The sequence below is a fragment of the Acipenser ruthenus genome, chromosome 29 (genome assembly GCF_902713425.1).
Source record: "Acipenser ruthenus chromosome 29, fAciRut3.2 maternal haplotype, whole genome shotgun sequence".
In the NCBI taxonomy this organism is placed as follows: Eukaryota; Metazoa; Chordata; class Actinopteri; order Acipenseriformes; family Acipenseridae; genus Acipenser; species Acipenser ruthenus.
The window spans coordinates 5358930-5431018 of record NC_081217.1 but is presented as its reverse complement, the minus strand read 5'-3'; the positions used below and the strand labels follow the sequence as shown (position 1 = coordinate 5431018).

The window sequence follows — 72089 nt, the reverse complement described above, 5'->3', positions numbered from 1 at the left end:
TATATTGAATATTGACCTCCGTCTCTGTGCGTCACTATACAGCAGTGCTTGCCTGATTGCTAAATGGGTGCGCTGGCATTTACAGATATTAAGGAAATGAGATGTTCTCATTCTGATTTAATTATTAACTGCTTTTGTTAAACATTGTAATGCAAGTTGCAGGAGACCAAGATTATTTTCACCAACTGTTTATTCCCAACAATAGTACAACAACCCATCACCCCACTACTCCTATGCTGTCTATGCTGGCTATTAATTAACCCTTTAAACACCAACTGTAGTACAAACTTATTTCACAGTGTAATTGACCACTGTGCAGTGTTCCAGTGGATGGCTTGCACAAACTCCATCACACTCCTTTCCATTCTCTCTCTCTCTCTCTCTCTCTCTCTCTCTCTCTCTCTCTCTCTCTCTCTCTCTCTCTCTCTCTCTCTCTCTCTCTTTGTAAGGTCATTTTGCAGCTTCATACATTTCACATATTTCTCGATTCTCTACCATGCTTGTCTATGCTTTCAAAACTTCACTGTAGTTTTTCACCATGTTATGCTTTCCAAATAATTGTATAGCTTTCAAATGCTCTTCAACCTTTATATTAGATTGTAGTAATTATGATCTCCATGGAAGACTGCTAGTCTATAAAGATAGCATTCAATCAAAGAAGACCAGAATGTGGTGTCATCTTCAAATACGTATCAAAGAACCCAAAGACTTTTATGTGACTTCCAGGGCCCTTCTCTCCCTACCCAAACAAACAGGCTCTCTGGGCTGGAATAGCTGAGCGGAAGCAGGTTATCACCTTCCCCAGTTTATAGAACAAACAGACATACAGCCGGTAAAGACACTGCTATGAGGAACCTTTGTTAAGGGAAGCATCAAAAGCTTAACGCATCGGGTCCGAATGTAGACCCTCAACGCTAATGGTAAATATTTAGAGAATGCTGGGGAACAGCAAATAGAGGCACCCCTTCATCATCCCTGTTTACTAATGAGATCTGTTTTATAGCCTGTGTGGCATTTTCCATTTATAGAAACCCCTGTAGTGAGGCCTGACTAATTTAGTATCTTAAATAAGCACAGTATCAACACAGCCCACCACGGAAGCATGAGGGATAAGAGTCATCACAAAATTGTGTTAAAGCTCTGTGAAACGCATGTGCTGATGAATAACATAAGATATAAACAGTGCTGTAAAACATGTCAGCTGACCACAATGCATACTTCATGCTCTTAAAGATTTCCATGAAATTGTGAACATGACAGATATCTCCATTAGTCCAGTACCTCCTTTCCTTGTTCATTTCATTGCAAAGACAAGCTTCAATCCCTTAACCTCAGCATAGCCTTAGTTAGCTGAATTGTGTGTACCTTATTGGCCATTAGCGCCAAAGATTATATGAATCATTTAATATTATGTGGCTGTAAAATTCTTAAACAAATATTTTTACTGTGACACAGCAAGAGAGATGGCGTTATATTTAGCCGGGCAGTGAAAAGGTTACTCAGCATAGTAAGGGCAGTGAGTCAGGGTGGGATTAGCTGGATGAAGATGCATCTCAAGTTGTTCACAATATTTGTGTGTTAGACATCTGTTAATAATCCCAACGATGTGAGGGATTTAGGAACACATCAACTGGTGCTGTGGACTAGCTTTTTTTTTCTTTTTTTTTTTTTTTTTTTTTGCAAGCGCAACATTCTTTCTTAATTAACTACAATAATGATCAGAGCCCAAGAAAGGCTAGAGTTGTATTAGAGGCTTACAGGCATTGAATTCAGAATCTGATTGAGATGATCCGAGAGGTTTAACAAAGTTTCACAAAGGGAAAGTTTATTTGATTGATTTTCCCATCTTGTACAGTGCAGCTCTTGAAATCACAGTCCACAATGTGTGCATGCATTAGCAGAAGTGCGGCTTCCCATGTTACCAGCATGGGGGCTGCAGCCAAGTACAGTGGTCCATGCTTATCACTGTCACTCCATTATCTGCTCAATAGAGCTTCCACACCTGGTATAACATTGAAATGGGGGGTACAAGTGCACAGCAGTGTCTGTTTAAATGTATTAATTAAAAAAAAAATCATAAAAGCTTTAACACAAAAAAAAGTTTTTACATTTTTAAAGTCAAGTCTAATTGGCTAAAGTTCTGAAATGTTTGATGACTGTTCAAAGTAGTGTAGCTTCCACTATTATCAGCATGTGATTACAAAGCGTGGTGGTTCAATTTGGGGTCAGTACGGGATGCAGGCAGACGGTTCTTAGTGCCCATGCCACCCACCTCCCTTCATCTGCATACCAATCTAAACCATCAATGTGCCTTTCGCTCCTTATCCATTCATTGGGTCACAGCCCCATTGTTTCCATTGTCGCTGTCATATAAGTAGTGTTTCGCTCCATTAGACTATCAATCTGTTCAGTGCTGGCCTTTGACTGTCCTTTCAGAATGCCTGTGCGCCCTCATTCTCCTCGCTTCATTCAAGACGGATTACAAGAACACTATCAGGTACAGCCCAGTTTAGCTGGTTAAGGAGAGGTTTAACTGAAGGACCACTCTGGAAATGTACCATGCTGCACTATAAAAAACATTGACGCTAACACTATTATCTAACCAATATATTTCCCTTTCCCTTACTAGCAGATAATAGGCCGTATTCACAAATCTAACATTTTTCTTTACCAAAATATAATGTATTAGAATTGCCTGAGAAGGATTTATAATAGTGTTATAATATTGGCATACCAGCACTAGTCATTTGTGAATGGTAGGCAATATAATATTCTGTTTCATGACCACTTCAAAAAGTCCAAGAAAAATGTCAGCATTAGGTATGGTATTATATTTATGTGATCTAGCCTGGATTTTAGACAAACACCATCAATTGTTTTCCTCATATGAGCCATAGAATTAAAGTACTTAGTCTCAACACTTTAAAATGGTGAGGGTCCAGGGAAAACAGCACATTTTGAGACACAAGTTACCCCATTAAAGTGTGTGAATTTCAGGAGCACACTGGGCACACTGAAATGTGAGCTTGATTTGGATATTGGCAGATCTGTGTTTTTTAAGTCAATCATATAAAACCATAAAAAGTGTTTCTTATTCCAGCTAAGAGATCGAACTTATTAAAACATAACTGTGTTTGTTTGTCAGCTTAATATGAGCAAAATAATGTGCCAAGAAATAAATTCTAGATCTCAAAAAAACAAAATACTGTATTTTAAAAGTAGTGTAAATGTAATGTTTACATTGAGCAGCCAGATCAGAGTGCAGCACACAAGCCAAACTTACAATTATACATCTCCCTGTAGTAGTATGAGAAGCAGTATGACCACAATAGAACAACTGATAACGAAACACTAAAGAACCACATTAGTTTAATTGAAACAGTGCACTAGTCACTCCACATACTATGCACTATCACACCGCTTCTAAAACTAAACGCCTGCATTCCATTTCCGTGCAATCACTGTTATAGTTGTACACTAACCACATGTCTGCTTAAAACCATTCAGCACTTTTATCAATAGCTTTTGGTCCTTCCAAAATACATTCCCACAAAAATATTTTAATAAGAATTTTATTTTTTAAAAGTAGTATTTTCATTCAATGCAACTCAAGCAATTCAAAGATTAAACTTTCTTTTTCATTCATTTTTTTTTTTTTTTTTTTTTGCATGAGAGTAAAATATAACGTTTTACTTTCAACTTTTCAAACTATATCAGAAACTACAAACTTCTGGGTTTGGGGTTAATCCTGAAAGCCAACAGTTTCATTTTGTTTTGGGATTCAGAAAATGTACACATTACAAGTACACAGTACTTAAAACTTTGCCTACTTCATTAGTTATCCTACATTTTTTCACTGACTACATAGCTATCCGATGTCTACTTTGAAATGGAAATGACCAAAAACAAAGTTTACTTCACAGGTTGCTCCAATCAGACTGAACAGACTGTATAGTGTGCCTGGTAGTGTATCCAGTATGGTCTCGTCACAAGTACAACTTGATTTCAGCTTCTCACACTTCTGTGACACTGTTTCATAGCGTACACCAGAAATAAGATAAATTACCCGACATCCAAACAAATCCAGGATGAGGATTTATTACCCTGAATAAAACATGCTTACTGTTTGTAATGGGGCATTTATGAGTGGTGGGCCTATAAAATAGCTGCATGCTCTCCAACCGCTTACAGTCAATGTGAGTTATTGGTTTTCAGAGAAACAAGACATGACTTTTTCCCTGTTGTGGAGTGTGTGGTTTTACAGGTTATCATCCGAAGGCTTTGAGGCTGGTCTTTAAAAACCAAGCACAAAACAAGTAATTAAAAGAATTTGAACAAATAATAATGATAATAATAGCAGGCTGATTCTAATAAAACAGTTCTCTTCACAGTCCACTATACAGGCACGAAACATCTTTAACAAGCAAACCAAGAAGCAAACAAAATGAAAAACTGGCATTGTTGGAGCAATATTTCACTCGTTTGAAAATACAAAATAAATATTGATTTAATGTTCCTCATCTACAAATAATCACAGATTTCAGCACAAAAACATGTTTATATAACATTTTAAATAGTTTCAATACATTTTTAATTACACATTTTTGAAAAACGAGTTAGTTACCTTCAAACCTTTAAGTGGTTTATTTCTTATTTTGAATGATTGCCACCGTTGTGTTGCTTTATTAGGCCATACCACGCTTGCCAACTCTTTTCCATGTTTTACCATGATTCACTGCACATTTACTAGCTTCCCTTTGCTTATGCCTTTATCATTCTTTATGATGCTTTACCATGCTTCCAAGTTTTTTGCCATGTTTCCCAAAGTTTAGTTTGTTTAGAGCATTGTAGCCCATACTTTAATATTTAATATAGAATAGTCTACTTTTCATAGAAGAAGAGTAAAGGTGGGAAAGACCTGGCTTGGCTTGACTGCAGAATTCCAGATCCCCAAGCTCGCTCCAAGAACTTGCTGGTTACTGTGGCTGGAGTGAGTGGCTGACTGTTTGTGTTTGATTAGCTCTGGGACCGTGGCCTGGTGGTTTGGACTGAGAACTCTTTATATAGACTACTCTGTGAAGACAGGCCAGCACAGAGAGCTGCCAAAGGTTAGTGGTGATGATTGCTTTATTCTGGGTTTAAGCTGGGCATCAAAGAAAGTGAGCCACAAGGCAGGGCTGCAGGGCTGCGGTGGCCCTTAGTGTGAACAGTGGGGCTGGCTGCCCAGTTGAGCATGTGCTGTTCACCTCATTGGAATCAAATACGTCTTGCTTGCTAATTCCTAGAACACAACTGGCGTCTGCATCCTTTTCCCAGTCATGTTGTGATTGTTACTCAACAGCATGCCAGGAGTCAGCTACAAGGATGCTGTAAACAATTTTAAAGCTGTTCAAAGGTCCCTTATTGCACCTTTTATGATATTTGCAATCATTCTGTGACTCTGAGTTCTGCTGCTCCAGTAATGATATGTAATCATGTACTCAAGAGGGGATCAAGAGCGAGAGAGTGTTTGTAAAGAGAAGAGGCTGGGGGAGAGAAGGAGAGAATGAAAAGGGGAAAGGGATGTGAGCTGATTAAAGAGAGGGGATTCGGTTGAGAAACAAAGACCCACATTGTGGCAGGGCTGGAGCTGTGAAGAAGCCCCCTGGGCAGAATTTCAGACAGGATGTGAGCACCAAAGCTGGTCCACAGAGAAAGAGAAAGACCTGGGAAGCAACACCACTGCAGCAGAGTTAGTTGGTTGAACTGTGAAAACATCCCTTTTAATGACAGCTGAGAGGTGCACGCTGAATTTGCACTAGAACAGTGTGAGGATGTTGATTGAGTGAAGAAAGAAACATTATTCCCTGTTAACCACTTAAATAAACAGTTAATGAATACTGTGCATAAGAAAGTTACAAATTCAGACTGTTATGTAAATGTAGTGCCAGATACAATTCATTTTGATTCCATTTTGTAACAATGGTTAATTCAATGAGATAGTTTGCCATGAAAGGCGCTATATAAAATTAAATGGATTGCTAATACACAGGTCAACTGTATTTAGATCAACCACTGTGCTTTTACAGTAAATTACCCAATTCTGAACCAAAGATAAGGCAGATATGATTCTAATGTGCTGGGGTTTCTAACCATCTAGCACTGGAATGACCTAGGTTCTAACTAGGATCTTAACATGCACTTGAGTTGTGCTAGAAGTGTCTATGTCATACTGAATATAAGGCTGTTTTTGAGGAAATAATTGCATTACAGCATCACAACATCACAACAATGCCTAGTATTCGCTGGCTACCTCTAATCAAGTTGAGAGTGTATTTCTTGCACACTTTGCTGTGTAAGGCCTGTGAGTCAGGCCTGTCGTATAAAGAGTGCAAGAGAAAGAACACTTATAAACATATAAGTCATGAAATCTAAATTAAAAAATCAGTCAAAAAGCTGATATTAACATGCTTTGTCGTTGACATTCTCAGCACAAGAGCTACACTTTCAGCAATATTATAAGGGTGGTTGATGCTAATATGTTCCAATGGGTAGTTTCTGCTCCTTATGTCTTCTGAAAAACGTATAGCCTCTCTCAGTACTGCCTTCCCCAAAACAGAGATGGCAAACATGCGCCCCACCAATATGAGTACCTTATAGAGAGCAGTAGTGTCATTGTATCTGTTCCGTACTATAGCTTTCCTGTGCTAACCAGCATAGCAGAGTACCCAAGTAATGAAGTAACTTTTCAAAAGGTCTTTGTGAAAGACTCTGGCAGGAGATTAAAACATAAGCCCTGCTTTGTGTGTGGATGTTTGTATTGGAAATGGATGTTTTGTAAACTCTAGGGGTGCATGTTTGCTGGAGCATTGTACATCATAGCACAGTACTGAAGCTAAATTTAGAAGCTGACACATTTGATTGCCCCATAGGGGGTGGGGGGCTGACTAGGCTGCTGCCAGTGGAAATTGTTTCCATTATTACATAGAAGGGTGCAGCTCAAATTCAATGCCCTCTATACTGGTCTCATTCACATTGCTCACACTTCACCCTAACACCTGAAACCCAGAACAAATGCCACTCCACCACACCTTAGGAAAACAGGCTCTCATTCAAAAAACAGAACCTCTCTCTACTAGCTCCGTTCTGTACCCTTCTGTTCACTCAAGATTCCAATGAGGGGTCAAAGAGTGGGGTGCGCTGGGGGTGTTGTCTAGAGAGTCTCATTCCACTTGCGTCACTTGTGTCTTCAGCAGATGTTGCTGAATCCAGAGGCACATATCATATCTTTGAAGGCTAAATCACATTTTCAGTTTCTTAAAATGTGAGACTTGCAGTCTTCATTGACAATCTAAATAACATATTTTGGCCCGTGGGAAGAATACTTGCACTCCCACTGGTATGAAGCCTTAATTAAAGTATAAAAACGAGAAGACCATCTTGAGAAGGTCTTGAGAAGGTCTTGAGAAGGTCTTGTGGGCTTGAGAAGGTCTTGAGGTCTTGAGAAGGTCTTGAGAAGGTCTTGTGGGCTAACACTTGCTAAGCAATGTTTGATCGCCAACTGCTGTTGCTTTCACAGAAAACCTAAACAAGACTGAAATGGGCAATGGATAATGTCATAGTATTCTCTTATCACGTTTAACAGTAACTGGTTTAATTTGACACAGCGGTTGTTACCGTATGTAATAAAGCACAAGCCAGGTATTAGATAACATGGTTGGGTCTTACTACACGTTGTCAAAGGTATTACAAATACACCATTAATGCAGATGTAATTGCCACCAGAGGATTCCTAGGATGACATTTCCATTTGTAACAAGTGAGTAAAGCAGTGATATCACCTTTTTTCATACAATGCAAATCCCATATGTCTATAGATATTTTAAGGTAATATTATGATATGACTTTTAGTTTGTGCCAAATATGCCATTCAAATATTTTACTGTATTGCTCAGGTAGAACTGTCTGATTTAAAAAATGACAGCAATCATCTGGTTGGGGTTTGGTATTCAGATTTTGGGTTTGTGCACATACCAAAATGCTAAGTATTTATATTGCTGTTATGTTAATATGGAAAATGCATAGTCTATAAGGTAAAACTACTGTATAAGAAACTTTACCTGTATAAATGCATGCACTTTGTAGCTACTGTACAAATGTCTCTGTATATATGAACAATAAAGGGGAACATCATTCGTGTTAGCATGTATTTGGTATATTTCTGTATTTCATGAAGAGAATATGGAGTGTTAATACTGTCATTAAAAAAATGTTATACTTAATTTCCTACAAAATGTAATCACTTAGGGATAATTGTCTGGCCCAGTTTGCTTTAAAAAAAAAAATCCAAGCTTATTTTAGTGTAGGTAGTGTAGGGTAAAATATATTTTAAAAAGGCTTACAAATTGTTCTTTTTTTCCGACACAGAATGGCTTTAATGTTCTCAAAGAGGCCCTTTTAAAACCAGAAAAAACCCCAAACCACACGCACGCACACTCACACATAAACACACACACAGTGTAACATACCCACTCGCTGTGTGCCAAGCTGCATTGTGTAGGCCTATAAAACCTTTAAAAAGGGGAGAATAGAAAAGAGATTGTGTGCAATGAAAATGAAAGCAGCGTCTGATAGCTTGCAGCCGCTTGTTAGACCAGCAGTGTTTCGGAAATGATGTAAACCGTAAGTTAGGTGCTTGTGTTCAGTGAAGAGGGATATTGTGCTGAGGGCTCTCTGGCACTCACTGAGGGAGGGATAATGAAAACCAGATGCACTGCAGACAGAAGGTACTGAGCCGATAGAAGGGGACTCGCTACTCTCTAATATAACTAGAGCAAGAGCCATTCCTGTGTTCATCCCAAGCCCTTTTGTTATCAGCACAGAGAATCCATAGAATCTGCAGAAATGCTACAGGGGCGTTTTGGAATAATACTGTAATCCTGTCTTTTTCATGTGGTTACATTTCCAAATTGCACCTCTTTTGACTGTTTATTAGCATGTAACTGAGCTTCAACAAATGGGCTTTTACATATCAGATAAATACTAATTTATGCCACGCAAAATGAAGGGTTATCTGAGCTGTTGTTACAGAGTTTCGGTCGGTTGAGAGGGACTGCATGTTTTTTTTTTTTTTGTGGTAGCCCCAGGTCATGCCAGCTCACACTGCCTCTGTCCAGGTCTGGGGACCCTCACAGGAGAAAGCGAAGGGAGGGTGAAGTGTATGCTTTACTTTTTTTTATAGCAGTTCCCCGGGAGAGTTACACTGGCCGCGGTGTGATTTCTTTTTTTGCCAAAGTGGTGCATGCCGTGTTTTCCAATCCAGGCCAATTGCTGAATTAACAAAGCCCGTTCTGTCTGACTGCCCCTCGAAAAAAATATAAAAATAAAACCTGGCTGGCAATCCTGAATAGACCAGCTCTCTGATTCACTAATGGGCTGGATGGATTATGTCAGAGCTCTTTACTAAATCGCGTTTGTGGAAAAAAAATAAAAGGAATTATATAAACTGTAACTTGAGTTGAATCCAGGAACATACAATCATATTCAAATTAGGGCCTCAGTCTTCAGTGCTGCCCCCTACAGAACTTGCCCTTTGAACACCTACCTATTTACTGTACCTGTCTGCTTGCCTACTTGTGTCTTGTCTGTCTTTTTATCCACATGGTAGATACAGCACAGAAGATAGGGCAACACATGTATGTATTTTGCACTTTCAAATCTCACATTAAAGTGAGGTGAATGCTTTAGTTCTGTCTCTCTCTCAAAGTGCCAGGAATTCTCTGAACCGCATCCATAGCTGCAAAATACCGACATCAATCAAGCGTCAGGGAAGGGCCTTAATGAACAGCAGCTGAGTTGGGGACAGACTAGTAAAAGTGTCACCAACTGCAGAATTTAAGATGAGAGCTGTATGTTTTATAGTCACTTACATTCTTCTAGAAATTGAAGACATTTCACCGCTGCAATAACTTTAACCTCGATAAATGCGATTGTTTAGTTTTCATACCACAGCCTAGTTTTCATACCACAGCCTGACACTCGAATTACTAATCTAATCAAAACTTTACAAGCCTCTCAACACCTGCACTGCAGGAATCTGGTAGGCAGCACCTTGAACCTAGCAAAGCTAGAAAGTCAACACAAGTGAGTACAGGGCGTGCCACCAATGCATCTTAGTTTCTGGCTCAGTGTGTGCGCAGTGTGAGGGGCAGCAGCGGGGTCTGTGCTGGGTGGGGCTGCACAGCTAGTCACAGTGTGGTGACAAAGACAGAGCCTTTAATCAGCCTGCTGTTTGTTTAGCACCACGGAGAGGTCAGGGGAGCTGGCTGGCGTCTCTCTCACCCCGCCCTGGTCATTAGCGGTACGTCTGATTGAGCACCCTTGTGCTCTGATTGAAATAGCCTGGTGTCTTATAGAAAGTCGATTGTTAATACTATAGAAGAACTGTGCAGAGTGACACCCCTCAATAACAAACATCGGTTTGTTAGTTCATGAATAATTCAATCAAAAACATATTTAACACTTTAGTTTAGGGAACTATCCCGAGTGGTTATACACAAGCTATAAACACATTTTTAATTCTGATTAGATATTAGAAAGTCTTATTGGCAACACACATAAGAAATGAACACTTGCTATAGCTTGTTATAAGAATGTTATAAAACCACTGTAGCATCAGACAGCTCAGCACCATTCAAGACATATCCCAGGTGCTATATCGAAGCTGTTAGGGTTTTATCCCTTCTAGAGCTGCTATAAGTATTCACAGTGCATGGAGTTTTATGACTGTTTTCTTATTGATGTGAAATGAGATTTGAAGCTCTAAAACCACACACATTGCTGTTTCTGCTACCCACTGTCATAGCACAGTATGATGTTAAGCTTAGCTGTTTTTTTTTTTTTTAATTGGGATCGGAAAGCACCCAAGGTTTTCAGTAACTTAATATGTCAATAAAACAGCGGTTCTTCACTGCAATCCGTTTACCGCTGCTGAAAATGAAGATTTAACGTCAGGGGCAGTGTTAAAGGTCAGTGGCTAAGGTTTAGGGTTTTGTATTGAGGTTAAACCGCCTACAGGCAGGGGGACAGCTGCTGTGCTGCTCCCTCACTGTTCACAGAGACGGCTCTTTTTTTGTTTAACTTCAACCAAGACGAATACACATGTTGTGTACCGCGGTGCTCTTGCTGCAAGCTGTGAAAGTTTATTGAGTGAAGTGTGTTAATTATAGAGTGTGGCTACAATAAGGGCACCAAGCACTTGTGGTTAGGTACACATGTGTACAAGGCGAGCGCTTCTCAATTAAAGACTGTGGTTAGCAGCTGGTAAAGAGTATTTATGGGCTTCTACTATGCAGTATGTCGACCTATTAGGTACTTTGGAATGACACCTATGTTGCCTCATATTTCTATTTGGTAGTGTACACAATTTCATTCACAATTACCCACACTCTTTGTCTGTTTAAAACAAGGTTCCCTCCCTTGTGGGATTTTGGTGAAGCTCATTGAGATTAATCAACTACCATAGGTTTTACGTCTCTACCATGTTTCAGTAAAAAATGCAAGGTGAATGAGTAAAAGAAACCACAGAATTGTTGACTTGGACCTGATATTGTGACAATATTTAACGTCACACGATCCAGAATCTGTAAAGCAAATGCTCTCGTGAATCAAATCAAAGACAACAATCTCACAGTGAAGAGTGCCAGTGTTTAAATAGCAGTGACTGAACAAGGAAAACTATTATGAGGAATGCACCTCCCAGCAGGTTCGTTACAGAAGCTGAATGTGACTTGCACAGCAGGCACATGTGAATAGGAAACACCTGATGTGAAGCTCCTGCAAGACTGCATGCGTAACACTGGAGAAAGAAGGCGTGCGCTATAAATTGTGAGGAAAGACTCTGTTTGCACGAACCGTCACTTTTACATGCAGTGCATTTCATGCATACATGCCTTTATACATGTCACAGGCTGCATGGAAAAAAATAGATACATACCAATACATATAGTACATACTCTATGGTCCAAAGATTTGGTGAAATTTAAAGCAAATGCTCAATTCTCATACCCTATCAGATGAGCAGCACCACTACCAGCTTGACTGCCCGAGCGATGAGGCTTTAGTCATTTCCCCATACTTCAGTGGTGATGCACGTCATCGTGAATCCCCTTGGCTGTTTGCTATGGCCAGTGTTGTGGATTGCACTGTATCTGAGTTGCTTGAACTGAGAGAACTGACAGTCTATTCACAGTTCTGGTGAAGTGACCCATCATTAATGTGTGACTGTTTTATAGAAAAAACATATGGCAAAATATACAATAAAAATCACTCAGAAAGCAACCTGTACATTACTAATGACTTCTGGCAAATCAGTTGAAATGTTTAATAAATACAGCAAGAACTGATCTGAATCAGATGAGGAGAAAACAGGGCAGTACATATCACAAAAGGAGACACAATATAAAGATGCTGCACTCTGTAAACTGTTTGCACAATACTGAGCACCTGTTAGCAAGCTCACAGAATGAGAATGGCTTGCTAGAGAGAACAATGGGGATTACTGATGTGTCAGACTTTTGCAACATGGTATAAAACACCGCACGTAGGAAATAAGCAGGTGAATGTCTCTATCTACAGGTGTCCAGGCCATGATGTTGCAGTTAAATTCACAGCTACAGTGGATTAGCATTGGGGTGCATGGAGGTAGATAGCTTCAACCCGCTCGAGTGACAGCAGATGCTTTGTACCAAGGCTTGCATGGGCATGGAGAAGCATGAAGATTTGGAATTCTGCTATGAAGTAATCACTGAACATGTGTGGGCATGGCAGTATTCTGAGGTCATATTGCTATTAGTATCTTCCTTTGAATGACATACATAATTAAAGTACAGATTACATTAAAAATAAAGTTGCCATCCGATCCGACTCAACTGTTAGATATACTGGTCTATAAGGCTAGTGTACAGAGATACACAGCTACTGTATGGGTGGTGGGGGAAGCTGAAATGAGACTGCTAGCCCCTTTGTCTTTGCTTCAGTGGTCCACTTTGATACACCATGCAGGGTAATTCTCCCAGTTTATTTCTTTGATGTTAGATTGCTCGAAAGAGAGAGCTGGGTGAAGACTGCAAGCTAGCTGGCAGTGGGTTGGCTGTTTGGAGTATTTTCCTTGCATATGACTGGCTGGAGTGTTTTTTCTTGTGTGTGTGTCTAGCATTTCAAGGCAGCAACTGGGCGGGGCATGCAAATGTGCGGCTCCGTTACTGCCAGCCCCTTCAAGAGACACCAGCGTGCTTGTACTCAGAGAGACTCAGAGTTGGTTTAGAAAGCCATGTTAGCAGGTTGGAATTGGCAAAACCTAGTTATAGCTCTCACACTGCCTATCCCTCTCTCTGCCTCTCTATCTTCTCCTTCACTCTCATTCGCTCACACCTGTCACAGAGCTCAGGAGCTCAGAAGAAAGAGGTCACACAGATGTTCCAGCCTCAACTTTCCCTCACAGTCCTTTGAGATCTCAAGCAGCGGGGCTTCAAAACTTTGAAAGTAAAAATAACTTTGGATTTTGGTTAACCAGTGAACGGCAAAGGAAGGACCGTGAACTGTGAGCTGTTTCCTTTCTTCTGTTTTATTTTGGCTTTTTGGACCAAACCTGTAGTGCAGAGATGAAACTGAAACATCCTCAGATGGTTCTCCATCCCCTTCTGCTTGGGGTTTTCTTTGCTCTTGCTGATGCCAAGGGAACCTTTTATGGCAGCCCTTACAGGTACAACCTGTACACTTCAGGATCCAGCCCACATTACAACCCAGGCAAACCCATGAGCCGACACAAGTGAGTACCCCCTTCCACCTTTCCTGTTTTGTTCAGCGGTCTGTGGACACACACCCGCACATGCATCCTACTCCTCAATGCAGAGCACCCTCCAGCCTGCCAATGCACTCCTTGGAGAGGTGGGTAAGATGAAGCTGCAGGCTCCCCCGTAGCTTCTGCAGCTACTGTGAATGCAGCCTGTTCCTGGGGAGACTGCTGATGTCAGGTTCAGTGGAACAGAACAGTTTTCATCAGGGACAGCTTAGATCTGTGTTGGACAGAGCCTGGTCCCTCACAATCAAGTTAATTAGAGATAATGCACAGTCTAACTTAAATGAGAGATAATGCAGATGTACTATACGATGGGATAGGAGAGTAATTGAATGCATTTTTAACAGTATACATATTGCTCCAGTTTAAAATCAAAGCTGTATTTTTTAGTTGGCTTTTTAACATCTAGGCAATTGAATATCAAACTTTAATTTAGTCATATCAAGTTAATATATATATATATATATATATATATATATATATATATATATATATATATATATATATATATATATATAGGTCAGAAGAACAGACTTTGTTAAAGCATTCTTTGAATGTGAATAGGGCCTAATGTTACTTACCACAGGAGTACTTGCAATTGCTCAGAGCACTTGTCCTTTACTATGATTAAGCACGCTCTACGTGAGTAAACTATACAAAGGGATATGAGAAACGTTTTCAGTGAAGCGGTCTGTCCCCTTGGGTTGTTTATTTCTAGCACTGCTGCAAGTTCTTTTTCTGTCAGTTCATTTATTTAACCACAAGAGAAACCATTGAGAGCTGCTCGTTCATGGAAGCTTCTGTATTTGACACAGTTGTTACCGATTGAAAGCATGGATTTACATGAAAGTCTGAAAGTGCTAATAAATGATCTGGGTGCACAACACCTCTGGACAGATATGAATGAGTTATAAAGATGAGCCGTAGTATACCATAGAAAAAGCATAGCAAGATACAGCAAAGCATACTGTAGTAAAGCACAGGGAACTTCTGTCAACCACATGCAAGTAAGGTAAAGCATTGCAAAGCAAAATAATTAAGCATGGTAATACATGAAAATGCATTGTATTAGCAAGTGAAACTGCAAAATGATTTTTAGGCAACAGTGTTTAGTGAAGTATTTTAAGACATAAGAAAACTTAGATTTGGAGCAACAGTTTAAAAATGTTTCAAGACAAAAACCATCTTCAATGAATAATGCACCATCAAACCCTCACAGCCTCACTGTGTCCGCAGCTTATGAGTTAATGACAACATAAAAAGAATGTGATCAATCACATGCAGATAGCTAAAACGTGTGGGCATATTTTCTATTGCAGAAAAAGAATTAGGGCCACCTGAAAGAGCGCAGCACGTAGAACAAGGCTTTCTTATTCACTGCCACGGCCTCACTTCCTCTGCTGATTCTGGGCTGCCCTACAATCTGGGTTTGATCACTGGGTCTGGGCTGAGTTGTGCAGGGGTTTGAAACTTTGTATTGGTCTCTGGAGACTCAAGTTCAATCTCGGCTCAGGTCAGGGACTGAGCGGGAGAATGTGTTGAATTATTTTAAAATGATTTCCCCTAAGAAAAGCAACTTCAATGAGAGTCAGTGTACAAGTATATTGCAGTATGCAGAAGATGGAGTTAAGGATTGAGACATTGAACAAGTCCCTAGTTTAAATGTTCCGCTACTAGTTTGTTCACTCAGAGTGTTTAATGACTAGAATATAGAGAAGGGAAGCATAGTAAAGAACAGAGAAGGTAAGACCATGGGAAACTGTGGTACATCTACAGATGATGCATCTTGCAGGAACAATTAATGAAGGCACAGAAGACATCACTGGCCACAAGTCCTCAAGTTGGTTATGCTTTTCCTCTCTAATTGATTGATTTTTGGGTTACCAATGCAGAACCCACACGTCTTCTCATCATCATCCTACTTGAAAATGAATACCAAACCTTTTCTGCTACATTTTACACCAAGCATATAATCTGAAGCTTTGAGCTCAGCTGCGCTCAGCTGATCTGGGTAAGCAAGCCAAATATAATGAAAACATTTTCTGTGTGTGGTACATGGCACTGTGCTGCACCATGTAATACACCATAGTAAACTTCATGCTACTAAATGCAAGTCTTCAGAAAATGACATGCTTTGTGCTTATATGAACGACACAGCCACCTTCTTTATTGAACCCTTTGCTGCACTTCCCTCGTTCTCCAACTCCCTGTCATACTTTTCAAAAATGGACCGGGATCGCTGTAGTTCCTATGTATCCACATGTTTGGCTGCTGTATTTACATTGCAATGTTCTGCACCATCTGTCAGTGGTCCTCATCTGATTTCCCTGGGTCCTCATTAGCAGCTGATTGAAACTGCTGAGGATTAGTGGTGATGTTAACACCTCCAGATGTGACTGCGCAGTTCAGGGAGGCTTTTCTCCAGGCAGTTGCAAACAGCAGCAAGCAAGACCCAGTCAAACTAGTGTGAAGCCAGCAAATATCAAAACAGCTGCTGATACAGTGAGAGATTGTTTCTTATTTTCACAAGTGTCTTGCGAAGGAAGAACGCACAACGCATTACTAAAAGGAAATCACTTCACGATTAATACAGGGGCAGTTCAAATCCGTATGGTTTACGTTGTACTGCAGTTGTAGCATTGCATGAGGTAATGAATCTCCTCCTAGCGGCTGATGAGTTAATAGCACTGACATCAGCATAAAACGTGTACTTACCTCTCGTCTCTAATTTGTTAAGTCGTTTGTCTTGCGGTTCAAGTCTGTCCCTTGCCTCACCATTCAGTTCAATACAATAGTAAAGCCATAGAGAAAATACAGCGTATAGCAACACATAGTTTGGTAACAGCCTGGTAAAGTATGATACACTGTAAAGTATGCAAAATACTAACAGCACACTTGTAATTGTTTCAGATAAAAAATATACTGTACTATATGGTCAGGTACTGGTTAGCCCATTGTCATTGGAATGACTAATAGCCCAATACATCAACGTTGGTGGGACAGTGAAATCTGTAAAGAAGTTTTACAGCTGTGGAAAGAGTAAACTCTCAATCTCTAATCTCTCAAAGGCACTGGACTCTCTGTCCCTGTGCTGTACCTGCCCTGTGTACAGACTGACAGTCAGATATAATTCTTCAGTCTCCAGTACTCAGTCCATAACCTCTCGCAGACACTAAACTCCCACTGTTGTACCTGCCCTGTGGAGTATAGTCAGACAGACAGACAGACAGAGGGCTTCTGTGATCAATGATGTCGGCTCCACTAACAGTAACAACATGCTTTAAAAACGTCTTATCTTTCACTTTCTTCCAAATGCCTTATCATTGGTCTGTTTAGTTGTTATGCTCTATTTTTTAACCTGTCACCTAACACATTCACTGACTGCGCAACAGGTATTAGGACCCTACTTGAAACATGGTGCTACATGCCAGGTGGGATGCTAATACCTGCTGCACATGGAGTGAATCTATAGGGTTATGGCAGAATAAATGGGGTTGACTCAATTGAAACGGAAAATGAAGTGATAATGACAAAGAGGTCAAATAAATGTTTTTTAAAGGCTTGGTTACGACTCTTTTAAATGTTCCAGATGTTGAAAGTAGAGCTGTTTAAGACAAGCCCGTTTGAATGACACATGTCCCTTGTTGAACTTTCTTAATCCACCCAGCAGGATTTCAAGGGACGGTCATCTGGTCTCTCTACCGGAGAAAGGATCCCACTTTTGAATTGTTCAAGTGTTCACATTTTGAATTCAATAAAGTTGCTTAAAGTTGGTACAATAATATTGATCAAACAAAGCAGTATTTGTGAATCTCAACAGGAATTCTCTTTTACTCCAGGGATGTCAGGAAGGGATTCATCAACTGTAACGCTATCCCGAAAATATTTACAGTGAGACCACACTTGCCAAAAAGAAATACAAATATTTTGAAAGCCAGCAAGTTCATTCATTCAGAATGTTTTCAGAAATCCTTCGCTGGAATGAAACCCTGTGAGAGCACACAGTCTAAGTGTCTCATATTAGTTTTCAAAACTCCCTTTTATAAATGGAGGGATTCTGCCCTTACTGTCTACCATAGTTCTATAACAACGCATAGATTTCCATGGAGTTGTTCTTAACAGACCAGTTGAATTATATTTCAATGTCTTTTTTTTTCTTTTCTTTGTTGTTTGTTTGGAAGGGTGATTTGTTTTTAAATATTTAAGCAACGTGCTGTTTGGAAGTCAGAATAGTGTAACCTGTGATGTTTTCATAATGGTGCATGTATGTTTGAGCTTTCAGAACTACCTACCTACCAATACTTTACATACACTATCCTCCAACAAGTATTGGGACACCTTGTCCTTCAATACTGCCCTATATTTGCTGGCCGGTAGTGTATTTTAACTACCAAACTCTGAATGGTATATGTCAATGGTCCTTTATTTAGCCATGTGAGCACATGTGCATTTATTATAAGGGCATGGAAACAAACTACTTATTCTAAAAAGTCAAATAAAATAAGATTTGAATGGCTTAGCTTCTGAGATCAGATGAGATCAGGCTTATTCAACGTGGCTCTAGTTCCCCTGTTGCTACTGTATATCATTACTGGAGTGTTTCTTATTATGCCAGTTGTGGGCAAAACAGCTTTGAGGATCTTGGTGTATGGTATATGTATTAAACAAAATTGAACTTTTAGGTGTACCTCATCATCATTTATTATTGAATTATTTGAAGTTATGGTTGAAAAATAAAACAACATTCATGAATTATCCCCAGATTGTGACCTCTGTGTGCCCTACAAATGAAACTAGAGACTTTTATTCAGGATTTTATGTTTATGTTTTAGTAACTAGACACTGCTCCCCGGTGGCCAAGAAATAAATACTTCAACACAGCCGGTCACATACTTCAGAGTGAAGGAAAGTCACGCGAGCGACATCGAAAAAAAAAAAATTGGCAGACAAAGGAAGCTGAATTATTTTAATAACATCTGGAGCCCTTAGCTGGAAGCTCTTAAAATATGTGAATGATATATGTATATATTTAGCTACAGTACGTTTCCCCAGATGTGCACCTGATGATCCAATAGCTTACTTCCATCTACCAACCCCTCCAAGCCGCTCCAGTGGCAGACACACTCCTCCTTCACCCACTAGGGGGCAGTGTGGCATGCTTTCCAGGTCTATGGGTGAGGTTCCCAGTGTTTGTCTGGTTCACCTATCCAGCCAGTGGAACCAATCAAATAAAGAAAATGTTTTGAGCTGCAGTGTCTGTAGATTACAAGAATGCTGCAAGTTATTATTATTATTTTTTAAATGTCTTTTCTAACACAAAGTGTGCTGATTTGTAGAATATGAGATATGTACTCCATAATGTTGGCACTTTCCATTGCATATTTCCTCCCCATTTACTTGTAACTTTCTATCCAAAAGCACCCTGTTTGTTGTGTCTCACTTATTGATTGTGCAGTGCTCCAGCTTTTTGGATTCTGATTGGCTAAGAGATTGACATCCTGTCCTTCTTGTTTCCATAGAAACTTCTGCGCCTATGTCGTTCAGAAGAACATCTCGTGCACAATGCAGGACGGCACATCCACCTACGTCAAGGCAGAGTACAACAAGTGTACCTGGGGGCAGAAGTGCCCAACTGTCATGTGAGTACTGCAGCTCTCTCTCTCTCTCTCTCTCTCTCTCTCTCTCTCTCTCTCTCTCTCTCTCTCTCTCTCTCTCTCTCTCTCTCTCTCTCTCTCTCTCTCTCTCTCTCTCTCTCTCTCTCTCTCCCAGTGTGGAACAACCATGTCTTTATATGTTGGTGATTAGTAAACTATAACTATACATTTATATACATTGGCCAGTTAAAGACAAAGAACTACAGTTTGCATTTATAGTGATCTGGTTTTGAGCTGCAGTCACAATTTATAGTCAAACTAACGCTGCCCCCTTGTGAATCAAACTGGAATTACTACATATAAGATATGATAATCAACATTATTTATCAATCTTACCTGTGTGGTTATTTCAATAATAATAATAATAATAATAACAATAATCTCTTCCCATAGGTACCGCACCTTCTACAAGCCCAAATACAAGGTGGGTTACAAGACGGTGACTGAACTGGAGTGGCGCTGCTGCCCAGGTTTCTCTGGGGAGGGCTGCCATGATGGGCCCACCTCCCTCCCTGATCTGATGCCCCCCTTTAAGGACTCAATGACACCCCCGGGCTTCAAGGGGCAGCCTAGAGGACATCCACAGGGACACCCTGAAAAACATAGACCCTTTCCCATTGGACATCCTGAGCAGCATAAACCATTTCCTATTGGCCACCCAGAACAACAAAGACCCTTTCCCATTGGACAGCCTGAGCAGCACAAGAAGTCGTACTACGGTGAGTTGAAATCAGTTGTAAAACTCGAAAGTGTGCATATTTGTATTAATTAAGCTTTACATTAAAATGAAAATGTCTTCAGCATTTAAAAAAGCATTTATCAGCTTGTGCACGTGTGAGTCTGTCAGCGTGTGTGTCAATACTAAAAACTGAAGAATACAAGCTAAAGTCTTATAGTCCCAGGGACACCGATTTCTTTAAAAAGTTCTTTACCACAATTACTGCTTCAATACTTTAAATGCTGGGTATAGCAGCCATTAAATACTTATAAACATACATATTTTAACATAAAGCTTCTACTGCCATGCAGTGTATATTGTATATTGCCTCTTCCACTGAACCTAGCCCGTTTCAAGTCCACTGAATGAGTTAATACTTGCTGACTATGTTTCTTTTGTCTCCTCTCTGTCCCGTCACAGCTCGGAAGTTTCAGGGGGTGTTGGGCGAGCGTCTGGACCGCGTGGAGGCCAGCCTACGCCTCTCCTTGCGCGAGGACACCAACAAGATGCTGGGCTCTCTGCTCAGCACCCCACCCCGGGGCTCCGACTCCAGCGTGGGCTTCGGAGTGATCCCTGACGGCACCCCTGAGGGGCTGGAGGGAGGGGAAGGCTTCCTAGGCTTCGGGGAGCTGGCAGGGAAGGTGACAGAGGTGAAAGATGAGCTGAGAACCAAGAGCCAGATGCTTGATGAGCTTCATGGGATGGTGGTCGGCCATGATGGGCAGCTCAAGCACCTGATAGAGGCTGCAGCCGGAAGACCTTCTCCCATAACCTCCCAGACACTTCTGGAGGAACTTGTGGACACCAAGCTGGCAGGGATGCGCTCAGAGATCCTGGACGGCTTTGAGGCACGCCTGTCTGGGCTGAAGAGTCAGTGTGAGGCCCGCATTGAGGAGGTCCAGCGCCAGTGCCAGCAGGAGCACCTGAATGGGCAGCACCACATGGAGCAGTCCCTGGACGGCCGGGAGACGGGTCTCAGAAAAGAACTGGGCAACTTGCAGGCTCAGATCCAGGGCCTGACGCTGACAGAGAGCTGCTGCACCCAAGTGTCCAGTCTTTCCCAGAGAGTCTTGCTGCTGGAGGAAGGCCTGAAAAGCCTGGCCGAATCCCAGAGAGTTCAGCAATCCAGCATAATCGGGCAGGCGGCCCAAGTGGAGACCTTCTTTGATGGGCGGCTGGATGAGATAGAAGCCAGGCTGAATGCCACAGAGAAGGCAGACACAGAGGAGAAGATGAAGGGATATGTGGGCTCCGAGGTGGACGGCTTTAAGACTCTTCTGGACGAGAAGCTGAGGATGTTGGAGGAACGGCTTTTCGTAGCAGTGGAGGAACTCGGTAACGCCACCGCTCCAGCTGTCCTGGAAGGTCAGGCTGTTCCTGCTCTGGAGACAGAGCTGGAGGCCCTGAGGAAGCAGGCTCAGGGAGGTCTTGAGGGGGTGCAAAGCCGATTGACCGACCTGGAGACCCTGTGCTCCTCAGCCTGCCCGCACGCCGCTGGAGAGGTTCAAAAGCTCCACAGTGAGATGGAGGAGTGCTGTGAGACGGACAAGAAAGTGTCGGGTCAGCTGGATTCCCACGCAGACCTCCTGAGGAGGCTGAATGGCACGCTGCAGGAGATCCTAGCCAGGCTGGCCCGGAAGGAGGAGGAAGGGTCAATCCAGGGAGAGATCACTCTGCTGAAGATCAACGTCAGCACAGTCAACCGCTCCCTCAAAGGACTGCAAGAATCCATCAGCATCTACGCCCAGGAGGTGAGCCATGCCAACTCCACCTGGCAGCAGCACGAGCTGAAGATGGCAGACCAGGTCCAGGGAATCCAGCAGCTGGTGGGGCGGCAGGGATCTCAGCTTGGCTTCAGCGAGCGCCGGCTCCACCAGCTGAAGGGTGAGCTGCAGAGCCTGAAACACAGGCTGACTGGGGAGCTGAAGGGGTGCAAGAGTGCTGCTCTGGGAGCCCAAAAAGAGATCACCCAGGTAGATGGGAGGATCTCGCAGGTGGAAGGGCTGTGTGGCAGCCTGGGAGACCTGGCAGGAGACCTGGAGAGAATCCGAGGAGAGCTGGAGAGTCATTCTGATGATTACTTGGCCCAGGTGAATGGGACACTTTCCACCCACTCTCACCAGCTAGCTGAGCTGAAGGATGGGCTTAAAGACTGTCTGGACAAATCGGGTGGTGCAGAAAAAAGGAACGACCATTAGGTTTGGAATTAGGGGGGAGGGAGTTCAACAAGATTTTATATCAAAGGGGCATTTTTGTTTTCACTTTTTTTATTAATTAACTGCCATTCTTAACTTATATGAAAAAAGACTGTAATGTGATATATTAGTAATATTTTTTAAAAAAAGAACAAAGATAACAGAAACTAATAAGCTGCTATGGGTTCATTCTGGCAAGTCAATTCTACTCGATTTTACTGTTTCAAATGGTGCTAAAGTTTTTGTACATGTTTCTGTTTCGTGTGAATAACATGAGTTTGTAAAAAAAAAAAATCAAAAATTCATTTTCTCTCACCTCTTCTTGTCTCTTTCTTTCCTAACTTTAGAAAAACCTGGACAGTGGAAGCCTTGCTAAAATGATCCTCTTTAACATTGTGTAGTTTCCAATACATTTTTTTTTCACTTAAGGCCTGGAGGTAGAAAACTATATCACTGACCCTGCTTGTACATTCCTTCAGAGATAAACCAAGAAAAATATTTTTAGAAAAAAAAAAAAAACAGTTGAACTTTGTTCTTTTCTCTGGAGTGCTTGATTAGATAATCCTATTGCAAACAGTTTATCATTATTAGTTTTAATGCAGCAATATAGAGGTTACCCAGGGTTACTAGAAATTATGGGCTGGGTCCTCAAATCTATTTTCCAACAGCCAAATTGTCATTAGCACGATTTATGTCTGAAATGACAAAAACACTATTTCTAAAATGAATATGAAACAGCATCAGCCTACTAAAGTACCAAATAATTTTATTGATATACAGCTGTAAATAATACTGACTTTCAAACGGTATATATGGTACAAAGTAATAATAAATTCTTTATACCAACTTCATGATTTTATTAAAGTCTGAAGCATGCTTTCTTTAGAAAATGATTTTGAGCAAGGTGGGTTTCATAAATACCTGCTTTTATACATTTTCTTTCAGCATTAAATGGGCTAAAACAACATAAAAACACGATGATGTAGTTTCAATATACGGCCACAAGAGGTCAGCCAGGTACACAGAGAGAATGAGTCGCTATGGAACCTGCATAATGCTCAGCTTCTTCAGCCCGCAAAGGTCATAGACCGAAAAGCAGACACACATTTGCAATGTTAATTAGTGTCGTTGTTGTTTATTTAATAATAGTTCACCGAGGTTATTTATTAGTAGTCGACTGAGGTGCAAGCACATCCTTAGGGCATTAGCAAAGCGTTAAAATATATGTTTTATTATTTTATAAACACGGTCTAATAAGGTATGACATATCTTTTAAGGTTAACAGATATGGGAGTCACAATGTATCTGTGGTTAGCTGGCAAATATTGCTAGTACCCGTCGTTTACGAGTTGTGTAAGGAGAGAGCAAGCAAACAAGACTGCATTATTGAAAAGCAGAGAGAACACAGAGCGATTTGGCGTCAGAGGGATCTCATCGAATCCGCCTGCAGGGCATTACTCGAAAGAGATACTCTGACACTTTTTAATTAGGCTGCATGGCAGCTGCGAGGGCAATGCGGTAAACCAGGTGCTGCGATCTGTTACAATTAATAAAGCACGTTTCAAACCTACTGAGGGTTAGGAGATGCCACCCCAGGTCCCGCCAGCAGGCTCCTGCTTCGTCAGGGATTACGAGTATTTCTTAATTAGCAGGAGCAATTAAAGACACCTGTCACACAGGAAAAGGTCAAGATGTCTAAGTAACCACGTGTAAAATGACTGTGGCTCACAGTACTGTACACGTGGGCAAAGGGGAGGTTGTTGTTTCCTCCAGTACTGAAGTGCTAAGGGGACCTCCACACTTCAAGTAACATCTGCTGTTTCTAGAGTAACATTTCAATGAATTTCGGTTTTGCAGGATGATAGCTGACTTTATGGGTAGGATTACATGAAAGGTTTGAGGTGCAATTGTAATTTAACTGATTTGATATCAGATTAAATGATGATTAATGATGTTCAAAGGCAGAAACCTAAATGAGATAACATTGGGGCATCATGCCAACAGAAGTACCATTTATTGATCATTCAAGAAGCATTTGGTACCAGTGGTCGTGTATTGCTTTCTGGTCCTGTATTACAATTCACAACTTCTGTCAAGTTACACATTCTGTATTAAAACACAATGAACTGCAGGACCCCTGCTGAGAATCCCAAAGCTTTATGAAAACACACGACTGCGGGGAGAGAGAGAGAGAGAGAGAGAGAGAGAGAGAGAGAGAGAGAGAGAGAGAGAGAGAGAGAGAGAGAGAGAGAGACGAGAGGATGAGGAAAGAGGAAGGGAGAGAGAGAGAGGAAGGGAGAGAGAGAGAGACGAGAGGATGAGGAAAGAGGAAGGGAGAGATTGCAAGATATCGCAAGCAACAATGAGGGATCCCAAAGGAGACAGGAAATGAGAGTGGGAGAGGAAGAGACTAGGCTCAGGGTCCTGCATGACGCCTCATGTGAGGAGATGAGTGATCTGGAGCGGTGCAGAAGATCTGATGAAAGACCGCCCGGAGTGCAAGCGTTGAAATGGCAACATGTTTTTTTTTTTGTTTTTTTTTACTGTGTGACGGAATTAAGAATTTGAAATTCACAGAAACCTTTGATCAGAGAATAAGAAATGAGCAGCTCCTCTTAGCTAGTAAAGATCACATGATACAGAAGGATTATTTAAACTGGGGGTTCTTGGTGTCATGTTTTGCATTTCCAGTGCCTTAAAGTTTACTGTAAAAGTAGTTTCCATGTTTCAACATGCGTGTGCGAAAACAAGCTGGGCAGCATTCATCCCAGAATCACATTACGTTTTCTTTCAACAAGCTCTTTTCACACCCACATTACATACGTCTAACTATTCCTTGGTAATGGCACAAAGCTAATGGTTTATGGTGCTGCCATACCATCTTACACAGCGTAGTCCCAAGAGACTAGATTCAAAAGGTTCTGTGGCTTGAGGATCATACTAGCGAACTCTTAGTGACTGAGCAGGATGGTTTCAAGTTGTATTGTTGCTGTTGTCCTATCCGCTGCCTATTCTATTTTTAGTAATGAAAGTGCCTGGGAGGAGATGCACTGTGGCTGAACCAGGAGAGACCACTTGTGGTACATCCAGGGTTAAGCGCAGTCTTCCCCCCCACAAAGCGGCTTTGTGCTGAAAGCCATGTCTTCCTGTAGCTATGGTGATATCGACTGCAGAACGAGGAGGAGGGAGCAATAAAGATAACAGCCTGAGCACTGATAACAGGAGAGTGTCTTGTACAATGAGAACACAAGAGCTTTGTCAGGGGCTGATTTTCCCTGCCTTCCTTAAGCCATTCAGAAGATATACAGGTTATTTTACCTTATATATAAAAAATAAAAAAAAATAACACATTACCAAAATAAACTCAGAAGCAGAGGGATAAGCAGCCTGTGAAACCATTGTAATCAGGTCATACTGCCTTCAGGACAAGCTTATTCTATCAGTAACCAAAATGGCCACTCTATGCTGTATTTCCCAGTTGTAAACAGGTGTCCTGCGCATTCTAATTGAAACATCCTGCTGGCTTTCTTTCAACACAGGTGGCTTGCAGATGAACAATCTATTTTATAGAGTCGTCTCATTATTCAAACTAGGCGAGACACAGCTTTTCTTTTCTTCTTGTGTTTTTTTTTTTGCAGCAGCACTGGGAAAGATATCATTCAGCATTAAAACAGCTATGAAAACAAATTGTTAATGCCTACACTCTTTCAAGATCTTAATGTTTTGTAGAAGCACGTTAGGTTGGAAGGTCTCCCCCTCTGCATACATTACAAGCACATCTACATACAACATTAGTCATGTGTACTCTGAGCGGTGCCTTTATTTTTGTAACAATCCCTGTGCTTCCCCAACAGTATAAATATTTAGAGAAGCTTTGTGGCCCTTTGAATGAATATAAATGAAGCTCAACATCAGTCACGAACGTACTGATCATTGAGCAGGTGCAGTGTGTGGATCAGTCGGATTCTCTTTTATTGTGCCGAGAATCTTCTCTTTTTTTTAACCTTAATTTCTTATGTAGAAATAATTATAACTCTTTGATGTGGTTTAACATCCCACTTTTGCTGAATCTTTTTTGGACAGACAGCTACCATACACAGGTCTTACAGAAGAGTGTGGCAAGAGTGTGTGTCAGAGTTGGGCTTGTCACAAGCTGGAGTTAGACTTGTAGCTTTAATCCATGGCTTGTTCTAATTCTCAGCAGGGTTGTTCTGTGCAGATTAAGGGAGACTGGCATACCAAGTACACCAAATACAGACCCAGGGTGCCTTGCAAAACTGGAGCTCAGTAATTACTTGAAAGGGGCTTCTGTAGTGTGTGGTTTAACATCCCACTTTCGCTGTGTCGCTTTTGGACAGGTAACTAACATGCACAGGTCTTATAGAAGAGTAATGTAACAAGGGCCACTTCAAATATGTTGCCATTCCAGATCTCTCTCCTGCATGCATTCCTGCTTGAATATGTTAAACAGGCAAATGAGTCTGAACTACAACAAAGGGAGTTCTACTGAACCATAAACTGTTTCTTAGAATTTTATGAGGTAATGTTTACAGCAAATGGAAAGAATTCTCACAGCAGGCGTTAAGCAATCACTGTCACTGCGTCTCTAATAAGATCATGCGACTCCAAGAAGTACAGGGAAAGCATGTGGAAACAAGCTGAAAACAAAGCAAGACTTATTGTTCTAAAAAAATGGTTTCCCTAAATGCAGTGCTTCACAAGAATGAAAATGTATCTGGCTCACAGAAGACATTCAGGGCAACACATTATGTACCATATATAATAATTTATTTATTAATTTCATTAAAAAAGAAAATTAAAAAAAAAAAACATAAAACTTTTAAATAAAAATATATTAATATGGAAAGCGTCCAATCTTTCAGGGACAGTAAGGCAGATACTGTCCCCTCATCCAGATTAGTAGGATTATTCCCCATGGCCCTTAAAGACTTAAATTGCCCAAACAGGTGCCATTCTGAGATGGGCACTTCTATTCCATGGTCCATGCCCTCTAAGAGAGGTGAAACCCAACAGAACTCATTTTAGTCAGGCAATAAAGTGCCATCATACAAAATGGTCTCCAGTCCTGGGACAGAACTGAACTGGAATGACCTTACAGGACTAGCACCAAACCAGTACCTCTGCCCAGTGCCCAGGACTGGGAGCTGGAGGCAACATGCCCACCTCAGGTCACAAACCCATTGTAGCTTTACTAGGACTGCTAAATAATATAAATCACAACAAATACAGAGGCCAGCCTCATCCGTACAGCATCATCAAAAAACAAATGTACAAAAAAAAAACCACAAAAAATAAAACAGCTGATTCTTTTTTTAAATGTAAACATTCCCAAAATCAAGGTTTTTAAAAGATAACACTTTCTTTTGTATGTTTTAAATTTTTAAAAGATTCAATGCCATTATTTGAGCCAACGTCAAAATCAAAAGGTATTAGAATGATACCTTTGTGAATTGTATATGGGACATAACTGCTGTATATAGGGCTCTATATACCAGCAAGTTATAAATGAGCAGTGCCAGGTGCAGAGTACCCACACACACTTTTTCCCCCCATTGTAGCTAGTTAAAAAGATTCACAGTATCATTCTAAAACGTTTAAACACTGGCACACAATTACCAAGTTTGATTGCAATCTTAGTCACCTGTTCCACCCAATTGCATTACATTTGGAGCAAATCAATGCTACCCCTTAAGAAGCAATAGCTGCCTATTAGCACTGCAGAAGTCCTCTTTGGGAGCTGCCTTTTCCAGTGATTTATTCTGATGACAAGCCATTGGCAATACGATAACACAGTAGTTAATCAAGTCATGGGGGGCCATAAAAGTCAAGTTCAAAGAGTCTTAATTACACATTGAAAGTGTTCATTGACTCCCAGTGGCTGTCTGTGGAGAACCATGTAATCCTTCCTGTGTGCCTAAAGCTGACATAACTTCCTGCTTTCTTTAGTCTCTTCTCTCTCCCTTCAAATTACATGCAAGCTGGACAGGAACTGCCCCACTCATGCTCACATCTGAAATGTAGGGTCATTGATACGAGACAAAATAAAGCTTCAAATGTTTTTAGCCTTTTCAGGGAACCAAAAAAATCTGCCGATATCAATAAACACATCTGAACCAAAGTTTTCTTCCTTGGTATTTGAAAATGCAAGACCGAGTCACTATCAGATTGCTTATATATCAGATTGTTAATGGCCAATCTGATATAAGTAAATCATCAAGGAACAAACTATTAAGCCACAGCAGCCATAGAAGGCGTTGTATCCGACACTTAGTTACTTAAACTTTAACTGAAGAGCAAACATTTGGAGATGGCTGCTGTAAAAGCAATAGCATAGCAATGAAATAAATCAAAGGATTTCTGATCTACCAGATAACAGAGTTATTTTTCTGTTCCTAATAGCGTAACTATTGTAATTCGGCTGAAGTAAAGAGGGTGAGGAAGGGGGGAGTGAAGGCTCAGGTTTGGCACACTGGAGAGAGATCAGTCTTCCTGGTGATATTTCATTGCGTCTGAGTGAAATCAATCTCCCTCCAGATGATGGCGCAGAGATGTCCCGACTCCCAGCTCCAGACAGCGTGTTGTGAATATCACTCTCTTCTGAGATGGTGCTGATATGTACTTTCCAGGCCAGCCTTTAACTGGTATGCAAGGTGAGAATCTGAACGAGATTCACAGCTCTGGGGTTGGGGATGTGTTAAAGACCACGTTCATTTCAACGTCATTTCAAAGAATAACTGACCTCGTTGTCAAATGAAACAATCGTTTTGTTAAACAGCTAAATTCAAGTAATCACATAGCACTAGGATGTACAACTTTGTCAAAGAGGTACATTCACAACTGCAGGAGTTACTTACATCACATTTGAATGATAATGGCAATAGCTCTGTTAACGGATAGTGAGAGATACCCTGCTGGCTAACAAATATGTCATTCAGTCAGTCTTATTGAGTGTGTCAGAGCTGGACTTGTCACAATTTGGAGGTAGACTTGTAGCTTTAATCCATGGCTTGTTCTAATTCTCAGCAGGGTTGTTCTGTGCAGAGTAAGTGAGACTGGCACACCAATTACACCAAATACAGACACAGGTGCCTTGCAAAACTGGAGCTCAGTAACCGTTCATGAAAGGGGCTTCTGTAGTGTGTGGTTTAACATCCCACTTTCACTGTATCTCTTTGTGACAGATTACTAACATACACACATCTTATAAAAGAGGGACTCTTTAAATCTGTTGCCTCTCTCTGCACGCATTCCTACTTGAAGATGTTTAACAGGCCATTGAGTTCGCACTTCAAAATGGGCTGTTTCTATTTAGTGTACAGCAAGACTTTTTTTCTTTATATTATTTGAAATCCTTAGCTACAGATCTAGAGCAGAACCAGCTGCTTAGACTGTGGACGTGATTTTTTAATCTTATCAAATGTTTGCTCTCCTACACAGTACAGTGAAACGTCTTGAACACGGTGGTCTTGTAAGCTTATCGGTCCCACCAGAGATGGAACTACAGCTGTGCAAACCTAATGCCGCCATCCATGTGACTGTAAACAGTGTGTATGAGCTGAAATGAATCCGGAAACACTGTGTGCGTTTTCACGTGAGTGTGTGTGTCTGACTGCGTGCGAGTACGTGCTGTTTGGAACAGTTGGGGAACACCGTGGCTGTCCTGTGTGTGTGTCTATGTGATTTGAATGGTCTTTGTTGCCGGGATGCTTGTGTCTGTGCATTTGTGTTTGTGCTAGTGGACACATTGTTCATTGTGAGTCTTGCTCAGTAGTCGCTGACAGGAGCCAGCTCTGGTGTCAAGTTGACGGTAATGTTGGAGTACAGAGGCTTCCTCGTCACCTGAGGGAGATACTTCAGGTTGTTGAGTCCGTCCAGGCTCTGTCTCTCCTTGGAGCGTCGCAGCAGTGTGTACCTGCAGGGAAGACAGACTGCTCAGAGCGGACAGACATACACACCTTCCTAATCTCCCTATACTAACCCCCATGGCCACCACATACATCAAAACCACACCATAGTGTTATTCCCCAAATGTGTCTGTTGTGATGAAAGCGCCATCAAGTGTACAGCTGGTATGCATTTAACAGAAGGTACTTAAGAAAAAATCCCTTTATAGTAAGCGTGATGTCACAAGTGATCCTAAAACCCCTTGTACAAGGTGCTAGCTCCTTTCGAATGGAAGGCCTATGCTGCAGAAGTATATGGCCCATCAATAAAAACAACTTAATTTCTTGGGGGGTTCCCCACTGATGAAGGAAATGATAATGAGGCGTGGGAACTCACTGATATGAAAAATAGTGTGCGTGAAAAGCTTATCCTGGGGTTAGAGAAATAGAGAAAAGCTTGGTACTGCATATTAATCCATTTTAAGGAGTAGTGTGACATTAGAGTATATTCATTTTAGATTCATATCTAAAAAAACAGATAGGTTTAATTAAGCCTTCTGACGCACGAAGCAGGGAAACAGTCTGATCAATTTCGGGGGCAAAACTGCAGTTTAGTCATCAGTTGAGTTTGGTAACACAGACTTAGCTGGTCCATCTCTTGCAAGACCCTGCTGCGAAGCTGGCTGTTGGTGCTGTATTCACAGCCTCGGGCTTGGACGATTGTCCTTTCTTTGTCCTGTTTTATATTTCAAGACATACTTCTCTGAAAAAGAGAGTAAGCACAATCTTGAACTTATATCTCGCCTATATTGAAGCACGTATTGTAACCATATTGCTTTATAGTATTAATTAGTTTGTGCAGGCGCCCGACTGCCCGGATTGTCTAGGAGCTTGGATTCAAACTCGATCTGTGATCCATTTAAGCGTTAATAAACCAAAGGAGTATATATATATATATATATATATATATATATATATATATATATATATATATATATATATACACTGTTATTCGTTAAACTATAAATAAACTGAGTCTGTGTGATTATTCTTGATTGGCTGCTGTCTGGGTATGTTAAAATCTGTAAGCCAGTACACAAACTATCCACTTTAGAAGTGTAACCCATCTATGCGTCCCCCTGAGCCTCCCCTGGTTCTATTAAAGAATAGAAGAAATGCTTGAGCATGACAGTGCACTAGATAGTACTAATCACTTCTACAGTAGTGTATGAGGGTGTGACAGAGTGGAAATGTGAGCAAGCCTCACCTGCCCAGGAACTGCACCTCCCCTCTGTGATGGTGAGGGATGGACATGTATCTGCCGATGTCCCCTTGCGGTCGGCTCACGTTGTATCCGGCATTCTGCACCCTGCGTCACAACACAGCATGTAATTAGATACATTAGTACAGGATAAATACACTGACATACAACAGCCGTTTTCAACTGATGGGATTCATGAGACCTTTTCTGAACTAGGTTCACCTGTAAAAGGGCCTGAGTGGCACTTCAGAACTAAACACACATGGCTCAATGTAAAGCATTTAGAGAATGGAAAGGTGAATAAAGTTCTGGAAATATCACCCGCTCCAAAATCAGATATGAGCCTGAGCCAAAAACAACCTACAAGTGGACTGAAGCACTGAGCCAGACCAACCTCCGAGTGGACTGAAGCACTGAGCCAGACCAACCTCCGAGTGGACTGAAGCACTGAGCCAGACCAACCTCCGAGTGGACTGAAGCACTGAGCCAGACCAACCTCCGAGTGGACTGAAGCACTGAGCCAGACCAACCTCCGAGTGGACTGAAGCACTGAGCCAGACCAACCTCCGAGTGGACTGAAGCACTGAGCCAGACCAACCTCCGAGTGGACTGAAGCACTGAGCCAGACCAACCTCCGAGTGGACTGAAGCACCTTTCTCTTCCGGAGAACGAGGGGTGTGATGTGCAAACACTTGCTTACCTGTTCCAGAGGTCATCATCCTCTCCGCCCCAACCCCAGAATGCATTGGGGAAGCCATTGACTTTCCGATACTGCTCCACCGTCAACCCACTGACTCCCCCAAAAAACTCTTCATACGGCAGCCTAACAAGAAGGAGAGAAATACGTTATTATTATTATTATTATTATTATTATTATTATGATGTTAAATACAATAAACACATTCCTATTTTATCTACTTTAGTATTATTTACTTTTGGAAATGGAAATGCATATTATTCAAAAGCAAAATGTACACTTTATTGTTATTCCGCGTAATGTTTCTCCCTCCCTGATACTGAAACACTGGTTTTGTGCCGGCTCTTGAACAAGGACTCTTCACCCGATTTGTAGCACACGGACTCACAGGTAGGAATACTTGTTGAGCTTGACTGCGAAGTGCCGTGGCATGTCCCCGCAGCCGTAGTAGTTGCGGTCGTTCTCCAGGATGTGGTCCACGTCGTGGAAGATGACACAGTCCCAGTCCAGATCCTTCATGGCTTCCAGGAAGCCCACGTTGAACAGCATGGCTCGGTTGAAGGTGTGAGTCCCAGCCTGAAACACACAGCCAGCCTCATTACCACTCTGAGCCTGCAGGGGGAGCCTTCCATTCTGGCTGGATCTGAAGACCTACACGTCTATATAAAGTTTAACCCACAGTTGAAGCACAAACTCTTAACAACCCTGCTCTGGTCCTCGACAATGGTTAATGGTTGCCACACCATGCTTGGTATATGAAACAGCAGATAAACCATTTTCTACTCCAGTCACTGGTATACCATGAATGCCTATGAAACAATGATAGTCAGCAATGGTACCATGGTTTACTGAACGGCTGGGGTCTGGTATCCCTCCCCCGTTTCAAACCCAGCTCCCACCTGCTCGATGACATAGAAGGCAAAGTGCAGCCGCTGTCTCTGGAGCGCTGGGATGAGATGTCGGAAGAGCACGGGAAGGTGTTCGTGTCGATTCCGGAACGGCACCAGGATTGCCACCTGCATGAGGGAATGACAGGGGAGGTGGCGTCAACAACGTAGCTGGGGTCAGTCTGCTCTAGTAAAACCTCATGGCAGGGTACAGTACAACCATTCCAGGCTTTTCTGTGAGCCCTAATTTCAAGAGGTATGTACAAAACATGCACGGTGTTTCTAATAAAGCTCAGCATTTTCTTATTAAGCTTGCCATACAAGCTGGAATGGCTGAAACTACTATGTAACAGGAGTCTTAAATTCTGCCCTGACACATTTATAACTATCAATTACATCACGATAGTTGCTTTATTTTATTTATAGCAGCTGAGTAAAGTAGTTAATATTATTATTAGTATATTATTTACAGCCTGGCAGAGTCCAGGCAAGCTGTCATGAAAATCAACTGCTATAATAATAAATGTCTCCTGAAAGTAATGTGAATAATACATTTTGAATACATGAATACACCAACGTCTAAGACGCATTTCTAAAAAAAAAAAAACAGTTGTTTTAAAAAAAGGGAATTTTTTTCAAAAAAATCACCACAAGCAGACACCTGTGAACATTGCAACATCCTGTCGCAATAGGAAGCAGACTGATAATAATTTTGTTCTGACTGACTTCACAGTGCCAGAGGCACTGGGCTTGTCTCAAGTCCTACAGTGGCCTCAAAAGTGGCATTATTACTACAGGAATGATAAGGAAGTATAACACAGTGACACAGTCAATCTACATAGTACTGAATTTCATTCTAACAAGAAAACAAAGTTGGTTATTGAGTAGCAAAATGTGGGAGGTAATTATTTGATGATACAGTACACAGACTCTCAGCTCTTAAGACATGGGGGGATCTACTTAAAATATTTAAACAGCAGAGAAATAACGCTGCCCTCAAATTTATAAACCCCAGGGGAAAACACTGTTTATATAAGAGGTGCTAAGATCCCCAGCTGCTTAGAAATGCCTCTACAATGCTGTTTCTGCAACAGCCTACGTTTGAAAAGATTATACAGCTCCTTACTGAGCACGTGCTGTAACTGCACAATTATGTCCTGCAGATAACAATGAAACTGGAGTTCTTTGACTGAGATTACAGGTATCACATGATTAAAAACCACTTCTTCTTTTTGTTATAGTACCTCATAATACCATTCAGATATCAGGTATGTTTCCCGTTTCTGTTTTGCTGCTTACAGTAAAATTAAGCCCAAAGATGACTTTTTTAACCTTTCTGCAGCAACAGCATGTCTGTCTAATTCACTGAGTGCCTCGGTGGAAGCGCTTGCAGACAGGAAGAACGCCTGTGTCCTTACCAATAAAAATACTGCTATCTCAGAGGTATAATGTAATGCACAACCACTGACCACTGTCTATTTTTAACAGCCAATAGAATTCAAACTAGACGTTCCGTTAAATCATTATAGGATGCAGCACTACACCGTGTGCGTGTGCGTGTGTGTGGGGGCAGGTATTACTACCAAAGTGCGGACAAAATTTGAGAAAATGTCCCCACAAAGATAGTAACTCTAAGTGGACGTCCCCACTTTGTAAAACACATTTTTAAGAACTAAATATGCCTTTAAAAAAAAAAGAAGTGCCAAAATATTTAGTTTGTTGTCGACTTTCACCCTGTGTGGAGTTTTGTTTGACTGGAGTTAGAAATAGTAAATAAAATTATAGTGAGAGTCAATGAGAAATCCCCACAAATATAGAATGCAAACGTGTGTGTCCATTCCTCCATGCATTAGCACTGAGTAGCTTACCTTCCAGCGAGGCACACAGTCCTGGGGTTTCCAGTGCCCCCCCAGCATGATACCAGAGTCCCCCATCAATGACTGCTCGACTTCCCCCATCGAAATCTCACTCATATTGATGTCCACTGGCCCCTCTAGGAAAGGCAGAGAAGGAGGGCAGACAAAGGGAGAAGGGGTGTAAGTACTAGGCATGGCGTGTAAAATAAACTCACATTGAAAACCAGCTGGGGATTGTGCTGTGCAAGGGTGAGTTTTGTGAGCTACTTATCAGTTCAGAAACTATTTATATTTAGTGTATATAAAAACACTGTATGAATATATGACCTGTGGGTATTAGACTGTATTTATATATGAAGCATATCAGATTCAAAGTGTCTCTAGGCCAACTTGACTCGAGAAATTAACAGGAAGGGCAAATGCATTAACACTAAATACCCAGATAACACTTGGGTAGCAATGGTCTACCATGTGTAAAAACAGTGCAAGGTTCAGCTCAAACAAACGGTGCAGTGTAATGTTGCAAACTTTTTGTTGCTGAACCAATCAGGAAGACTAAGTGTCACAAAAAAATGAATGGTAATTTAATAAAATAGTTTGCGAAGCTTGCAAATTCTCTTGGCCTCCAGTTCATTAAAAAGCAATAGACAATGGAGATATGATTATACTCTTAATAGAGATGTACTGTACAAGCTTAAGGCATGATCTGGTAAAAAGCTGCTTTGGATTAGGGGTGATCTTTTCAAAGATATTGTACTTGGGTTAATAGGAAAAGCATTTATTGGAGCATCCCAAGTGTTTTTGTGAGTACTATATTTTTCCATATACATAAGAATAGGGAACACCCTGTGCAGAAATACAGTACAGTAGGGATGGAAACAAGACTCCTATTGCATAGCAGTTTCACCCATTCCAGGTTTTAATGCAAGCCTGATTTGCCACAGTGTGTATGCAACAAGCTCAGCTGTGTCCTATTAAACTCAAAGTAAAATGAGGAATGGATCCAACTGCTATGCAATGGGTCTTATTTCCATCCCTGTACAGTACTAATGTGCTGTGTGTGTAGATGACCCACCTGTGCCATTGCTGTAGGCTCCTCACACCACCTGCTTGTACAGAAACTGGCAGTGTACAGCATGCTGGTCTTAAAGCTATTAGCTTCAGGACTGACTAACTCTCACTCTTACTCACAATCCAATAAACTACTGGACTGATTACAAGACAGTGGCCAGTGCAGTGGATGGGAGGGGCTCCTGGTCATACTCACTCATTGAGGGAAGTCTCTCAGGACAGGTTTCATTGGGCAGGTAAGTAAAACCTTCAGGCAGGAATGTGGTGGTTTGGACATAGGGCTCGCTGAGGTTAAACTCAAAAGGATAATCTGTGAGAGAAAGAAAAAGCCATCCAGGTTAATAAAATATCAAGCAAACCAAGACACGTCCACTGCACCCGCCAGGAATGCCAAGGACTGAATAGGTGGTACTTGTTAGGCTTTGTCACCGAATGACCTTGAGATCCAATATCAATCCTGTAAAAAGTGTTTAACTCTCTAAGCTCCTCTGTACCTGTCCTCTCAGCTGGTCACGTGTACTTGCTGTACTTGTGATCTCCGACGACTGCGTTCTTGCACTCATGCACTGACCATGGTACACACCGGAATTCACACCTGCATTCCTATCACCTTAAAGATACTATAAACCTACAGAACACTCCTCCAAAGTACCATTCACTTTCAGCACAGCACTTAAAAGAAACCAGAGGCTTAGACAACATTCAGATGAATATTTGAACAAGCAGATACATGATCTGGGTTGGTTTTTAACACCCACTGTTGCCTGTTGTTATATTGCATTACATATTTGCTAAACGTCACCAAGAAAGGCATTTCTCAGAAAAGATCGTTTGTAGGGCTGTGTCCTACTATGCCTATTCACCTTGCTAGTCTTTAAAAAGTACTTTCTGACAGATCATTCGTTTTAGTAGTATTGTCTCTGCTGTCTTAGCTTTGTTTATTGTAGCTCCATACAACAATGGGAAGTTAAAGGGTTTTTTTCGGGTCACACCCTGAAACACTTTCTAATATAAAATTAATAACTTCCTTATTTTGTGCCCACAAAGAATATTTAACAGACTAGAAGGGATATCTGTTATCTACCATTACTTTCTTCAGCTCTTTCCAGCATGTTTATTAACTTCTTGTTCCTTTGCAATCATTATAATGACACAGCAATCCTGTATTTATTTTTAGATACGGCATGCCGGATCACGTTAGCTATTAAAACCTGTAATTGCCTAGTGATATCAATGTTACAAGCACACAGTAAGTAACATTTTGCCTGTGTATGATGTGTAAGGAGAAACAAACAAAAGAAAGTGTCAGTCTGTTAAAAATGAGTTCCCAGTTTTCATTTAAAAATGTCATTGTACTTGGGTTAATAGGAAAAGCATTTATGGGAGCTTCCTAAGTATATTTGTGAGTACTGTTCCATATACATAAGAAAGGGGAATGCCCTCTGCAGATATACAGTAGGGATGGAAATAAGACTCCGATAGTATAGCAGTTTCACCCATTCCAGGTTTTAATACAAGCTTGATTAGCCAGTGTGTATGTACAGTGCCAAGCTCAGTCTTATTAAACTTATTAAGTATAAAAAACAGGAATGGATCAGACTACTATGCAGTGGGAATCTTCTTCCCATCCCTGTACAGTTCTACAGTACTGTGTCTGTAGCTGACCCACCTGTGCCATTGCTGTAGGCCCCTCGCACCACCTGCTCATAAACCTGGGCTCCAATCGTCCGCACGTTCTTCCTGAACTGGATGCTCTGTGCTTGCACCATGAACAGATACTCGTTTACTAAGAGAAAACAGAGAGAAGAGAGGGCTGCAGGGTTACTTACCTACTGTATTTCAGGTTTGTGTCACTAGGTCACATAAACCAAGGGCAGGACTGGAGTAGAGGCACGCATTAAAGACGAGAAATGAAGGAAGTGAACAGGTTTCAACAAAAGGGTGTATGTGGAATAGTTATCCAAGTTTCGAAATCATTGTGGCCATTTAAAAAAACAAATAGACAGTGCCCTGAAGGTACAGCGTGTTCTTAAGAGTGCTGTTCTTTCTTGCCCTTTCAAATTGCTAAAGCAATCAAACAAAGTGACTTTTCTAACCACAGACTTCAACCTCTTTAAAGAGCTGCTTGTTCAGCACATACCAGCCAGGCTCCTTGCCTTACAGTATTCTATGTGCCTGGACTCTGCACCCGATTAAAGTGTCTTTCAAGCAGCTTGTTTGATCAGGCAACACCAGAGACACATTCACATGGCAAAGGGGATAAGAGACTGGGGTCAGTTGATTCCTCTGCCATGCCTATTGTACATTTGAGTTATTTATACAGCAGAGTAACTGATACTGTACCTCTCTGTCTTTTTAACAGGATAAAGTTTCTGAACTGTGTTCTGCAGTCCACATATGTGAGTCATGCACATAATCATCAATACACAACAGTGACTCAGACCAAACTCTTTTAGAGATTTAACAGTGGTAACCTTTTCTTGGATTTGCATTTCACTGTTTATATAGAAGGTGTACTTAGATATTGTTTATGCACACATATCAAAAAGGAATTTGTATTTTATCATAGCTATTGTTGTATTTGTGGATTTCATTCTTATTGCAGTTTATAGCTTTGTCTTTTTCTGTACACCTAATCATTTGTACTGCAATGCAACCAGCTTGTAAGTGTTCCTAGAACTGCACAAACTGCAGTATACCACTCAGACACACTGGCTCCCGATCACCACTCGCATCCAGTTCAAGACTCTTGTACTAGCCTACAGATGCCTTGACCAGACTGCACCCAGCTACCTCCAGACCCTCATCTCCCTACACCCCCACTCGACCTCTCCGCTCCGCCTGCACTAGAAGACTAGCTCTACCTCCTCTACGCTCCTCTGCCTCCAGAGCCCGCTCCTTCTCCACCCTCGCTCCGCAGTGGTGGAATGACCTTCCTACAGATGTCAGGACCGCCCAGTCTCTGACCACATTCCGGCGCTTCCTTAAGATTCACCTCTTCAGACAGCACCTGTAGAACTCCTCTGTTTTTCCCCTGGGACACTATCACCCTTCCTTAAATGCACTTTATTTGCTCTTATCTGACCCCTATTTTACTGCATTTAATCCTGTACTTCAGAGTACTGTAATCTGCCAAGTGTTTAATCTGTAGTATTTTGTAGTTAATCATATCCTGATGTAACTGTCACTGTTATCTGCTGTATTATTGAATTGTATTTTGTCACACTTGTACTTGCTTGAACCAAAGTCATTGTATTTATCTTGCTCTTATTGTATTATTACTTGTACTGTAACACTTGAAATGTATTTGCTTACGATTGTAAGTCGCCCTGGATAAGGGCGTTTGCTAAGAAATAAATAAATAAATAAATAATAATAATAATAATAATAATAATAATAATAATAATAATAATACTCTGTCATGCATTCATCTCCTCTCGACTCGACTACTGCAACGCTCTCTACGGTGGACTCCCGTTACGCACCATAAACAGACTGCAGCTGGTTCAAAATGCCGCTGCTAGGATAATTACCAGATGTAAAAAACATGATCACATTACCCCGTCTTGCCAAGCTGCACCTGTAAAGTTCAGGATTACTTTCAAAATTCTCCTGCTTGCCTACAAGGCCCTTCATCACACAGGTCCAGAGTACCTCTCCAACCTGCTGACCCGCTATGTCCCTGCACGCAAGCTGAGGTCCTTTGACTCAGGCCTGCTTGTTATACCCAAGCAAAAGTACACCACACTCGGACAGCGCTCTTTTAGCTTCATGGCCCCGACTCTCTGGAACTCTCTCCCAGCTTCAGTGCGTGCTCTCAAACCCACTTGTTCTCTCTTGCTTTCAGTGTTCTTTAAGTCTGATATCTGTTATTAGCTGTTGTCTAAATTGCTATTTCAGATTTGACACACACATCCACAATGTTTAGAATTCACATCCTAGCCTCTTATTTAATGTATTATGCCTGTATTTAATGTATTTGCATTGTTCTATGCCCTGTATCTCATTGTATTTAATGTATTATGCATTGTTCCTCACTATCTTGTAAAGCGCTTTGTGATGGTGGTCCACTATGAAAGGCGCTATATAAAATAGATTGATTGATTGTTTGTTACGTAATCTAGGGATTCCTTGGGGAAGGAGGCAAGTTTTGCACAACCTCAACTTCATATAAATCTCAATGCAGACTCCCTGACATTCACTTCACAGCCTGGAGCACAGACTGACAAATCATGTGGTGGATTTATGATGCACTGAACCTTTGAACCTTCTGGGGGCTGACATTAAATTCATTGAGCCGAAATGGAAGTAAACCCAGAGCTCTGGCAAGTCTCCTAGTACCCTATTTAACTGGGTATTATGTAATCAACAAGTAAGGTTTCTACACCCACACCCAAGACAGAAGGTATCCATTAAACCCCCACACAGATTACTGTAAAACACAACAGCTCATTGTAAAGCAATAACATCAGATTCCACATACCGGTCCAAAACCGTTAAAGAGTTTCACATGATCCAGATCTGAATCAAATGTGATTTCATTTGACACTAAAATAGAATCCCCTGGTGCCTGTTTTCCGCACTCCACTGTACTTTAGCACAAAGCAGCTGTTTGCCGACAGTCCTATTTGTTTGCAGGGCCAAAAGAGACAAGATTCCTCCCATTCAAAACTGGCTTGGAAGCAAAACTACAAAAGATGAACCACCGTGTAGTGAAGCACTGCATCTATAAGTAAATGCCTATCAAGGTGACATTAAGGTAACCAGCTTCTTATAGACGTAACCGTGTTTTTAAAACAGTACATCCCAGATAGGAACGGTTGATTTCACATCTTTCTACTTCCTGTTGCAAATATCTGCTATTGCAACCAACACAGAAAAAGAGAATTGCATGAGGAAGTACAACAGCATTTCCTGGCAAAACCATGAAGAAATACATGTGCTGTACAGTAACAACCAGTTTCAGGTGTATGATGAGTTTGGAATGAAGCAGCAACTAGAATGTGGAAAGCATTCTTGCAGCAATCATTACTGTAAACCACACTAAATTGGCAGTTTTTACCAAGAATTAACCCCCCTGCCCCCCCCCCCCCCAAACAGTACACGGTTATTTATATCTTAATATATTAGAAAGGGATATACGCCTGATCCTATAATACACTGTTAGTCTTACTGTACAGAATAACTTGTCATTTATTTATTTGCTCATCATTTATTTATTTTCCTGATTTTCAAGGTTGATTATAAATACAGGCCTAATACAGGGAGCCCGTGAGGGTTCATGAGAGAAAAAAATACATATTTTGTGTGCATGACTTACTGTCTCTTAGCCACGTGATAGTAAGGTGTGCACAAGATTAAAAAAAAAATTCCATTGAAGAAGGAAATGTGGCCATGCTATGAACAATTAGCCTAAACATCAGCAGCTTCATGCTTCACATTATAACTGGATAAAAACAGGAGATTCCTTCAAACATCGCCTTGATTTATACACTGCATTAAAGGGATCTTAATTTCAAATCTCAGTTTGGAGGATGACAGCATGTTCTACACAGTACAATTCTGTAGAAATCACTACAAGACTCGTAAATCTGCATGTTCTTGCAGGTTAAAAGTGGTAATTCCAGGGCTGTGACACTGAATGTTTCAACAGCCAGGACATGCTGCCACATGATTCATTAAGAAACCACATACTCCATATCGCCTGAACCTTAAAAACACAAATACACTTTAATAGTAATGATGCACAACAGGATTACGCACATAAATATTTGTACATATTTTTAAGTGCTGAAATAGACGTATCTGGACTATAAAAAGTAGGCTCCGGTTAACCGGTCTACATAGCCTACAGCATACTGTATCACAGACTGCTCACTGGAGCAGGGATGAAAATAAGACTCCGATTGCATAGCAGTTTGATCCATTCCTGGTTTTTCTAGGTGTTTTAATAAGACACACCTGAGCTTGTTACAGTACCTGCACACTGTGGCTAATCAAGTCCGCAGTAAAACCTGGAATTCAATAGAGTCTTATTTCCATCCCTGCTGCACCCACATAAAGAATAAGCAGTAAAACGCACAAGATCTACAGAAAAAGAAAGAAAGCTCACTACAGTAGAGGATTAAAGTAACTGAAGTCCTGCAACAATCTGGGTTCTGTCTCTGCAATGGAATTATCATCCCATCCTGTGACTCTACTCAAACTCCAGAGACAAGAGGAGGCTTTTCTGGGGCTATTACTCCTGACGCTTGTTTAATTGTGAGCACAGGACCCCCCCTCTTCAAGACAGGGAGCTGCAGTACACACTCACACTTGGTATCACATGTGGCCGAGTCAGGCGTACAGCACATGGCAAGAGGCAGTCTGACTGCACTCTGACCCTTTCCTTTTAAATCTGTAGTGTACCAAAGTATGTGTGCATTTGTCCATAGTTTAGCCTTCAAACCTAGTTGACAATTCTCGTTTCCACTGACAACTGTATTATAATACTGTACAAAGTTGCTACAATAAACTACTTTAGTATTAATTACAGCTTCAAACTTCTAGTTCAGGTAAGAAATCTGAAACAAATAATATATATGACAGCTGTACAGTAGTACAGTGTTTTCTTATTTTGACAGTCACCCTTCAGACTCCTGTTCTATCCCTGTGTAATGTATATTACATAAAAGAACTGCCCCTCCACAGCATTAAAGGAAGCCCTGCGAATAAAAAGAAAATTAAAAAACGTCAGAGTTAATGCTGTGGTTCCGCATTTTAAAAAATAAAACCAATACCACCAAACATAACTTTATTTGTCACAGTTAAGCCAAAACCACAAAGTTCCATTTAACCAACAGCATTTTTATTTCATTTATTTATTTATTTTTACAAGCATTAAGTTAAACAGCAGTTACAAATATAATTAAGACATTATTACCCGGATTTTATGTATGAATAGATGAAACGTACCGTGCCAATTAAAAGAGATTCTGGGACAACAGGCAAGATGATAGATGCAATGCAGATATAATTGCAGTGAATGTTGTAACTCAGTGTGGTATCTGTGTATCCCCAGTGGATTCATGCAGGGATGCTGCTCGTCCCGATTACATCACTGTACACAGTAATCCCTGGGAATCTTGTTAAGCACCGCTGATCCCATTCATACGGCATGCTGCTCTCCTGGATGACATTTGCTGTTTTGTTTAAACCTAATAAGCAATAGCAATTGCCTTTGTATTTAAAAAAAAACACATACTCATATTACTGATGTCTGAAATAAAAAGAGCAGTGTTTCTGTTCTATGTTTGTTACAGTACAGCTAATTACAAAACAGTATCGCTGATGACTGTATAATTACTTAAGCAATAAGGCATGGCTGTGTTGTAAGTCATGAGGCAAAGCCGTATGGCTTCAACCGCCTGGCAACACACACCCTGAAGTGCCTTATTGCGCTTATAAAATGGGCTAACTAACTCAATTTAAAAAAATCATTGCAGGAGATGCAACTGAAAGAACGAACATAGACGGTGGCAGGGACAAAAAAAAACATCCATTTAACCACCGAAGTCACTTTTTAACAGCAAACCAAATCTTGTTTAAAAAGCTGAAAGTTTAAGATATTGTTGTTTTTTTTTTTTACTACTTGAATTAATCACTGGTGTCCGATTCAGACTCATTCAGTAAAAGGTCAACATTGACATCAATCTCGTCAGTCATGTACATTGCGATAAATTCCAACATGTCTGCCTTCTTTTTCAGAATTCTAGTGGCGTATGGATATCTACCTGTGATTTGCCTCATTTTGAAACGAAGTGCCGACCGAAGGGGACACACTGTAATATCAACACCCCCATGTGAACTGTTTTGACCAATCAGGATAGAGTATTTAAAATAACCATTTTATAAAAATGCTAATATTAACGTAGACATCTGAATTTTGAAGGAATATTCAAATAAGAAAAAAAGTTGTGCGACCACAGATATTACTATTAGTCCCAAGATGGGGGAATAAAACTCCATAGCCAATATCACGACATACTGTATGAGATCAGCTCTGACCTTGATGTTTTTGCATACTTGGACAGTGTCACGGCAAGGATGGCTCACCTCAGAGCAGAGCTGGTATCTAGTTTGAGGTCAGAAGCTTCAATGCTTTAGACCTTTGTTCTGTGAGCAGTGCAAGGGACAGGAAATTCTAGCATGCATCTTTAAAGGAAAATACAGCAAACAAGAGCATCTAGGTGTTGCTTTTTTATTTTTTCCAGATGTCTTGCCTAATCCTTCCAGAAATGGAGCACATATGTTCTCAAGTGACACACTGACAAATAAACAGATGACCCAGGACTGAAAGGGTTAAATGGAGCAATATTGTGGGTTAGTACCAGGGTTGGGCCTGATCAGGATTTGGGTGTGAAATCACAGGTTGTGCTGCAGGCAGTGGTTTAGAGAGGACTGCAGTTGTATTGGGCCACCATGTTGTTTCAGGTAAAGTACAAACTCCTATAATGTACCCTGTACTACTTTGAGACTGTAACTTGAGACACAACTAAACACAGGTAAATACAGATGGCAGCTTATTCAGGCTGCCTCTGCTATTTATCTGCAGTGCACAACAGAAAATCTGTTGCTAGTAAATACGGCCTGTGCTTCCAGCAAAAAAGTCCTTTGACTGTAGAGTGGCTTCCTCTGCCTTGCATGAGGATCCTGGATGCTGACCCAGACCACAGGGAAATCATTCATATCCTGCATCCAAGCTGTTGGGGGTGGGGAAGCCCTCATTGCTGTAGCAGGGTTCCGGAAAGCCACGAGTGTTACATTTCGTAAGGGCTGACAGGCTCTAGTCATACTCAGGGAGCAGTCAGCGACAGAGCTATGACAGAAGCTGGCTAGACTAGAACAGATCAGATCAGTTACAGTATGATAAATGAGGTGATCAAACCTTCAGAATATCAGTATCAGTTTATATACTAAAGAATGAATCAACATCAGAAAACCTTAACAATGGCAGATTGGCAGCAATTTACTCTCAAATATCATAGATCATTCTTAAAGATTAAAAATAGCTTACCTTTTTACCTGTGGAAAACCTGACAGGCAGTAGCCTACGTCATTAAAGGTGCAGTACACTACTATCTGTAAATCGCTTACTGGCATGTAAAACAACCTAGATACCATTCTTTTCCGATCTTATCATGTGTAGGCTTATGTCATTCAAACATATTCCTGAGACCTGGCATCACCAAACTCTTCATTTGATTTGAACAGAAGCCTGTGATAACAGAATGCCAAACCCACCACTCTTCCGGGGTTTACCTTCCAGTAAGCCTGTGCAAATTACTGTACACGTTTTTAGGCTGGATCTAAGCAGAGAGGGTGGAATCAATACCATGCTGTATTCTGACAGTGATTGTGGATCCACTTCTGACCTTTGCAGGCCTTCATGGGTAAATTGATGAGCATGCTTATGTAGACTATACTTTTTTTTTGTGGCCAAAATTACCATCTCACACAGCAAGCCCCTGTCCCCACAAAAGGTACCCGTTTCAAAATGGGTACTGAATGCAAGCACATAAAATACACAAAAACACTAATGACCACTGATCCGTTTAGCCATCCAGCATTTAGTTATGTGACCCACAATCCAAAAGCAGCAATCAAATCTCCAATTATTTATACTGTCACGACCCCTACCGCTGCCTCCCGCACCCAGCCCCACCACCAAACAAATTGTTTCCATAATCATTTCAGGTGCGGATTCCGTGTTTGCTGCCTGGGCGAGCAGTGGCAAGCGGCGTAACGTCACGTAAACGTGTTTTATTATTTATTTTACCAATAAGATTTTACTCATTCTACCTAATGTACTAAAGTATAATAAATGCGTTTAATCTTAATGTATATAATATTACAAATATAACACTTGATAATAATAATAATAATAATAATAATAATAATAATAATAATAATAATAATAATAATAATAATAATTTACTTACCGGTCCCAGGTGCTGAATATATGAAGTACATTGCAGAGGATGAGAGCGAAAATAGGAATAAAAGAGCCATTAACGACCGTTTCGGTAATCGAAAATGAGTCCGCATTGTACAGATCAATGAAAAACAGCTATCTACAAAATAAAATTAATAATTATGTAGCCTATACTACTCCTGTAAAAACTGCCCAGTAATATACAGCCGGCTATCAGCTGATTGAGGAAGTAAGGACCCTCAGACCATACACACAGGTGGGTATCAAAATAAAATCTTAAAATGTAAATCTTCAAAAGACAGATCGTATTCCTGTAGAAACGGCAGAAGTGAATAATTTTAATAATAGCTTATTAAAATTACAACTGCAGTACAGACGGTCCGCAGCCGTTTCGTCGGACAGATCATTGAATGAGGAAGGGAGCGTCTGCAAAGTATTAAGGTGTTCGATCAGGCGAGGGGAGCGTCCACAAATTACACACAGAGAATAGGAAAGGGGCCGTCTACAAATTCCTGTATCCTTACAGTATTAGTTTAGTACTGTTGGCGTCTATACAGGTAGATTACTGAAACTGTTTAGGGACAGCATGGAGAGAAGTTTATATACAGCAGTGCCCATTCGCAAAGATGCCTTGGTATCTATAAAAATGGCCAACAATGTAATTATTGTAGATATATTTCAGAGATTTAATTTTGCCATGTAATTAATATTTCCTTAATATATTTGCTTTCATTTGTGGTTACCAACTTAAATAACCAAACACAAGTTAATGCAAAGGACAATTGACTGCTTGTGCAACCCTCCTGACCACATTTAAAACCCTGAGCTTTCATTACCAACAGGGCAAGCATGTGATATTCCAAGGAACACTAAATGTACTATTGCTAACTACAGAGAGAAAAACATAAAGATCAATTTGAGTTAGTTTGTGAAAACAGCAAGTTTAGGTAAGATGTAAAGAGAGGGACAAAGTCAAACAGAGTTACCCAGGTTAGGCATTATGGAGCTTGGATGGTTAGCAACAGAAAGCTGTAAAAGACATAACTTCTACCACCTACAGTAGTAAACCGTAGTTATAGTGCGGACACTAAACACTTTAATACGTGCATTATTTAAAACAAATATAAACGTAGATAATTAGAATTAGAGCACACCGTTCTGTTAGTTTACTATAGCAACCACACCCAGATCATATATACCAATCAACAGTAGAAAACAGTACAACAGTGACGTAACCCATCCGCAGAAAGGTCACCTGTCAAGTTTTTTTTTTTGTGATGGCTGTTACAAACAGATTAGTTAAAAGTTTAAGTTTACAATTCCTGTTTTGAAACACAGTTCAGAGTGTGTTACGAATTAGTTTACATTGTGTAGTGGAAATAGTGATATCAGTGATTAATTATACATTTAACTAAAATTCGTATCAACGCTTGCAAGTCTTTATTTGATTAAGTTGATTTATTAAAGAAAGTAGTGACTTTTAGAAGCCTTTGTTTCTGCGGTACCTTGGTCTGTGGATCACTGAATAAATCATAACATAAATACTGGCCGAGGGGAACTTCACAGGAAAGTCTATGTTATGTCAATATCAGATAAGAAACTGCGGCGCCCTCAGTAGGTAAACACTCAACAGCAGACCGGAGGCACTACAAATCAACCAGGAAAACTACAAATCCCAAAGACACTCGATACCGCAGCATTTGCTATACGGAAGGACTGTATCTTGCAATTTCTTGCCTCATTATGACGATTTCTATTAACCTTTATTTATTTATTTATTGGAGGTCACAACAAATAAATAAAGAGAAAAACGAAAAGCTACCAAACCATAAACACTACAATTCCCGATCACCTCTTGGGTGGATGAGAGAAACCAGGAAGTAGAGTTGTGATGTGGTTTAAAGGAGCGACTGCACAATAAACACTAATCGCAATGTACAATTATAAAGGGATATTTTTTTAAAAAAAACTACATATTTAAAAATAGTTTTAAGAAATGAATATTTTAACGCGCTCAGCCAATCTATTCCACTGTCTTTTGGTAATGACGGCGTGTATGTTTGTACTAGTACAGGGAATTCAAAGCCAGCATTTGTCTTTACACGCTAGAGCTGATACTGGAAAAAAGGACCATATTCATAATAATAATAATAATAATAATAATAATAACAATAACAATAACGAGGTTGGGCTGGACCCAGACGCCAAGGTAAAATCACCAAATACTGGACCAGAACAAACGATCAGGTAATAATTAGATAGATACAGAGCGTGACGCGGCGTAGTGTATTGTATTTTTGTTGTTACCAGGTTAACCGTATGTTGTCACCGTTGAGAGAAGCCGGTGGTTTAACTGTCCTGACACAGTGTCGTTCACCAGATTAAGCACAGGATCTAGTAGCGTTGTCTCTATAATAAATGTACCACGACAGTGTTCACTAACTTGAAACACACATCGTACTTCTTAAAATCCAGGGTATATTAGTTTTTGGCAATGTCATTTATGTTATACAAATTAGGTTGTGCAAAACGATGTAAATCTCTACTACTTTATTCCATTCCATAGCCATCTTATTTTCCAATTGGTTACAGCTTGGCTTTTGTTAATATAAGATACACCTCAAAGACAGAAATGCAGACCTCACAATATGTTAAAGAAAATACCTACACAAAATTTTGATATTTTCCATGTATTTGACGACTATAACCAAGCAGGAATGTTGTTTTTTTGTACATAGTTTTTAATCTGCTTGTATTAACCCATATTAATTTGACCTGAAACAATGATATAAACTCTGCATGCAAACTGATGTCGCTCTTCAGTTTGGGTAGATGGTGTTCCAGAGTGACATCACATCCACCACACCAATAAACACAGCTCATTTTCATTTCCTACTCACTTTTTTTTTTTAAAAGGGTAAATGAAACACAGGATGTGGGCAATGAGACATTACACACCACCACTGTTGCCAAGGCAACAACCCGGGCACCCCCAACCCCAGCAAAGCCCATCCTGCCGGAACAGACGGGGATGGAAGCCCAGGAGGAGGAGCAATCCAGTGGCATGACCATCTTCTTCAGCCTGCTGGTGATCGGTGAGCTGGGGAGGAAGACCTTCCTGTGCAAAACATATTGATACGCTGGAGCTGTTCTGATTGATGCCTCAGTGCAAGTGCATCTTATCTCAAGCCTTGCACTGTACAGTAGGTGGCAAGATTTCGTTTTATCCAGCTACCATACTCTCCATTCACTTCCTGTGTAATGTGTATTAAGTTCCCACTTGAGCCTCCAGCTCAAGCCTGGAACTCTGTGGGGGTCTAATACTTGCTACTTAAGAAATTGATTAATAGGTAGGTGGCAGAGCGAATGAGCTTCATCTAGCTGCTTTAAACATTTGGCTGCCTGTTCAAAGTTCCCTGTAAAGCACTTCTCTTGTATTATAGGATTTACTGACTGAGGAGGTGACTGTAAAAAACAGCGACCCTTGTCATGGTTGTGAGAGGTTTTGCCATTTCAAACTAAAACACAAATAACTTATGACCAAGTCTGCAAGTGTATTTTGGACAGCATCGTGCTATAAAAACACTTGTGGTTAAGATTCATAGGCAGAGCCCCAGCACGGCATGTGGGTTTGTAGGTGCTAACTGCTGCACTTATCTGTGTTCACTGAGCCATGGTATGCTGGAAGTGACCCATTTACTCATTTCATATGGTAATTAATTCATTAAGTGCCTTTTGTGACTATAATCAGGTACCTCTTTGCCAGTGCTATTACAGGTTATTAGCTAATGTCAGCACTGGAACATCTCTGTTTTGCAAAAGAAGTTCACATCTGTACATAGACCATGTTGAATAAAACATCTAGTACAATATAAAGTGGCTCTAGAGGCACTAAGACTAATGAACCACCTTTCCTTTCTAGCTAGTAAGTAAGTTTGTCTTTCTTTATACATGGAAATAACAGATATGCTTTGAAGAAGCAGCCACCTGCTTTAAGTAGATGTGTCATTGATCATTTCAATGTAAGGATTTCCAGGCTTCATTTTCACCTTGGTGTAGGCAGTTTATCCCATCACGTCACTAATTTTTTTTATATATAAATCCTATACAGTCTGGTAATTGCTACTTCTCTTGTTTTATATATGGTCAAGAAGCCTGAGAAATTAAGGTTTTTCAGAAAAAATGTCACATGCTTTTAAACACTTTCATCTGTCCTGTTGTAAATGAAATTCCCCAAAAACACAACTTAATAAAACAGGTAACACAACATTTCCAGAACAGAAATGACCAACTTCATTGTGAACCTCAGCCAGCATGTTAAAATAAATATATCACTTTTTTGTAATACAGTATATGCATTTATAGATCATTCACTAAAACGATTTGCAAGAACAGAAACTGTGTGTGAGACAGAGTGAGTGAGTGAGTGGGCAGCTTAATAATCCGGAACATAAGTTCAATACCCTCCTGCGGACTTTAATTAAGAAAACCAAACTTCATACCTATATACCAAGTCTAAGTAACTGGGTACTTGCACAGTAGTAGTGCAATGGATAATATTTATGGTTGTATTATTAGTTGACTTCCCCATAGTAATAGCAGACATGCTGTATTAGAATTTACTGACATAAACACATTATTTAATTCCTTATATGTCTCTGTTTCCTTTTCACACAGGTATTTGCATCATATTGGTGCATCTGCTTATTAAATATAAACTGAATTTCCTTCCTGAAAGCGTGGCAGTGGTCTCTCTTGGTAAGTGTATTTCTCAAGCAGCAGTTTCCGTTCTCATTCAGGGTCTGCAGACATGGGAGGGGTAGTGTCCTGTCTTCTGTAACCCCTAGGGGCAGTGAAATTAAGACCGCTCCACACTTCAGCGCTCCCCTACCTACGAAGTGTCCTCTTCCCCCACCTGTTTCTCCTCTGTAATTGCATTGGATCCACCTGAATACAGCAGATATGGTTACAAGGTAAATACATGTACAATAGGTTCACAGGCTTCTCCCTCTTGTTAAACCTGTGTGCTTCTTTTTCTGTTAATTTTAATATCAATATGTAGCAATATGATCTGAGGTATACAGATGGAAAAGCAACACATTAGCAAAAGAGCCCTCAGTAAATGGAGGCGTATGAATAGTATTTAAAGGAGAGTAAAAACTGTGCAGAATTATGTTTGGTAATAGAATAACACATGATTAGAGCTAGCTCCCACGATGAATGGTATTTATATGTACAGAGTGCAGTCATTTGTTTATGCTAGTCATGCATCTTGTTAACACATTCATGGGTTGTGGGTGCCCTTACAAAAGATTGCAATAGTAAAAGCCTCACAGTGAGGTTTGGTAAAGCATATTGAAATACATGGGATGAACTGCAACATGACAGATTTCCAGCGGAAAACATTTACAAGGCTGGTAAGTCAAGATTTCCAGAATTTGAAAGAGCACTCAGAGTGTAGTGGGTGCTGTTGAGATCGCTTGAACACACCCTAAAGACTCCTTCACTCAGCTGTCATTCTTTCTCCTTAATTACAGTCATTATTTTCCAATGCTGCTGACGTCTGAGTCCTTTCTTTTCCCCTGGGGAATCGGCCACAATAAGCACATTTGACAACCTGGAATTATAGTTCCTCATGTCACAGCAGGCAGCTGTTTGAAATAAATAAATACATAACAGAAGTCCTCCAGCACTGGTACTGGGTCAGTTTCATGTGATTATAGAAAAAGAAGTGCATGTTCATTATTAATGTTAATGACAAATAACCCATTGAATTGTGCAAGCTAAAACTAATACATTAATTCCACAAATCTTATCTGTAGTACACTTCCATTGTACACCACAAATGGACATATTTGAAAGAAACACATACTGATGTAGAAAGATTTTAGTTTTAAAAATAACTGCCATGATAACTAGGTTAAGGAAGGTTGTGAGTTTGCTTTCCTTATTTTCAGGTTGTCAGTTACTGTATCAGTTCCTAGGTGATATCAGCTAGTTTAAGACTGGAAGTAAGGCTTGCAACACTAACGTAGTGTAGTATTGGGTCTCATTTGAAAATATATGTTTGCAACATTAGATTTGAGACAACAGGTTTATTTGTGCCGGATCAACCAGATTCCAGATCTGGTAGCTTTTTGTCTGACATACAAAAATGATATACAGGTAGTTTGCAAATGAACCATAAATATATATATATATATATATATATATATATATATATATATATATATATATATATATATATATATATATATATATATATATATTTATGGTTGCAAAACATAACATGTATAATAAAAAAGCGCTTTTGTGTTACATGAATTGAATGACAAAAGTGTACTGTAACAGTATATTTTATAATATGACATGAGATCTATGAATAAGAAAATTACTAGTTTTATTGCACCCCAAACAGCAAAACTCCAAAAACCTATCGCTCTTAACAGCAATGGTGTGGTCGCTCCTGTTTTGTCAGAGCAGTAGCCCCGCCACTGGTATCATTCAAACCTGAAGATCATGTTAAAACATGGCTAGACAAAGGATGGCATGCAGCTACTGACAATAAGGCACGAAACCCTGATCCACAAGCACATGAGACCTTGATGCTACTTAAGCTACTGTAACTTTAAGCTACTGTAAATCAAGGTCAATGCATTACATCTAGAAACAAAAATGATATCCCTCTTCCTAATTAAAGATCCGGTACCCTGACCTACTATATATATCCCCCCTCAATGGAAGGGCACAACAGTAAAGATTTATCGAGTTATCTTGTTAGCTATGGCCACTTTGAACTTATTGAGGAACAAAATCGAGAAAGAGGGACATTGATTTAACAGAGAACATTTACAGCGTGCCTATCGCCTTGACAATCACATACACTTTATTTCCGTATTTAAACCTTTTTTTTGTTTTTTTCTGTCTTTGAATTATAGGTATCCTGATGGGGGCATTCATAAAAATAATAGAGTTTCAAGAGCTGGCAAACTGGAAGGTAGGATTGAAAGTTTTGAAACCTAAGCTTCTAAGTGCAGGTAGTTGATCAACAGTCATAGAACTTCTGATTGTGGCTTTCTACTACTTCTCTATCAACCTCACACATTTCCTAGCATTGGTCAAAGGAGAGTTCTCCTAAACTATTGCACACACACACACACACACACCACAGAGTTCATTCAAACAGGGTCATGTCGTTCTAGCAGTTTAAATAAAAAAACTTGTCTTCAGTTAACGGTCTTGAGGGTGGGAGTTACTTTTGTCCTCTGAAAGGTTTAAAAAAAAAATCCCATACTGTTGGAAAAGAATACAGTGCTAAACAGTAAACAAAACAACTGAGGCACACATCTGAGTCATTAAATCAGCCTTCTGAGTTGCATTGTACAATTCTGTCACATTTGTAGTCAGTCATATTTTCCATTCACCAAAGGTGGTGCAGATTGTTTTGGTGTAACGACCTTAATAAAAAAAAAAAAAAACTGTCTCAAAGTGTTTCTAAAAGAACAATTGCAATATTATACCATGCAAAAGTACAATAGTCTGAAACAGACAGTAGTGGAAGAATCACTAAATAAATAAAAGAATCAGCAAAAATGAAGACATTTTTTAATGCTGACATCTGCATTGCAATAACCAGAGGGATTGGTGGAAGGGTTATTTTTCTTTCTTAGCCTAAAACAGGCTTACTGGTAATAGTGTGTCACAGGAAGGCAGCTGCTCACAGTGGTAAGAGCACTAAACATGCATGCAAACTATGAGCAACAGGAATCCGCGTGTGCAGTGAATCATTTGCATGGGTTTGTGTTGGCATGACTTATATTCTGGTTTTTATTTTTAGCTTAGGGAAAGTATATTAAAAATGTAGTGCCAGGTGCAGGTTTTCTTTTTTTGAAGTCAGCATTTCTTCTAAAATTTCTTCTAAAATGTTATCTGTTTAATAGCCAGGGTGGTCAATGTATTGAATGTATGTCTCTATGCCAGTTGAGTGGTTTTGTTGTCATCCCTTGGGTTGATGGGAGCTGTCAGTGAAGTCTGCACTCTCTAGGACCTGTCTGGTCAAGCGTTTTGCAGAGAGCACTGCCAAATGAGATGAGTGAGGGAGAGCGGCGAGGGCTGACTGGTTAAACTGATCTGATGCAGTAATGTGCTTGAGTAGCTCTGGGATCAGCATTTCAGGATGTCAGAGACTAGCAAAGAGAACCAGTTCAGACTGAAGCGAATGTATGAGTACTCAAAATGAGATGTAAATAAACTGATGTATAAAAACACCAGTGCAGTAGGAAATGCCTAATAAATGATCTAGTACAACAAAGAGACATATCAGAGAAACACTCTTTGCCCCTCTTTTAAAGTAGCTGTGGTCCACAGGAGCTTTTGTACATGCTCTGAAATTCTGTGTTATACTTAGACAAAAAGGATGTTAATTTAGTGGCAAGTGCTTTGTTGATATGGGGACTTGTGTTCATTCCAGATCACATTTATTGTGTTTATTTCACTATGTCACTTTTTACTTTCAAGATTTTTGCCAACAAAACATAGTACCGTGAAAGTAAATAAACGTTGTCCTCTCCTCCTGTAGGAGGAGGAGATGTTTCGACCAAACATGTTCTTTCTTCTGTTGCTGCCTCCAATAATATTTGAATCGGGGTATTCACTTCACAAGGTAAGGAGCGCTCTTACCACACTATTATTATTGTTATTTGGTGTTTGGAAAGTAATGCACAAGCATAGCACTATTGAATTGACATGCCCATCACTGTGATCCCAGATCCATGAAACTGACATGCTCATCACTGTGGTCCGAGATCCATGGGGCTGACATGCCCATCACTGTAGCCCCAGATTCATGGGACTGACATGCCCATTACTGTAGCCCCAGATCCATGGGGCTGACAAGCCCATTACTGTAGCCCCAGATCCGTGGGACTGACATGCCCATCACTGTGGTCCCAGATACATGGGGCTGACATGCCCATCACTGTAGCCCCAGATACATGGGGCTGACATGCTCATCACTGTGATCCCAGATCCATGGGACTGACATGCCCATCACTGTGGCCCCAGATCTGTGGGGCTGTAACGGGATTGTGCTTGTTTTCAGGGTAACTTCTTCCAGAACATTGGCTCCATCACCCTCTTCGCTGTGTTTGGTACAGTCATTTCAGCTTTCATTGTGGGAGGAGGCATTTACTTCCTGGGGCAGGTGAGGTTGTTACTAATATGTAATTGTGGTTCTGCCAACGTTTTGAATGAGACTCAGTATCTCCAAAAGGGAAGAATGGAGTGCATTCAGATGCTGGTGAATAATGTAAATGATTTCTAGAGTGAATAATGTGCCTCTGTTACCGGATCTCCCTTATTCAGTCAGTTGCAATAAGATATAGGACTACCTCCTGTTGAGTCGCTAAACAAATAGTTAAAACTGTAGCAGATATAGTCAAAATAGCACATTTTTATCATATACACAGGAAATGCCCTGCTTTAAAATGTGTTTACTTTTTTAGACAAATATTTCTGTATAGTTGTATAAAATAAATCTGTACCTTTTAATAGTCGTCTTTTTGTTTTTTAGGCAGATGTTATCTACAAGTTGACAATGACAGAGAGGTAAGAATCTCTAAAATACCTCTAGATCTGAAAGGAGACCTCGGCTTATTTGCAAAGCTTACGTGCTACCCTTTATCCATGTGCAAAGCAGATTAAGTTACGAGTATGACCTTTAAAGAGACCTGCAGTTCTTTTTTTCTTTCTTTTCTTTAATTAAAGCTCTTTGATACTCTCATCAGTAATTGAAATGAAATAATTAAAACACAACCTTTGAAAGGCTCCACACTTTGTAGACTATAGGAATTGTTGGAGATGTACCTGCATTTTTGTTTTCTGATCTGTGGCTGTTCCTCCCAGCTTTGCGTTTGGATCTCTGATCTCTGCGGTGGACCCTGTGGCCACCATCGCCATCTTTAATGCCCTGAATGTTAACCCTGTCCTCAACATGCTGGTATTTGGAGAGAGCATCCTAAACGACGCTGTGTCTATCGTGCTCACCAAGTAAGAGCTGCTGTCTCAACCTCACCCATCTCCACCTGGTTTTGCACACAACGCCATTCACTGAGGTCTGTGTCTTCTCCATTTAAAAGAAACAAACTACAAGCTGTCATTCACTAAGCAGAATCAGAGGGATCTGCCTGAGTACAACTTTTGTTCTTTTAAACTAGTCAAAATGTGTGCTGTGGTACGATCCCATTCTGTTCTAGTGGGCGGATGTAGTATGTGTTTAAAGACAGTGCTGAAAACAGCATGTTCCAAATTTAGGTCTGTATGAAAAGGCTTTTTTTTTGGATGTAGAGAAAAGGTTTTACTTTTCTTTCAACACAGCTGAAGAAAGGCTTTTTTTTCCAAAACGTCCTGAAATAAATTATTTAAACCGGTTGCAGAGCCATTCCTGGAAATTAAGCACATAATCTGCAAACAAAACAACATTACAGTGGCACATGACACCAATCCCTTTTCTTTTAGGAATCACAATGCAAAGCTTGCAACAGGAAGCTATAGTGTTTCCCAGAAAGCAAGCACAGCATTGAGCCAGGTTTTGTTACTGCAAAAGTGCTTCAGGCATCTTTGGATCATGATGTTTTTTGAGTGAATCCAACCTTAAGCACATCTATGCTTGTGTCCTGCATTTTGAAAGAGCAAATCACTTGTATATAAAATGTACTGTGCTTTGAGCTGCTTTGGTATTTTACGGTAATTGAAAGAACACCCGTTTCATGTTTTCCTTCTACTTTTAAGTTATATTGATTTTAATATTGCGTGATTCCTAAACTCGAGTGTTAATACCAGTCATAAGTGGCACGTCTTGCTTTTATCTACCTCCTTTTTTAACCCCTCTGTCTCCCCTCATCCCTCCACAACCTTCTCTCTCCAGCACGGCGGAGGGTCTGACTCGCTCGGAGAACTCGGACTTCAGTGGCTGGCAGACATTCCTGCAGGCTCTCGGCTACTTCCTCAAGATGTTCTTCGGCTCAGCTGCTCTAGGCACGCTCACCGGCCTCATTTCAGCTCTCGTATCCTTTGTTTAAGGGAACAAATCGCCCATGTGTCGTGGTCGTGACACCTGTGAAAGCACAGCAGTGTGTGCACTTGTAGCACATTTTCCTTGATGCAAGATGGCATTAGTTTAAAAAAAAAAAAAGACTCCAAAACACATGGAGGAGAGAGTGTCTCTAAATATTTTGCAAAGTACAAAATTGTATATAAATGTATTTAATTAACAAATCAACTGCACAATGATAAAGGTATTTTAAAAGCTCTGAGATGGCTTCCATAACGATATGCATGTGGAGACACAGAAACGGCCAGCTTGTCGATTCCCTAACCATGCTCCCCCAGGCTCTGAAACACTTTGACCTGAGGAAGACGCCTTCTCTGGAGTTTGGTTTGATGATTATCTTTGCCTACTTGCCCTATGGGCTTGCTGAGGGAATCAAACTGTCTGGTAAGACTCTTTTTTTTCTTTGTTTCTCATCTTTCAATGTCACACCTGTTGTGTTATATTCTCCATGTCCAGCGAGCTGCATTTCCAATGTCTGTCTCTCTCTCTCCCTCTCCAGGTATCATGTCTATCCTGTTCTCGGGGATCGTGATGTCTCATTACACTCACCACAACCTGTCTCCCGTCACACAGATCCTCATGCAGCAGACCCTGCGTACCGTTGCATTCATGTGTGGTGGGTGCTGCTCAAACACCCTGTGATACTTGACCTCGGAAGTAAACTTAAAAAAAAAAAAAACAGGCATAATAAAATAGATACATAGGTAGGACACTTAACATGGTACAGTTATGAACAGTGACTGAAGGGGATATAAAACTAGACTGCAACGATACAATACACAGCAAAAGAATGCGGTTCAGATTACTGTAGCTACTTCCTTTTCCTTCATTTCTGACCACAACTTAGGCCTGAGTCTGAGAGTGCGGCACCAATAGTCTTTTTAGTGCTTTATATAAAAAGGTCTGTTTTCTGAAGCTGAGAATTGTCAGCCACTCAGTTGCCTGGCTCAGAAAGACCTGGCCTCTGCCCTGAATACAATACCTGTTGTATGTTAATTTTTTTATAATTTCCTGCCTAAAATGTTCTGTACAAAAAAGTAAAAATGATTACATTCCCAGCGGTTATAAAGTCATTTTACACTGCTGCTGTGAAACAATCATTCACCACAGAGCATTCACTACAAAGGGAGTTTGCAGGTGGGGGCACCGATAGGTATCCTTAGCCTCCTCTAGCTGGTAATGTATACTCCCAAATGAAAAACTAATGTTTTAAAAAAACTTTGCTTTGAAATAAATTACGGTTAGCTTTAAGGGCATCTGAGCTAGGATAATGATGGCTGTTCTCAGAACCTGATTGGCTCAGAAGGTTTGTAATTTGTAATTTAAAAACTACTTCAACTCCTCTATTGCAGTAGTGTTTCAAGGAAGATCATTCTAAATACCTTTCTTAATAATACTGTACTTTAAATATACCTTTATATTTCAAACTTCTGGGTGTCTGTGATTTGATGTTCTTTAGCTGCTACACATGTATGTTTGTTCATGTAATTTGATCTGTATTATTTATATCATTTTTATTAATAACTGCCTTTAACCTTTCTACAGAGACCTGCGTCTTCGCCTTTTTGGGTTTGTCCATATTCAGCTTCCCTCACAAGTTTGAAATCTCTTTTGTGATCTGGTGCATAGTAAGTGTTCTTGAGTTTAAAAAACAGAACTGCAATTGTGGTCATGGTATCCTCAGTAACAGGAAATGCATACAGGTATATAGCAAGGCAATCACACTTGATAATTCACTACATTCATGTAATTTTCAACCAAATTAACTGGTCCAACACACTTGTAGCAGTAGCAACAATAAACATAAAAGATCTCCACACTAGAGCTAGCTATGCTTGATAAAGTAATCAACTACAGCATGTCGTAACAGATTCACCCAATCTGAAAGCAAGATGCCAACCCCACATTTATTTGCACATTCTTTTAGCTGGGATATTATGGGACATTGTCAGCACAACTTAATAAGGGAGACGGAACAATCCAGGCTATTATACTATGCTGTATTAATGGCCCTCTCTCTGCAGGTGCTGGTGTTACTGGGGCGTGCAGTGAATATCTTCCCCCTTTCTTTCCTCATCAACATCTTCAGAGATCACAAGATCACACCTAAGATGATGTTCATCATGTGGTTCAGTGGTAAGGGTTTGACACAGTTTCCAGTGTGGTACATACAGTATGCCTTTTGATTCTAAATCTAGCATTATAAATGTGTATGAAGTCTTTAAATATTGCATATTCTTAGTATATTTGAACTATGCCCATTCTTCAGGTTTTGATCCCCTTGACTATAGTTGCGTTGTCCTCCCCCGCCCCCTCCATTCCCTCCAGGTTTGCGGGGTGCAATCCCCTACGCCCTGAGCCTCCACTTGAGTCTGGAGCCCATTGAGAAGCGACAGCTGATCGGCACAACCACCATTGTCATTGTGCTGTTCACCATCCTGCTGCTAGGGGGCAGCACCATGCCCCTCATCCGCCTGATTGACATCGAGGACAGCAAGAGCTCCCGCAAAAACAAGAAGGACATCAATCTGAGCAAGACTGAGAAAATGGTAAGCAGCCACTGATGATAAACCTCAACAGCTTCGCTAGGCTCTGTAATAACCGCTTAAGAATTCAAGGACGGGAGATGCGCTATTACAGTGGTTTGAGAATACTGTACTTCCATTTGGTCAGAACATTCTCATTTTCCATAGTTTCTGAATGTTCAGGTGATTTGTGGTGCCTTGCATTGGTAGCCAGTGAATAACAGTGTCTTGTGTCTGGTTGGCAGGGCAACACGATCGAGTCGGAGCACTTGTCAGAACTGACGGAAGAGGAGTATGATGCTCAGTTTATCCAGCAGCACGATCTGAAGGGCTTCATGTGGCTCGACGCCAAGTACCTGAACCCCTTCTTCACTCGCCGGCTCACACAGGAGGTGAGCGTCCCAGCTAGCTGTCTGTCACTCTTACATGCAGAACAGACATGTGACACGCCGGGGGGGCTGTTCCATTGAGTGTGCGCAGGATAGATAAGTCACCATAGCTAAGCTCTTTTCTGCTTTTACAGAGACGGAAGGCAGTGTTTGGTTATGGGGCGGTCATGTTACTGGTATTGTTTCATACAGTTTACAAAGTGGATGCTGGCATATTTGCTGCATACAATAGTTTTTGTTGTAGCCTGGTTATACAAAAAAGAAAAATAATTCTGATTCTGATGTCACACTTTTTATTGACATTGCCTGTTTGACTTAAAGGGTGGTGCGGGGAGTGGACCTGAAAAGACATTCCTTTTGTGTTCTAAAGTAATTGGCACCAAACATGTATCAATCAATCACGTACACCACAGAGATGTGAAATGCTGCGTACAACACTTGCAGGAAAGTCCTTCATACTTTGAACACATTTTGTTTGATTGTTTTTTTTTTTTATTGCTTCTCCACACAGCGATGACTGTTACAACACCAAGGTCTTTATCTTAGCTGGCCTGTTCTAGTTCTGTACCACTCGTTTGATATTTGAATCCTGCATTAAGGCATTGAAAGAAAACATCTGACTGTTGTAACTGCTCTGTCTGTCCCCAGGACCTACTCCACGGGCGAATCCAGATGAAGACTCTGACCAACAAGTGGTACGAGGAGGTGAGGCAAGGGCCCTCTGGCTCAGAGGACGAGGATGAGGAGACTGAACTGCTGTGAACTGGACACTACACTGCCTGGGATATGCAGGCAGAAAACGACTGCAAAACACATTGCTCAAATACAGGCCGTGTCAAGGCAATAGGGGTGAAGCAGTTCAAGTGGGCTGCAAAAGTTTCAACAAGATTGTGTTCACATGGTGCGCAATTGAGTTCACTTTTTATAGGCCTGGTAAAATAATGAACTTTTTTTTCTTCTCAGTTAGGATGCTTGATCTCCTGCCAGGCCTTAATTGACTGCTGGAGTGTGGGGGAGTAATTGCGAGAAAGCAAGATGGATTAATAGGAATCTCTTACCTTTTGGAGACTGTGCCAATAAGAACAGCTGCTAAGACTTGCCATTTTTAGTGTATTAGTTAAATCATTTTTCATGTCTTTGGGATATTGGGCCAAATACAAATTGTGCTTGTGGTGTGGATGTAGAGTATTCCCTTTTCACAAGGAATGCGGGTTGCTTCTCTTAAGTGGTGAATTTCAGTTGAGACAGTAAACGAGAGAGTATGTAAGAGCCGTGTGTGGCATTGTTCTTTCCAATGCCAGAGCGCTGGTTCAAGCCCAATGGCTTTGATTTCGTGACATGTTTGTGTGTGCGGTCAGTCCCCTGCTTGAGACGTACTGTCTGCTTGGTCAGGTTTGAGGGCATTGCCACTAAATAGTCACATGTACTGTACAGACTCGAGGAAACAAATGGAAGGATGTAATAAATATTAATATATGCAACACTACCCACTGTCTTCCTGACTTTAATGCTTCAGAAATATTACACCACTCTGGTCTATAAACATGCATCATTATGGGTTCATTATTTATATATAGTATTTCATTTTTAAGTAAGACAAAATATATCAATAATACATACCAGATCATGCATGGTGAGCTCATATGTGGACTGATACAAAAACCTCTGTTCTAGTCTTGATATGGGGACATATGGATGATGCAAATGCATGACAGCTTCATATGAGGATGCTAAATCTTTTCCAGAATTTTTTTTTATATTTCATGCAAGAAATGGATAAAACAAAATATGTATGTATTTATTTAATAATATTAATATTAAAATACAGACTGCATTCATTTTATATTCTGTCTTTCCCCAGCAATTTCCATAGCTAGCAAAAGCTTGATGACTAGCTTTCCCTTTAATCACCAGCAGAGGGCGCTGAATCCTACACTATGAGATATCCGCACTGTACTGCGAGGCAGGCTAGTCCAAACAATCTCTGAAGTGATTAGAGGTTAATTGAGATACAAATACAGTAACTACCCCTCAGTGGAAATCGTTCCATAATTTCCCATGTAATCAGTAATACTGAATGGCAAATGCAAATTCCTCTATAAATAGCTCACAAGCTGCTGCTTGTTTTTGTCACTAATAGAAGGATTTGACTCCAACTCTGCAGATTGAAGACTGTAGATTAATACCCATCTGAACTTACTGTATAAGAAAATGACAATTAATATTCTTTAATATTAACACAAGTGAAATGTGTAGCGGGTTGGAAAACAAAATACTAATTACCAATGTGTTGAAGGAGAAAAATATTGCAATGCATTTTAACTTTCATTAATCAAAGTCGTGGAACACCAATGGCGAGTCCACTCTTGGCGCTGCCACTGTCCTCGGGAGATTGCTGATCCGAATCCTAATCATGCTGAGGTGCTGATCTTGGCTGGAGGCGCGCAGGAAACACTGCAGTGCATTTGCCTCAATAGGTTATTAATATTATTATTATTATTATTTATTTCTTAGCAGACGCCCTTATCCAGGGCGACTTACAATCGCAAGCAAATACAAATACATTCAAGTGTTACAATACAAGTCATACAATAAGAGCAAGAAATACAATAATTTTTTTCAAGTGTGACAAACCACAATTCAATAATACAGCAGATAATAGTGAAAGTTACATCAGGATATGATTAAATAGTGATAGTTACATCAGGATATGATTAAGTACAAAATACTACAGGTTAAACACTTGGCAGATTACAATATTCTGAAGTACAGGATTAAATGTAGTAAAATAGGGGGCAGATAAGAGCAAAATAAAGCATATTTAAATGAAGGGTGATAGTGTCCCAGGATACAACAGAGGAGTTCTACAGGTGCTGTTTGAAGAGGTGAGTCTTAAGGAGGCGCCGGAATGTGGTCAGGGACTGGGCAGTCCTGACATCTGTAGGAAGGTCGTTCCACCACTGCGGAGCAAGGGTGGAGAAGGAGCGGGCTCGGGAGGCAGGGGAGCGTAGCGGAGGTAGAGCCAGTCTTCTAGTGCAGGCGGAGCGAAGAGGTCGAGTGGGGGTGTAGGGAGAGATGAGGGTCTGGAGGTAGCTGGGTGCAGTCTGGTCAAGGCATCTGTAGGCTAGTACAAGAGTCTTGAACTGGATGCGAGCGGTGATCGGGAGCCAGTGGAGTGAGCGGAGTAGTGGAGTAGCGTGGGCGAAGCGAGGCAGAGAGAACACCAGGCGGCAGCAGAGTTCTGGATGAGGTTGTGGAGAAAGGCGGTCTGCTAACACAGTAGCTCAACTTATCATGTTTTAGCGACCATTGCTGGTCAGGCACCCAAGTTCTTTAGATGTTACCAAGTCTAAGTTTAACTACAGTAGCTGGGATGCTGGTTTTGGGGGTTAAAAATGCATACACACATTTATTTTCCAGTGGCTACAACAAAGTGAGCTGTATTTAATGTAGACAATCTTGAGAAAGAGATATGTGGCTACTATGTGTGGTCTTCAGCGCTTTTCTAAGCTTAGGCCCACAGCCATGGATGATGCAAACATTCTTGTGTTTTAGAGTGAATCAGGTCTGAATCATGGCATTAACATAGGAAAAGGACTGAAAACTGCAAAATGCTTTAAAAAAAAATGCCACTGCAGTTTATTGAAGTAATATTGCATAAGCTCGCAGGATATTTATTTGTGGTTTGATTGAGCCAACCTTCACAATCTCAGGCAACAGTTTATTTCTGTCCCCTAGTTAAGCCATCAATCCTTATGAAGGTTTACTGTACTGTCTATGCCATCGTAGTAAAATGGAAATCTGTAAGTCAATGTCTAGAAAGCAATCTGTAATTCTTAGTACTCAGGACAGCATAGTTAAAGCCCGTTTCAACATGGTTAAAACGTATCGGAGTGCACTGCACATTTTGAAACAGGCATTCATTAGAAGCAGCAAAGTTAGATTGAGGTGTTTGTGGAGGGAGAGCGGGAGAGGGCACCTCAGCGATCTCCTCGGCTGTCCAGTCTGGGAGCTGATCTGGACGGGTGGATGTGACACTGTGTTCACAGCAATTCATCAAAAATGACAAGCCATCAGCGGCAGCTTAGCCCCAAGCACCTCTGTGAATGCAGAAGTGGGGGATGAGAGATTAGAGGACAAAGTCAGCATCTCAGCTCCAGCAGAGGGAGCGGGGCTGAGAGACACTGACAGATAACAGTGTGTTTAATATATGGCCTGGAAACTTGAGAATCCGATTTGCTAACAAGCATCCCTTAAAATAGGCAAATCACGCCTGCCTTATCAGTTAAACACACAAGACTAGACCAAGTACTGTTATAATGACACAGGGAAAGATCCTTACGTGCAGGAAAACCTTCATAAGGAATTCTTGTTAGAATAAACAGCATAATAAGTAGCTATGGGACCATATTTTCTCAGATCCATTTTCCTTCAATCATTAGCCCAGGTTTGTGGTATTTCTGGAAAGTGAACTACTGAATACCAGCAGACTTGTTTCACTTGCAACCCAGAGAGCCATATAGGAAGACAGGACCCCAGAGGTGAAAGGCTAGTGCACAAAACTATTATCCCATTTGTTTTCTTCATTCAATTTCCATTCCATTTTATTTCATTTACCACCCCTTGTAGATAGAAACAGAGGAGTAAAAGTGAGCCTGGTAGATTATTTAGAGCTGTCTGTATATCCCATTTGATAATCCAGGTTAATCCCTTTTTTTATCCCAGATAAATCTCTGGATCTAATTTGCTCAGTCTCTATAGGTGTGAATGTAAAACTGACCTTCTGCTGACTGAATAAGTGCATCTGTTTTTTTTTTTTTTCATGTTGCAAAGAGGCTGTGTGTGTTTAGGACCTTATCAAATGTTTCTAATGCACAAGTGTGTTGGAAGAATGCCATCTTACGCCTGGGGGTTTGATGAAGATAACTGGGAAGTACTCCAGTCAGAAAGCGCCTCTGTATTTCATCATTGAGGGAGGAGAGGAGGGGGGCATGATAAAGAGGGAGGGGAAAGGAGAGAGGAGGAGGAGGGAACTGCACGATCACAACACTTATTCCGATAATCGGAATTTGGATTGATCAGTCACAAAGTGATTTGCAGAGACACCTGGTCAGAACAGTTACAAACTAATAACGTGTCAGACCAGCCACCTGGGCACCCTCTCTTATGGCAGTCTAATACCTGGCCACACAGAAGACCACATGAACACCTGGAAGCCTAATAAATACCTGGCAGTCCAATAAAACAGGTGCTATCTACTGTATATTCTAATATTGTTGACCATCTGTACAGCACAACCCCTTTTGAGCACCTGGCTGTATTTGGGTGCCAAGACGGTGACTCTTTGTTTAAAGCATACAAGACCGTTGTCCAAAGCAATGTTATTTTCACTGGCTTCTCTCATATGGTCTTGACTAGAATTGAACTGAAAAGAAAGGTAGATACCATGAGATAGGACGTGTATGTAATTCCTTAAATTAGATCCATCATCAGGTTTAAATAAATAATAAAATGTTCAGTGATCATAATTAAGGCTGTATTTTTTTCACGGTAAAAAACAAAAAATAGCTTATTTCACGGTCTAAAAATAGGTATTTCAAGATATTTTACAATTAAACATAATATTTATTAAAACAGAAAAAAATAACGTTGTCACATTCAAAATTTGACCTGTTTTCAATGAATCCGCTCACTACAGCAGTTTAGTCAGAAAAGTTATATTTACCAGTTTTGGAGATGCAGAGGGCAGCAGTCTTCTCTTCTTCCTCTAATCTGACAAAGACCTCTAATTACACCTATTCCATACCTAACTTGGGTTACATTATTCTTCAACAATTCTTCTTTCATTATGACCGCTCTGTTTAATTTATTCTACTCCTTCTTTGTATTCATAATTATGCAGTTAGCTCATGTAACGATACCATGGATATATATCTGCTCATTAACAATAGAAAATGGTTGCGTGAACTCAAATCTTACACAAAGCTATTCATTAAAAGGCTGCATAGTGCTGTGGCTTGCAGCTGCTGGGTTAATACAGTTTTCATTTTCTTCTGTGTTCTCCCACCAGAATGGCTGTGTTGAGGACACAGCCGTAACTTCTCATGCAGTTCCAGCATGTCCAACCTTACAACAAACTACTGTAGGTGAATACAAATATAGAAAAGATAATAGTTACTGTGTCAAACAAAATACATTTCAGCCAAAGTATATTGTACACAGGAGTGCAGCAACCAAGAAACGTCGTAAACAACTTATAAAATTCATAGTGAGTTCTAAAGACATACTGACTGCACCCTGGCCTTATTTTAATACTGATATAAATCAACAGTGTCATTTCTATGAGTCTTGTTTGTATGCTCAAGTGTTAAATAAAGACATTGCATGTTCAGAAAAGGCTTGATTTAAGCATGCTTGATCCAAGCTCAGATGGACAAATATAAAGTGAAGGGCAGTGCTGTGCTACATTATTATATATTCTCATGTTTTTAAAGGACAATGTGCCCTATTGTTCAAAAAGGATCATTTTAAAACTTCAATATTAGTTACATTAATTTACTTTACTAAAACAATCCATCATGGTTTTCTGTTCTTAATTTAGTTCTCTTTCTTTGGCAACCTCCAATAAATATTTTTCCTGCAGCAACACAATAAGATGAACAATCCACTGTACAATTCCTAGGTTAACCATCCCTGTGGACAGTGCACAGTTAACTCTGTCTATGGCTGGTCCATGTCTCATAACTTAATAACATAATTACCCTTGTTTCCATATCAGTCATTTACAAGGCATAGGCAAATCATGATTGCTCTCATCAAATACTCACCAAAGTCTTCTCGCTGTCTTTGAAGACATCACCAGATCTTAAATGTCATTGCTTTAGTCTTTTAGTCCCTTTCGGTCACAATGTCTGATTTTCATTCTAATATGTTGGTGTTTCGATCATTCATTCATTCTGTTTGTTTGCCTGTGCAGGAGAGGGTAAACAAGTATGGACTTAAATATAGAATGATAAGGAAAATCAAATACCAAGCTGAACAGCTTGTTATGTTCTTGTGAAGATCAAAACAATGGTAATACAAGTTTAATTGTAACTACAAGTGACAGAAGGAGCTCTGCAAGTCATTTACGGACTTTAAAGAAGCTTTTCTGGTTTTTTGAAAACAAAACAAAGCTTCTAAAGACAGCTATGACCTGTGCTGATTATGATTTACAAGAGATATGGAGGTGCTATTCTGACTAGTGAGGGATCACACTGCTGTTGCCATACCTTATTCCTTTGGGTCAAATTACCTGTGTGAGAAAATATATTCACTGTACTGATTACTGGCTGACAATGACAAGAAACCAGATATGCATCTGAATGTGTTCAGCTGCATTCCAGATACATACCAGGCATCTCTTGGACGTTTTCACATCTTTTGCCATCTCTCAGTAATATCTCCCTTCGGGCTCAATATTTTACCACTTTATGCCTGAACTCCAATCTATATCTATATAACATCAAAAAGCACAGATGGTAATAAACAAAAAAACAAACAAATAAACAAACAAATAGATAATTAAAGACTTGACTTCTTGCCAAACTTTATGATCCGTGTTGTAATATGTCACCAAAAAATGCCCCATTCCATTGACACCCCTCCAATAAAAACAATGCCCCATTTCATTGACACCCCTCCAATAAAAACAATGCCCCATTTCATTGACACCCCTCCAATAAAAACAATGCCCCATTTCATTGACACCCCTCCAGCAAAACAACTCTGTTTGAACCTCAAGGTTCTGGTCTAATACTGTTTTACCCTCATGATCACAATGCTCTATCTGTTCAGGATAATCACCCTGGAAAACTCTAGAAACAGTGTGCATTGACTGACAAACAGCATAACCAAATGGTGTATGGAGTGCAGTTGATATACATTTTAATAAAAGGACAAAGCATTGCTTGTTGTCCTAGTTTATTTCCCTGATCTACATTGTGATAATAATTCATCAGCTTTTTTTTTCCTGAGATGGGGCTGTAGGAAAAATAGCACATAAAGCATATCTGTATTCCTCTTTTTTCTTATTGTGGTGAACGGATTGCCACCCTTCAAGATGCTTTCCAGCACTATGCAGTGTCCAGATTGGTGGCCGAACCTGATATTAGTTGCACCTCCACTCATTATTTTTTCTAAATAATAGCTAAATGGATCGAGAAGCACAAACAAGCCTCTCAGCTGGAAGCCTCTGTGGAGGTTGACCTCTTATTCCCGGTAATGGTTGGGCTTGCAACCATTATCGCTAAAATAATTGAGAACTCTGATTTTTTACAGTGAGCAAACACTGCTCTTTTAATGTTTCACTGTTTGCGAGACCTTTCAGTACGCATATTATTTTGAAGAGCCTTTTTATCAGCAACTATGCTGCTTAATATTATATCAACCTTTTGGTCTTTTCCAAGAAAACACATTAGTTGTAAAAATATTTTTTTGTCACTTCTGTTGGACTGCCGTAGTTTTTTATGTGTGTTCTTACATGAATATTGCTGAAAGCAGAATAATTATATTGCCTCTACAGTACATATTGTAACTTGGAATAAGCATTTTCATAAAATATTAGGCTTTTGTAGCTTACTCGTATGATTTCTGGCCTCTTGCATAAGTTCTGAATTTGTTGAACTAATGAAGGCTATATCTTCATTTGTTATATGTTCTCTGCCCGAAGATATTTGAAAAAAAAAAAAAAGCTTCTTGGCTGGAATTTGTACTGGATCTCTGATTCAAATCTAAGTCCCAATTTCAAATACATTTCGCAAAGGTATTGTCCTTTAGAATAAGTACTTAAAGCCTCCTTGGCTGAGATGATCCATGAGGTTTATTGTTATTATTATTAGCAAGGAAATACGGACAAAACAAATGAAACTAATGGAATAAAAAGCAGATTGATGAATACTTTTTCCAATTGGATGGGTTAGGCATGAGGCACGCATGGCTGAGAGAGAAGCTTTAGCCTCAACCCTCTTCATCCTGGAGACTCATCTAGCCCCCTTCGACACAGAGGCGCCAACCGAAGCAGCTTGGCTGACAACAGGACTGGATGATGGAACCATTCCAGTCTCCCCCCTGGGAACAGAGAACAGCGATACACAAAAGCAGGTATGTAGGTTCAGCAACTATTTGTAGCAAACAGGGTGGGAGAACAGATGGGAGAATGTAGTGGACAGGCCCAGAAAAGAAAACTTGGTTGTCTCTATGCCTCCCAGAAACAACAGCTTGTCAAAGGACCTCAGGGACCAGATCTTTCCACTCCTGATGTTATGTATGAATGGATGTTGCAGACACTCTTGGAAAGACTATTTTTTCTTTATTGTGACAGATAATATACAGCCAATTAAAAATGAAAGAGTAGCTATTCTTTTTTTTTAAACACTGCATGAAAAATCCTTGTTCATGTAATAAAAAGGCAAAGCTGTTTAAAGCCCTACATGAACTATTAAACAGACGTAGTGAATATTTTGTCTTTCCCTCAGCCTGACGTTTCTCCTTATTAAAAACGTATTTTGGCCTCCGCTAAACATGCTGTGGCAGCCTTGTCTTTACAGGCAATGGTGTTGTGACGACAATGAGTATCTTTGACAGGCTACCTCACAAGCGATCCTCTCAGTTATTTTTTTGCTTTTGTTTTTTTTTTAATCCCTTGAGTGTCTTTCCCTTTGCACGGTCCAGTTAATGCATGTTTTTTTTTTTCCAGTTGCTGCTCAGAAATACAAATGCGTCTCACATTTAACATTAATCTTCAATCCCTGGACGTATTCCACTCACACCTAGCTCTGAAATAAACACAGTTTGTCTTTGTCTCTCTATACTTCCTTTTAATATTTTCACGCTCAAGCAGGATGATCAAACACATGAGAGGCACAGCATCCCGCAATGTGTCCTATCTTTATATGAGAATCCATTAAACTTTAGCTGCCAGGAATTTTATAATCCGTCAGTGCCAGAGCAAATACTGGAAGAATATTTAAGATATGTATCTGTATATGGGATTTACATTAAATCTTATGAAGTGAAATTTCTCAGATTTACATGAAATCTTATACACATGCACAGGCTAATTTAATTAATAACTGTGCAAATATTACTGTCAATTATTCTGATTCACAATATATGATTATAGACGGTGTAGCAGCATATAAAAACATTCTATTAAAGTTATTTATGTATTTATTTATTTAAACTGTAAATTAGAGGCGACACTGTAATTAGAGTTCAATAAAAGACTGTAATTGGGTTCAATAAAAGATGGTAGACAGTTTTAAGTGGGGAAAAGTACTCTTTGATGATCATCTTTGATTCTTGATCCTTTAGTAAGATTCATTTTTATATTGTACTTTACTAACTGGATTTCATTTCAACACTCAATCACAGCAAGCTGTGCAGTAGCAGTTTTGTAGTTTGCATTGACATCCCTGTGGTTGAGGTTTGTACTGCCCTTGTGTTTCTGTCCATATTGCACCCATTCACTGCAAACTCTTTCAACAAGGATCTGACCATGCAATCTTGAAAAAGAAAAAAAAAAAAACTTTGCTTATAACAATGATCAAGTTAACATTATGCCATTACTGTTTATATCTGCACTGATACCTGTGGTTTGCAACAAAGATATCTGAGCTTGATAGAAAGTGAACTACCCACAAATCGAATTACTTACTGGTCGTCCCCCAGTCTTTTGAAAACAGGATATTAATGAAGGATATGTAAGCTCTTTTGCAGTTGCATTTATTAAGGTTCTAGTTTCTGAATGTTTTGCTGTTTTATTTTGAATGAATGTTCAATGCAAAACCATGGTTCTCTGAAGCACCTGACCTGAATCTGTTGTGTGTCCGTGTCATCAAATCCTCTGTACTAGATGCCTGGGGCACGGTGATGGCATCACGCTGATGTAACTGTATCATGTGCTACTCCACATCACATAGCAGTAGCTGCAGCTGACGCACATTCATAGTTTATTTTGTTGAGATCTGTGGACTAAACAAAAGGACTAAAAGATAACATTATTAAAGTCTTGCGTTGGTAACAATGTCTCAGAATGATAATGACCCTTTAACTGCATGTTATATACTGTAATCATTACATTGTAAATACACACTTGTTTGCTTTTTATTAGCAATTCTAGCGTTATTATAATGTAACCGCACATGTACAGTGTAGGTAGATCATCTTCATTTAAATTAAGTAGTACTGCTACGGTTCTTTACTGTTAGTGACTCTTCATATGTAGTAGTTCTTATAAGTACCATCTCTTATACAAGTTTGCCATGGTCATTTATTATGCATTTACCATAGTTTATCTGGCTTGCCATGTTTTTCTTTTACTATACCTCTCTGTGCCAATGCTTACCTATACTTTACCATGCTTTTACTATGATTTATTACACGTTGTATACTTTTAGCAAGGGATAAACAACATATTATTGCTAAAAAGAATCCAATGTTTTGGGGGATTATTAATAAATGATACTTGTTTGTTAATTAGATTCACTTATTTCAAACCCACAGCATTTGAAGGGCTGCATATTAACTATTAACAATCAGCTAACAAAACATGGTAATATACATTATTTATTTTACTGTTGATTGTTAGTTTACATATATATATATATATATATATATATATATATATATATAATAGGCTAGCTAAACCTGCAAATATCAGAGCCCTATGGATTATCCATTCCTAGTCGATCATATGTTTGAAATCGGTTCAAATTGTTACTATAGTAGCCAGACTCGTCTGCATTTGTGGTTATAGAGCTTTTAACCTCATCTCACCAACACGAATTAGAGTCCGGAACGCCAGTGCATCACACAACAGGGCCTGTTATATTAGTTTAGAAAGATATTAATGCAGCTCAAAATGAACAACGTTTGTTAACAGTTAATAAACTAAATAAGTGGTTCTTAGAATAAAGTGTGACCACAAAATCTAAAAAAAAAAAATTATTCTAAATGGAGAATAATGCTCTT

At 40.2% G+C, this 72089-nt stretch overlaps 3 protein-coding genes across 4 annotated transcripts; 2 read left to right on the top strand and 1 right to left on the bottom strand.

The window, feature by feature from the left end:
• The first annotated feature begins 13287 nt into the window (after nucleotides 1-13287).
• On the top strand, nucleotides 13288-22719 carry LOC117429183 (EMILIN-3-like). The gene is made up of 4 exons (XM_059004251.1): nucleotides 13288-13807; nucleotides 19357-19476; nucleotides 19885-20210; nucleotides 20630-22719. The coding sequence occupies exons 1-4, from the start codon at nucleotides 13641-13643 to the stop codon at nucleotides 22405-22407; spliced, it is 2391 nt and encodes a 796-aa protein (XP_058860234.1). The 5' UTR covers nucleotides 13288-13640; the 3' UTR covers nucleotides 22408-22719.
• A 4451-nt stretch (nucleotides 22720-27170) lies between these two features.
• On the bottom strand, nucleotides 27171-47579 carry LOC117423234 (beta-1,4-galactosyltransferase 5-like). 2 transcript variants are annotated; one of them, XM_059003646.1, is made up of 9 exons: nucleotides 47559-47579; nucleotides 37750-37866; nucleotides 36277-36390; nucleotides 35022-35146; nucleotides 33166-33282; nucleotides 32655-32842; nucleotides 32270-32392; nucleotides 31576-31677; nucleotides 27171-30337 (listed from the first exon to the last, which is right to left on the bottom strand). In XM_059003646.1, exons 2-9 carry the CDS (start codon nucleotides 37847-37849, stop codon nucleotides 30190-30192), a joined length of 1017 nt encoding a protein of 338 aa, XP_058859629.1. In that variant the 5' UTR covers nucleotides 37850-37866; nucleotides 47559-47579; the 3' UTR covers nucleotides 27171-30189. The 2 variants fall into 2 exon arrangements, with proteins under 2 accessions (XP_058859629.1, XP_058859628.1); XM_059003645.1 differs by lacking the exon at nucleotides 47559-47579 and adding an exon at nucleotides 46061-46480.
• Nucleotides 47580-47749: 170 nt separating this feature from the next.
• Nucleotides 47750-61563, top strand: LOC131702054 (sodium/hydrogen exchanger 8-like). The gene is made up of 16 exons (XM_059003644.1): nucleotides 47750-48300; nucleotides 48970-49148; nucleotides 50731-50811; nucleotides 52992-53050; nucleotides 54632-54715; nucleotides 55154-55255; nucleotides 55625-55659; nucleotides 55957-56100; nucleotides 56978-57116; nucleotides 57442-57547; nucleotides 57663-57779; nucleotides 58709-58791; nucleotides 59188-59299; nucleotides 59492-59712; nucleotides 59934-60080; nucleotides 60726-61563. Exons 1-16 carry the CDS (start codon nucleotides 48050-48052, stop codon nucleotides 60837-60839), a joined length of 1974 nt encoding a protein of 657 aa, XP_058859627.1. The 5' UTR covers nucleotides 47750-48049; the 3' UTR covers nucleotides 60840-61563.
• The last annotated feature ends 10526 nt before the right edge of the window (nucleotides 61564-72089 follow it).

Coding starts and splice junctions, on each gene's coding strand:
- LOC117429183 (XM_059004251.1), top strand. CDS start 13,641: ATGAAACTGAAACATCCTCAGATGGTTCTCCATCCCCTTCTGCTTGGG. Junction 19,477..19,884: donor CAGAAGTGCCCAACTGTCAT/GTGAGTACTGCA, acceptor CTCTTCCCATAG/GTACCGCACCTTCTACAAGC. Junction 20,211..20,629: donor GCACAAGAAGTCGTACTACG/GTGAGTTGAAAT, acceptor GTCCCGTCACAG/CTCGGAAGTTTCAGGGGGTG.
- LOC117423234 (XM_059003645.1), bottom strand. CDS start 46,166: ATGCGGACTCATTTTCGATTACCGAAACGGTCGTTAATGGCTCTTTTA. Junction 33,283..35,021: donor ACTGTGTGCCTCGCTGGAAG/GTAAGCTACTCA, acceptor TCCCTCATGCAG/GTGGCAATCCTGGTGCCGTT. Junction 30,338..31,575: donor GAGGTGCAGTTCCTGGGCAG/GTGAGGCTTGCT, acceptor TCTTCCCTGCAG/GTACACACTGCTGCGACGCT.
- LOC131702054 (XM_059003644.1), top strand. CDS start 48,050: ATGAATATTTTAACGCGCTCAGCCAATCTATTCCACTGTCTTTTGGTA. Junction 48,301..48,969: donor GGACCAGAACAAACGATCAG/GTAATAATTAGA, acceptor TTTTTTTAAAAG/GGTAAATGAAACACAGGATG. Junction 55,660..55,956: donor AAGTTGACAATGACAGAGAG/GTAAGAATCTCT, acceptor TGTTCCTCCCAG/CTTTGCGTTTGGATCTCTGA.